Source organism: Miscanthus floridulus, chromosome 8 (assembly GCF_019320115.1).
Source record: "Miscanthus floridulus cultivar M001 chromosome 8, ASM1932011v1, whole genome shotgun sequence".
Taxonomy (NCBI): domain Eukaryota; kingdom Viridiplantae; phylum Streptophyta; class Magnoliopsida; order Poales; family Poaceae; genus Miscanthus; species Miscanthus floridulus.
The window spans coordinates 68,687,246-68,758,956 of record NC_089587.1 but is presented as its reverse complement, the minus strand read 5'-3'; the positions used below and the strand labels follow the sequence as shown (position 1 = coordinate 68,758,956).

General features: G+C 44.1%; 3 protein-coding genes and 2 long non-coding RNA genes across 12 annotated transcripts; 4 read left to right on the top strand and 1 right to left on the bottom strand.

The window, feature by feature from the left end:
• The first annotated feature begins 17,194 nt into the window (after positions 1-17,194).
• On the top strand, positions 17,195-19,608 carry LOC136472451 (L-gulonolactone oxidase 2-like). The gene is made up of 2 exons (XM_066470154.1): positions 17,195-18,062; positions 18,311-19,608. Exons 1-2 carry the CDS (start codon positions 17,346-17,348, stop codon positions 19,400-19,402), a joined length of 1,809 nt encoding a protein of 602 aa, XP_066326251.1. The 5' UTR covers positions 17,195-17,345; the 3' UTR covers positions 19,403-19,608.
• Positions 19,609-42,545: 22,937 nt separating this feature from the next.
• LOC136472449 (uncharacterized) lies at positions 42,546-43,492 on the top strand. The gene is made up of 3 exons (XR_010762353.1): positions 42,546-42,654; positions 42,744-43,343; positions 43,450-43,492. It is a non-coding gene; the product is annotated as an uncharacterized lncRNA (long non-coding RNA).
• A 139-nt stretch (positions 43,493-43,631) lies between these two features.
• On the top strand, positions 43,632-47,573 carry LOC136472448 (uncharacterized). 5 transcript variants are annotated; one of them, XR_010762351.1, is made up of 6 exons: positions 43,632-43,728; positions 44,094-44,184; positions 44,303-44,973; positions 45,089-45,743; positions 46,569-46,656; positions 47,469-47,573. It is a non-coding gene; the product is annotated as an uncharacterized lncRNA (long non-coding RNA). The 5 variants fall into 5 exon arrangements; XR_010762349.1 differs by having other exon boundaries at positions 45,089-46,656; XR_010762352.1 differs by lacking the exon at positions 47,469-47,573 and having other exon boundaries at positions 44,303-44,457; positions 44,790-44,973; positions 45,089-47,115.
• Positions 47,574-61,328: 13,755 nt separating this feature from the next.
• Positions 61,329-65,295, top strand: LOC136476623 (heterogeneous nuclear ribonucleoprotein Q-like). 4 transcript variants are annotated; one of them, XM_066474537.1, is made up of 9 exons: positions 61,329-61,445; positions 61,778-62,221; positions 62,316-62,432; positions 62,538-62,678; positions 62,768-62,941; positions 63,875-64,079; positions 64,397-64,560; positions 64,647-64,732; positions 64,829-65,295. In XM_066474537.1, exons 2-9 carry the CDS (start codon positions 61,799-61,801, stop codon positions 64,935-64,937), a joined length of 1,419 nt encoding a protein of 472 aa, XP_066330634.1. In that variant the 5' UTR covers positions 61,329-61,445; positions 61,778-61,798; the 3' UTR covers positions 64,938-65,295. The 4 variants fall into 4 exon arrangements, with proteins under 4 accessions (XP_066330634.1, XP_066330631.1, XP_066330633.1 ...); XM_066474534.1 differs by having other exon boundaries at positions 62,762-62,941; XM_066474536.1 differs by lacking the exon at positions 61,329-61,445 and adding an exon at positions 61,459-61,628 and having other exon boundaries at positions 62,762-62,941.
• Positions 65,296-66,623: 1,328 nt separating this feature from the next.
• LOC136476622 (endoglucanase 19-like) lies at positions 66,624-68,479 on the bottom strand. Its single transcript, XM_066474533.1, has 2 exons — positions 68,243-68,479; positions 66,624-68,141 (listed from the first exon to the last, which is right to left on the bottom strand). Exons 1-2 carry the CDS (start codon positions 68,450-68,452, stop codon positions 66,852-66,854), a joined length of 1,500 nt encoding a protein of 499 aa, XP_066330630.1. The 5' UTR covers positions 68,453-68,479; the 3' UTR covers positions 66,624-66,851.
• Positions 68,480-71,711: the final 3,232 nt, after the last annotated feature.

Sequence of the window (71,711 nt, the reverse complement as noted above, 5' to 3'; positions counted from 1 at the left end):
CAAATGAAACCAACACTTAGAAGTAAATTTGGCCTATGTCATGAATACAAACATTGTTCCATTTACCATCCTAGATGTGTCTAAGGTGTTTTAATGACCTCACAACCATCTCATACATAGGTCATACATGATTGCAAGCATAAGCATATATATAAATCAATATTTCATGTGACAATGTATAAGAAGGAGATGAAATTTCATATGCTCATGTTCTTGAATGCTTGGATGATGCTTGTGCTCATGAAATGCAGATGCCAAAATGCAAAGCTTAACACAGGGGTGTTACAGCAATGGCAGCTGCAACTTGTAAAGATCATAGGGTATGTTTGTGTGAACCACAAGGCTCCTCTCAGTGCTGATTTACTGTCGTCATACCTAAAAGGTTGTCTTTATTCTTTCTTTATATGCAAGGATTTTGAGGTGGCCAGCACGGTACTGGATAGAAGTGTGTTGTTGGGAATCTGAGAAGATATCGCCTCATTCCTGATGTCGCAACTCCCGAAGGCATGAAATGAGACGGGGCAATTTTATTTTGTACTTATCCGGGTTTGAACATTGATTTGTGAGACATGTGTTGTAGTTGGTTACTTAAGTTGCCCCGTATGTTTAGTTGTCACACTTATATGCCTCTATGTAACTGTGCACACTTTTTACTGTTGTTGACCTAAAGATGGATTTGCATAAACGTAGTTGGTAATATTAGCAGTTGTTTTGTATGTGTAACAAGCTGTGTCAGACATGCTGTACAAGAACCCGTCACTAATAGTGTTGACAACTTTAACCGTCTGTTTCTTAAATGAGACGGGTATCTATTAGCCGTCACTTTTAATACACAGATCGGAGACGGGTAGTCATTGGAGCCGTCGCCATTTTTTTTGTTACAGCTGGCTTGTTTTTAAGATTTCAGAGACGGGGTTGTACAACCGTCGCTATTTTTTTATGGGTCACAGACGGTTTGAAACAAAAACCGTCGGTTTTATGTAATTATATGAGACGAGTAGATTCCCTGTAGCCGTCCCTATTATTACTTATTAGAGACGGTTCGGGTAATAACCGTCTCTTTTGTCTACTTATCTGAGACGGGTGCATACCCGTCACTACTACTGTCCACATCACATACGTAAAATTTCAGACGCTTGTCTTCAGCGTCATTAACTGACATCACAAACCGTCAGTAATTTGCTTATCTGGCGTAGTGTAGCCAACCGTTAATTTTTAGGCCTAGTAACTATCTATACGTATCAAACATGTCCTAAGACCTTGTTTGGATGCATATGTATCCACCTTAATCTATATGTGTTTGAGCGAATTGGAGTGAAACTAAGTTTAACTTCGACTTTAATACGCTTCAACCCAGATGGATTGAGGTAGATACATGTACATCTAAACAAATCCTCGATGTCAAATTCTTCTAAAAGAGCTAAAAAGCAAAGGTTAGACACAGGGGCTCGAGAGTTGGGTCGTCTATCTTTTGATGATACACACATGTAGTATTGTTGTTACCAAATGACATATAAAGAAAGTAACAACCGCATGCACTTCACATCGATGGTTGGGACTTCGATCAATTTGTTATGTTCATACTTTGCTGAAAAAGCAAAAAAGACAAAAAAAAACTCATGATGTGCAACACATCCCCACTGAATTATCCTGACTCTGAAGCGAACGAAGAAAAAAAAAACCTTCATAGATAGTGACAGGCAAAGCTATATGGCCCGTCATTTATTATGAACAGACTTTACGCAATACTGATTACGAGTGAGTAGAGATGTGCTTCTTCTGCCCATCACTTTGCCCATGTAGTTGAAGTAGTATTTTTCAAGGTTTTTTCACGTAGGATAGTCTCATATATACTATATATATATATAGCTAAGCTAAGACTAGATAAGGCAGCGTTCAGTGTTCAGTGTGTCTACTGTGCGGTAGCGTGTTAAAACCATGAAGGAAAAAAAGGATTTTACTGCTTGTGTTAACATAACAACGACATTATGTGGCGGCTCAAGAGAGATCCAGAGTTCCAGACATCCTGTTTTTCTCCAACCAACAACGGTAGTCAGTGTCACGCTGGACTTGATTTCTCCAGCTACAGACAATAACCTAGCTTATCTCGATATGGACTTGAACCATATCGAGAAAGAGTGAGTCACCAAGCCCAATATGCAACTTGATTAGAGTCGCTCATACTTTAAATTATCTATCTAAAAAACACTTTAAGTTAGAGTTCAATCAAACCAAAACAGCTGATCACTGATGCATTGTCAATCAGTTATGCATGTCGGAATTTCTTTTCCTTTGTCGTCCTCTAATTCATTGCACTAGTACATAGATTATTTTTAGAGGCGGTTAAATTCTGTTTGTAAAGGTGGTTGTAATTTAACTGCCTAACTCTACTCAGGAGCATCTATCTAGAAATTAAATCAATGATGTGGGTATGCAATCGTCTCTAGAATCCGATTTCTAGGAGTGGTTGGTAACGTAACCCTCCTCTAAAAAATTCAAAACTGAAAATCTGTCGTAAAAATAGCAAAATAATAATAATAATATTGGAAGAAGCCCATAGTAGCGAAGCACCACGCCCACTATTTCACAAATCGAGTGATTTTTCGCTCGACCTCTTGCCTAGCGTGAGACTCCTTTAATAGTACAGCGTATTATCATCATTTATCACTAAATGCCACAGGCCATGTACTCCATCTGTCCCATAAAAAAGTCGCTATACGACTCATGTTGGTTAAACTTTTTTAAATTTGATTAATTTTGTAGAAAATATTAACAACATTTGTTTCTCAAATAAGTTTATTATAAATATATTCAATAATCTATCTAATAGTACCAATTATGTATCATCAATATTATTTTTTATATATATCTAGTTAAAGTTAAATATGCTTGACTTCTCCAGAATCGAGATTGACACTTTTTATGGCAGAGAGAGATTGAATACTTGACCCCTATAAGATTTCAATGAGAAAAGTTCCAACTATAAAATTTTAGGTCTCGTCGAGTACTACAATTTTGGTATAGAGTGTTTTTCATCTGAGTTCATTTGAAAAATTAAAAAAATAATTTTAAATTCTGAGAAATTAAAACATGTATTCCTATGATACTAAATGACTTCAAATAAAAATGATGTCAACTACAAAGTTATAAAGAACAACTTTGATATAAAGTTTGTCTTCATCTTAATTCATTTGAAAATTCCATATCTTTTGTGTTAAACCTATTTTTAGAAATAGGTCAAATTACCCATCAAAAATAAAAATTGCTTTCAATAGACAATTGGTGCTTCTAACTACCTCTAAAAATATCCTCCATTTTCAGAGATGATTGGCTAGCCACCTCTAAAAATATTATTTGGGGGTGTTTGATTGGTGTTATGGGCCCTGAAAATAGAGAGTATTTCTTGGGGTAGCTAGAAACACCAACCGTTATCAACACAAATTGATCATGGAAATCAATCAACACAGAAACACCAACCGTTCTTATTTTTAGACATGGTCTATCTCTGGTACCATTTTAAGAGGTAGTTTTTTTTATCTACCTGTTGTTAGAAAAAACCTCAAGACTACCGAATCATATGGTAGTTGGATCCATCTGTAGTTTGGGTGGATCAATGCTGTACCCTGTACTTAGTTTAGATGGCTTTATTTATGTCTCGTCTGTAACACCCAGGTCAGGGCGAAGACAAGGAGGGACCAGCACCCGTGCTGCACACTTCATTTATACATACAAACAAATCATATAAATCAAAGCTTGGCCACCTCTAATAATTCAGCTACTGCTGTTTGCCCCACTTTAGGGCTTGTTTGGGCAAACCATGTGGATTGGGGTGGATTTGTGTGCAGCCAAACAAAGCCTTATAGAAATTTCCTGCCTTCGCCCAGGCATGTCACGATATGGCATATAATTTTTAGAGGTAGAGCACATTTGCAATGTGCGCTAACTTTAGCAAAAAGGTATACAAAACTTTACAGAAGACAAACATAACAAAAGGGAAAGACAAATTAAGGTAAAGACATAGCCAATTCACATATGTGGAAGATATATTTGTGGTGTGTTTGGTTGGGTGCCCAGACAGCTCTACCTAGCCAAGTAGTTTCCTAGCTACGCACATGCATGGATTTGGGTCACTTGGTGGTTGGGATCGCTGACTGGTAGGCGATCTGTCTGCCAATGTCAGGTCGCGAACCCAACACACCCTTAATTCTTGAGCCCTTAGTTCTTGATCTTTTGTTGTATGCAATGAGTGATGAACTCCCTTCTGAAGTTGTGTATATTTTTTAGGAGCAATTCCTCGAATTGCTTGCTGAAAAGTCCAGTCATTATATAACTGTCCACATAATACTCCCAAATATATAGAACAATGATGATGGTGTTAATAAACAAAGGTGTGATCCTTTGGTCTTTCACCATGTTTCTCTAAGCAAGAGTATAGTGGCCAGTTGGCCACACGCCTTAGCAAAATGACATAGGAAGATGAGGTGAAACTGCCTGTATTCTCCTCCAATTGCCATGGACAATGTGTACGTCCACTGTAGTCCATCGTGTTTAAAGCGGCATTGTGTCTAATTTAAGATTACGTAGAGTTCAACGAGAAGAATAGGCATATGATCGATCTAGTTGCACCCATTAACCAAGCATGATTGGCTTGGGTTAGACGACTAAGTGAAAAAAAAGAACGTCGCCTCGTCTAACGCATCTCCAAAGCATATATGTATTATTGTCTTGAACAAGGAGTGAGACTTGACTAATACTGGTATGCATGTTTAAGAGTAGTTAAAGTTTAATGAGAAGAACTAGAGATCATATGTGATTGGTCCATGCATTGTCAATGTTCTTTACATTTCTTTACCAATTAATCATCCATTTTTGGACTTTTCGTAACTAACTAGAACTAGCTGTCTCTCTTAAGTTCTCTAATTTCCATGTTGCTCATGGTATGTTTTTCTTACTTGATACCGGATGGTTTACCTCATCCATAAATACAACAAAAGTATCCTAGCTATATATCACAAACAAGGTGCCGGCTGCCGGCTCTTCTATTTGACTTTGATATCCATGGTCGGGACTACCGGATCGATCAATTGATTATTATGCATATTTTTTAAGCTGGCTGAAAAAAAGAAGAAGCCCATATACAAATAAAAACTCACGTTGTGCAACAAATATCTCCACATGTAGGCATTATATCTCCACATGTAAGCATTATATCTCCACATATATGTAGGCATTATATCTCCACATTAAGCTGTCTCCCAATCGATATGTATGTATTTATGAATATGTCTCAAATAAAACCTCACTTGACTTGGTCCATTTGACCATCCATTGTTTGATTTGAAGTTGCAACCTGATCAACAAGCAGGTAGCCCCTTCGTCCACTGATGCTTATGAAACTGATGGAACGAATAAAAAGAGTTGAATTCACTCTCACTAGTACAGAGACGGGCTTTACTCCTGGTGGGGAACCCCCTCTAGTCTCGGTTCCCCACCCGGGAGCAAGCATCCAGGACTAAAGGGGGGGTCCTTTAGTCCCAGGTCAGGAACCGGAACTAAAGGGGGACCTTTAGTCCCGATGGGTAACACCAACCGGGACTAAAGGGGGACCTTTAGTCCCGGTGGGTAACACCAACCGAGACTAAAGGTGCCTCCTGACATGCCACGGGGCCGGCACCCTTTAGTCCCAGTTGGTAATACCAACCGGGACTAAAGGTTATTTTTTTCTTTTTTCTTTTCTTTTCATTTTTTGTTTTCTTTTCAAAATAGGTTTTCGAAGTCATATTGTACGCTGCTAATAATACATTTATATGCGCGTATAGTATGTTTCGGTTCAAGCACAATGAACGTATTAAATGACACAATTGAAGCATAGAACTATATATATATATATATATATATACATATATATATATATATATATACATATATATATATACATATATATACATATATATATATATATATATATATATATATATTTACATGCATGCATGCATATGTGTATTTTACATTATATTATTTCATGTGCATATATTACAAAAGATTGCATTACGGTTGTTGTGATATAACAAGTTTCCTCTCACCCTCTAGCTTTCCATGGCAGTGTTGGGTCGAAGTAGAACTCGCCCTTGGAATCGATGACTTGGTCATTAAAAAATCTGGCTATAGACTCTTGAATTGCTTTGAACTGGTCTTGCCGTATGACCTTTTTCTCCAACCATCGAGCCTACAGGTTTGAATTAAAGGAAAATAAATTAATATATGTACATACATACATATATATATATATAAAGACATAGTAACATAATCAATAATAATAATTAAATGAATATATAGTGTATTTTTAACGTACTTTGAGTCTCTCTGTAGAAGTTCTTTGAGAGACCTGCTTGATAAACTCACAAACATAGTAACCACAGTAGTTGTTCCCCTGTTCCTACCTTAGACACCACTTTACGAGAAAAAGATTTGTCATCCAATCTAGTGATCCGGTGAAAGCTATATGTTTAATTAATAAAGATGATGCGATTTAGGGGACTTACTTTCAAAGGGATTATATTCAGTGGCGCTTTGCATTTTCCCATGTGTTGCTTCTCAATACAGGTTTTCCAAACACTGCATAATAAAAAAATTGCCACGTCATCAGATATAGTTAATCATCATGTTTTTGTGTATATATAGTTGCTAGAGATACCGAAATTACCTCTTAATAATATATATCATATCTTGGTAGTCTTGTTGTGGTTTTCTCATCGAGACATAGATTATCAAGTGACTTTTCACCAGATCGATGTCCATCAATATCCAGTGATTGCTGTATGTGTTTATAGGATATAACGCATAACACTCATTAATTAACTAGAATCAACATATGAGCCATTAAGGATGATCGACATTATTAACACTCACTTGAAGTTGTAGGGAAAGAGTATATCCTTCTTGTGGCGTTGGTTCACTAAGAAGTTCATGAGGTTACTCTCTGACTCAGACTTCCAATTAGGCTTTGGAGTAACTGGGTCTTTGAATACTATATGGGGATTAACAAAACCAATTTCATTGCAGCCTTTCTTTCTGCGCTCTGTCATTGTAAATCTACATATATATAGTACTTGTTAGGATAATTTATATGCATATACACACATATGATGAGTTTAATAATAGATCGAAAGAATTATTACTTACAGGCAATAGCAGCTAATGATAACTTTGTCCAGAGAGGTCAGGTGGCATAGTTGATGAAATTCTGCAAAGTCAACATACATAACATCATCGCCACGGAACCAATGTTCGTCTCTAATTCTGACACCAACATAGAAGTATCCACCGGTAGATGCCTGCATGTACCACTTGTTTAGCAGGTATATTTGCGTCCCAAGATCACCTAAGGCTTGAGGGTTGTATAGACTCTGGCCTAGTATAAATTTTTTCTTCTAAATATCAACCTCCGCCGTACTCTCAATGCTTCTATCACCAAACATCTGGTAAAGGTCAAGACCAGTCTCTTCAATAAATTCACTAAGGTGATCCAAATCAACATCTGGAGGTATGTTTGCCTGATGCATTAATCCTAAATTTGAACTATATTCATTACCAACAACTAGCGGGGGGGGGGACTGATTGGTGCGATTATTGTCTGAGTTGTGCAACTCCTTTCCCTGCCCGCTTCTTTTTCTGTGCCGCCTCAATTGACTTGGTGAGAGTATGGTCATAGTCCGTTAACGATGCTTTGGACGGCTTACGAGATTCCCGCTGTTGTTGCTGGTAAGAAGCCACCTTTTTTCTTAGAATATCTGGAGCTACGAAGAAGTATGGTTTCTCTGGGTTTCTCCTTACTTCTTGATCCTTTTTAAGTTTGTCATAGAATCTGGACATATCTTTTTTATATGCATCAGTTACTTCTTCCTTCTCTTCAGATATTATTTTGGGAATAGCCATTGGTTTCACGGTGGCTTTCTTTGTCGGCGGGGGCTGGTTCTTCGTTTGCGGGGCTGGCCTCTTGCTAGAACACGGCTTCTTGGTAGGTGGGGGCGGGGGAGGCGTTGGAGACCTCCTTGGAGGTGGTGGCAGCGGCATTGGAGACCTCCTTGGAGGTGGCGGCTGCGGCGTTGGAGACCTCCTTAGAGATGGTGTGGATGCAGCCTCGCCTTCCAACACATTGTCATCGTACAGAGCACTATGATGATCTGGCGATTGAACAATTGGACTTCGGTTGGGGGAGGATCTACTACAAAAAAAGGAATGACATATTATTATGAGCAGATTGTTAATTATTTAAGCCAATATAAATTAATGATGTAGTGTTTTCATCCGCACCTATGGTGAGGTAGTTCAGGAGGAGGTGGAGGCGACATCCCAGGAATGATGATGTAGCGCTTGCACCATAGAATGAATGTCTTCTCTACTTCTAGAGTCTTCTCGCCATCATCTCTAGGAATGTCAAGAGGCAAATCACTAAAACCTTTTTCAGCTTTATCTACCGAGATGGTAGCATATCCTTCTTGGATTATATTCCCATGAATCCTTGGTGTCTTGGTTCGGTCGATAGGATTAACAAGACCGATAGCCACCTTGATTATGGAATTCCCCTTCAGAATGTGTAACTCACACGATGTACAAGGTTCAGTGACATCATCCATAGGGAAGCGCAGTCCTGTGTCCCCTTGATTTGGTATCTCCGTGGAAGCGCAACTGCTTTTCAACTAAGTAGGGGGACTAATGTTGATTCCTGGCTCTGATGCCTTGCTTGCACTCACTGCTATTTGCACTTGCCTTCTGATTTCCTCCTGCATTCTCGCTTCAAGGTTTTTTTCCCGCTCCTGTGCTTCACGCACCGCTTCCTCCAACCTCTGGAGCCGCTGTGCCTCTTCTTCCTTCTTTCTCTAGCGGCTTCTATAGGAAGGTCTGTCCTGAGGGAATCCATGCTCCCACGAGACACTTCCTTTGCCTCTAGTTCGGCCACCATGTTCAATAGTCCCGATGGCGTATGTCAGTTCATCCTTCTCTCTGTTGGGCCTAAACGCACCACTAGCAGTAGCTCTCTGAGCATAAAACAATCTTTCTACTGCTTTTTGTAGTCTTGCGCCATAAACGCACTTCCCTGTCTCCTGGTCCAGTGTTCCCCCATGAGCAAAAAACCAATTCTTTGCACACTCTCCCCACTCGAGTGATTCTGGTGTGATACCCTTAGCAAGAAGGTCTGCTTCCATTTTGTTCCACTTCTTAATGGCAGTCGGGTAGCCACCTGATCTCAAGTTATGGTGGTATGTCTTCTGTTGGGCATTACGTTGGTTCTTTATCACCCGACTCACACCCTCTTCCGATATCTTGTACTGTACAAACTCATCCCAATAGGGCCTCTGCTTTGAGATCGTGTCTGGGATAGTGAAATCTGGTGCTATGTTCTTCTTGACATACGTCGTGTATATGTGTTTCTTCCAAGTCTGAAACTGGGTGGCCATCTTCTTCATTGCCCAATCCCTAACTCGCTCCTTCAATTCATCACCATCTATTATATCATTATAACCATCTATTTGGAGCGTGAAATGTTCCAAGACATCATTCCAAATTAACATCTTATCACGATCGGAGACAAAACTGATATGAGGAGCATTGGTCTTCTTCTTCCATTCGCGAGTACTGATTGAGAGCCGATCCCTTACAAGGTAACCACAGTGGTGCACGAATTTTGTTTTATTTGGCCCCCCCCCCCCCCGGTTCGCCTGTATCCGCATTGAACTCCGAGATGATGAAGCGACCCTCCAATGGCTTTTTGGGACCTCGAACATTTTTACTCTTCGTTGTAGTTGTTGATGTCGATCCAGAGGGCTACAAAACATAAACATTATTTTTAATGTCATGAGCACACATAAGACATATGATAATATATATATCTAATAATAAAAAATATATACTTGGCCAATATCTTGTTGCTCATTTTGTTCAAGAGCTAAGTACTGACTCCCGTCATCTATATCCTCTTGCACGTTATTTTTAGCACCATCATCGTTGGCAACTTGAGTGCCAATGTTGATCAAATTCATCATCAACTCCTCCTCATCCATGTTTCTCGGGTCGGCCATCTAGCTTCAAAAAACAAAACCAATATATAGTACAGTCAAATCTTTGCTTACATGCATAAAATCTACTGAACAATATGCATTATTAAATCTTGCCCCTCGGTCACGGACGCAATTCGCCACACTAGGGCGAACTGCGTCGGTACTAGGGCGAATTAGGGCTATACATAAATGGCCGAGGGAGAATTGCGTCGGTGACTAGGGTGAACCACGTCGGTGACATCAACAACGCGGTTCGCCCTAGTCACCGACGCAATTTGCCCTAGTGTGATTGTTTAGCGTTAACGATAATGATAATACGAATGTTGATCGACTAGGCCGCGAGAGAGGGTGGTGTGATGAGAGTGGCGGTGCTCCGCTCCGCCATATATATGTTTGTACACATGGTTGAACTGAGGGACGGCGGTGCTCCGCCGTATAAACCCTAAACCCTAGGGTGAACGAGGGCGGCGGTGCTCCGCCGTATAAACCCTAAACCCTAGGGCGAACGAGGGTGGCGGTGCTCCGCCGTATAAACCCTAAACCCTAGGGTGAACGAGGGCGGCGATGCTTCGCCGTATACATAGAAACGCATGGGCGAACGAGGGTGGCAGCTGCTCCGCGACGTATATATACATGCATATGAATACAAATGACAAAAACATATGGATCGCGATTGAGGACAAGGACGTACGGCAAGACGAGCGGCGTGGTCTCGACATCGGTGCAGAGTGGGCCGAGGCGGTGGTTGGCACAGCAGAGCGGGCTAGGCTGTGTCGGCGTGGTGGCGACCGGTGTCGGGGGCGCGCACACTGCGGTCTCTGCTGACGACGACGACGTGAGGCGGGCCGGGCCGGGGGCGGTGCTCGGCGCGAACTAGGGGCTGCGGCGCGGTGGAGGCGGCCGGCGTGCTGACAACGACGACGTGAGGTGGGCCGGGCCGGGGCGGTGTCGGTGCGTGGAGGGCGTCATCGGCGCGGAGCGGCTCGGGATGGGGCTACGGTCAATGCGCTAGAGGGTGTGGCCCGCGCATCGGGCCGGGGCGGGCAGCAGCTGGCGCCATGAGGTCGTCGACGTGCGGTGGAGGGTGGCGCGCGGGCGCGTGCGGTGGAGGGCTGACGAGGAGGGCGGTGGTCGGTGCGGTTGACGTAGAGGTGGAGGGCGTCGTGGGGACCAAGGTCGACGGCGATGTTGGGGCCAGGTCGACGGGGTCGCGGCGAACGCACGCGCGAGGACCACGGACGCGCATGAGGTAGTGGCGACGACCGGTGTCGGGCAGGGTGGCGGCGGCGTCCTCGGTGTGGCGGGCTGGGTGGTGTGGGCGCAGCGGGGGAGAGGAATCGGCGATGGCGCGCGCGGCGGCGAAGATCGACAACGCAAGGAAGAAGATGGGGCGACGAGGGGTTTGGGCACTGGCATATATATGCCACACCCCTTTACTCCCGGTGCCAGCCCCCCAGCGGGAGTAAAGGTCCTTTACTCCGGGTGCGTGTTACCAACCGGACCTTTACTCCCAGTTGGTAATACGCACCGGGAGTAAAGGTTTTTTGGCGGGCCACGAAACTGCAGCCCACCTTTACTCCTGGGTGGGCTTCCCACCCGGGAGTAAAGGTGGGCTGCAGTTTCGTTTACCGCCTGTTTTAAGCAAATTTTTTAATAGAAATGCAATAGTCTTGTTAAATACATAGTAAATTAAATAAAAGGCATAAAATTATTTTGTTAAAAATATGAATTTTCTTTTTCTTTATTGCACATAGGAAAAATCTATAACCTAACTTTTTTATTTTTTGTTATAATTATAAAACATAATGTAACTAATATTTATTATTTCGTTAATGCAAAAATGTAGTGTTTAATTAAAATTATTAAAACTATTGGTTTTGAACAGGAAATTTGTTTTCACATCATTTTAACGTTAATATTTTAATTTTTCATCACTCAATATCCTAATTTAACTTTTCGAGAAAGAAATCCCACCAAATCAAACATTGATTTAATTTGAAACACGACATAATAAACATCTAAATTGACAATTATTACATAATATCTCAAACACACACTACATTAAATCACTATATCATCGAGTGGGCACAGCAGTGAACTTCTTCTTAACGTATGTCCCTTGGTTATGATCGCGTTGTAACCATGGAGTGTCCTCATCATTTACCAAGATGCTAGGGTCTTTGTTCACTTTGAAGGGCGGAATTCGGTCATCCTTTTCATAATCTTCTGACATGTCCGACTTGTCCTCAATTCCCATGATGACTCTTTTCCCTGAAAGAACTATGTGGCGCTTTGGCTCTTTGGTTGAGTCATTATCATTTTTTCCTCTTTTTGGTTTGGTAGACATATCACTGACATAGAACACCTAATTCACATCCTTGGTAAGGACGAATAGTTCGTCTTTGTACCCAATATTACTAAGGTCTACTGTTGTCATTCCATACTCGTTGTCTATTGTTACCCTGCCTCCGGTCACCTTGACCCATTGGCACTTGAACAATGGGATCTTCCAAGTAGGTGCATATTCTAGTTTCCATATTTTATCTATGCGGTCATAATATGTCTGCTTATTCCCATTCGGGTCTGTGGCATCTATGCGGACACCACTGTTTTGGTTGGTACTCCTTTTATATTAGGCTACTATGTAGAATATGTTCCCATTTATCTCGTACCCTTTGTATGTGACGATATGCCATGATGATTGCATAGCCAATAAATACAGTTGCTCATGGATGCTCTCATCACCTTGACATTTTTTTTGCAACCAACCGCCGAAAGTTTCCATGTGCTTACGCGTAATCCAAGCTTCAGTCTTCCCTGGAAACTCGGATCGTAAGAGATCCTTATGTGTCTCAATATACGGATCTACCAAAGAGGAGTTCTGTAGAACTGTGTAGTGCACTTTATTGAAATAATCATCCTCCGTACCAATATATGTTTTCCTCCCTAGTATCCCCTTTTCGCTTAGTCTCCCCTCATGTCTCGATTCAGGAACACCAATCGAGTCAAGGTCGGGAATAAAGTCAACACAGAACTCAATGACCTCTTCTGTTCCATAGCCCTTGGCGATGCTTCCTTCTGGGCGAGCACGGTTGTGAACATATTTCTTCAGGACTCCCATGAATCTCACTAAGGGGAACATGTTGTGTAGGAACACAGGACCAAGAATGAAAATCTCCTTGACTAGGTGAACTAGGAGGTGTGTCATGATATCAAAGAAGGAAGGAGGGAACACCAACTCAAAGCTGACGAGACATTGAACCACATCATTCTGTAGTTTAGCTAGATCAGTTGGATCAATTGCCTTGTGAGAAATTGCATTGAGGAATGCACATAGCTTCACGGTGGCTAGACGTACATTTGGAGGTAGAATTCCTCTTAATGCAACTAGAAGTAATTGCGTCATAAGAACGTGATAGTCCTGGGACTTTAAGTTACAGAATTTTTTCTCTGTCACATTTATAATACCCTTTATATTCGAGGAGAATCCAGATAGTACCTTGATGTTGTTTAAGCATTCAAACATGATTTCCTTCTCCTCTTTGCTTAGAGTGTAGCTAGCAGGATGTAAGTAATGGCGTCAATCATCTGTCTTCTCTGGATGCAGGTTGTCTCTTTCTCTCAAACAACGCGGGTCCTGTCGTGCTTCAAATGTGTCCTTAGGCTTTCCATACACACCCATGAAGCCTAGCAGGTTCACACAAAGATTCTTCGTTAGGTGCATCACGTCGATCGAGCTACGGACCTCTAGGACTTGCTAATAGGGTAGGTCCTAAAATATGGACTTCTTCTTCCACATGGGTGCGTGACCGTTAGCGTCGTTCAAAACAGGTTGGCTGCCATGTCCTTTTCCAAAGATGACTTTCACATCATTGACCATATCGAGTACATCCTCACTGGTTCGGTTGCGAGGCTTGGTCAGGTGGTCTGCCTTCCCTTTAAAATGCTTGCCTTTCTTTCTTACGGGGTGATTTGCAGGAAGAAATCGACGATGGCCAAGGTACACGACCTTTCGACATTTTTTCAAGAATACAACTCTAATATCACCGAAGCAGTGTGTGCATGCATTATATCCCTTGTTTGACTGTCCTAAAAGATTACTTAGAGCAGGCCAATCATTGATTGTTACAAACAACAATGCTCGCAGATCAAAGTGTTCCTGTTTGTACTCATCCCACACACGTACACCTTCTTTATTTCACAAAATGAGAAGTTCATCAATAAGTGGTCTCAGGTACATATCGATGTCATTGCCAGGTTGCTTCGGGTCTTGGATGAGCACAGGCATCATAATGAACTTCCGCTTCATGCATAACCAAGGAGGAAGGTTGTAGATACTTAGAGTAACAGGCCAAGTGCTATGACTACTGTTCTGCTCTCCAAAAGGATTGATACCATCTGTACTTAAAACAAACCTTAAGTTTCTTACGTCATTTGCAAACTCCGGGAATTCTCTGTCGATTGCTCTCCACTGGGACCCATCAGCAGGGTGTCTCAACATATTGTCTACCTTACGGTCTTCTTTGTGCCATCGCAACAATTTTGCATGTTCTTTGTTTCTAAACAGACGTTTCAAGCGTGGTATTATAGGAGCATACCACATAACCTTGGCAGAGATTTTCTTCCGTGGACGTTTGCCCTCAACATCACCAGGGTCATCTCGCCTGATCTTATACCGTGATGCATGACATACCGGGCATGCATCTAATTTCTCGTACTCTTTGCCACAGTAGAGGATGCAGTCATTAGGACATGCATGTATCTTCTCGATTTCTAGCCCCATAGGACAGACAACTTATTTTGCTTCGTACGTAGTGGCGGGCAATTCATTGTCCTTCGGAAGCATCTTCTTTTGGATTTTTAGTAACTCTCCAAATCCCTTGTCAGATACACCATTCTTTGCCTTCCATTGCAGCAATTCTAGTGTGGTTCCCAACTTTTTCTGCCCTGCATCACAAGTTGGGTACAACAATTTCTTGTGATCTTCTAGCATCCGCTCGAACTTGATCTTCTCCTTTTCACTTTCACATTCTCTTTGTGCGTCACGAATGACCTAACAAAGATCATCAGTAGGCTCATCTTCTGCGGCTACCTCTTCTTCAACTTCTCCCATTACAGTATCATTGAAGCACGCATCATCGGGAATAATATCATTGTCGTCCCATTGTTCTTCTTCACCTTCTTCCATTACAACGCCGGTTTCTCCGTGCTTCGTCCAACAAATATAGTTTGTCATGAAACCCGACTTGAACAAGTGTGAATAAAGAGTCCTTGAGCAAGGATATTCCATCGTATTCTTACATATGGCACATGGGCAGCACATGAGACCATCGCGTTTGTTTGCCTCGGCCACACGTAACAAAGAATGCACGCCGTCAATGAACTCTTGGGAGCGGCGATTAGCATTGTACATCCAATGACGACTCATCTGCATTACATGACATAAATACCATATTAAAACCTAGATCATAATTAATTATTTATACAACATGCGTGCCACCACAAAAGGTACAAATTTATGAAAGCATCGCTACAATGTAGACAATCCCAACTACCACTAAAAGAACTAAAGCTAAAATTCATTTCAGGAGTACAAGGATTTCGCGACCAATCTCAACTAAAATAGACAGATCCCCCGATTGTGCAACATCTTTGGGCTTCTTTGGCTGGATCACTGCCTCATTAGCCGCCGTATCTGCCTGTTGTGCAAGATATTTTTGCACGAGTTCAACATACTCTTCCTCCCAGTAGAAGCCTGAACATCGTCCACTGCCATCCCACTGAAATTAAAACAAAAAATTAGAACTTTAATCACAACCATCATGAAAATAAGTATAAACTAACCATAATCATAAAATACGATAAAATAACTCACCTTGCGATCCGGACACTTGTAGAAGATACGACCCTTGTTGGGACCCTCCTTCTTCACTCGGTACTCCATCACAATCTTCGTCTCATCACGACACTTGCCGCATAGAATGAGAGGGAGGCCCATCCTAAGTCGCTTTGGAAACCCATGAGAGGCCGAGTACCCAGAAGCAGTTGCCATCTACTCTCTATACTCATTTTTTAATACACTATAAATTTCTCATTTTATAAACAAATAAAATTAAGAAACTATAAAATTATCTATATCTCTAAACAATGAAGTGTGCTATGCATGCTAGAAATAAAAAGTGAATACTAATTTTAAATACCTACTTTAACCTTTCTTCATCCAAATATGCAAACTATAAGTTATTTTGAGCTCAAATTGTTTACAAATAAAAAAAACACCATAAAAACAATATATATATATAGTGAACAATATGAGATAAGCCAATGATGAAAAATGAGAGTATGAGATTGGTAACCTTTACAACTGAAGAATCGACGGAGGAATCGAAGAAATCGACGGAGGAATCGAAGAATGGATGGAGGAACAATGGAGGGAGGAAGCAAGAACACTAGTGCAGTGAGCTTTCAAAATATGCTGAGCTCAGGCCTGGGGAGGAAGAAGGAGACGGCCGGGATATAAAGGGGGACCTTTAGTCCCGGTTGGTGGCTCCAACCGGGACTAAAGGTAACTTTCCAACCCCCGGCGCAGCCACGGCCCGGGAGTAGACCTTTACTCCTGGTTGGAGCCACCAACCGGGAGTAAAAGTCTACATTTAGTCCCGGTTGGTGGTTCCAACCAGGACTAAAGGTCCCTGCCACCTCTGTCTGGCGCAGTAGCCGTTGGGTAGGGACCTTTAGTCCCGGTTGAAGCCACCAACCAGGACTAAAGGTCTCTCTAGTCCCGGGCGCAAAAAATACCGGCACTAGAGTCCATTTTAACTGAGGATCGAATGTCTGTTCTACTAGTGTCTGGAGTAAGTTGAACTAGATCCATGGCGATGAAGAGAGTCATTGGTGCGCTGGTAGCCTAGATCCAAGAAAGTCATTGGATGACGAGGAGCGGTGACGCAGATCGATTTGAGTGTACGTATCATATCATATACCCCAGTTTACCCCAGTGGATCCAACAATATGAAACCATCTGCATGTGAATTAGTGGTAGTATAACAAAACACAAGTTCGTACGCAGCGAATCTCTGCGCTTGGTATACATAAAAAAAAACAAATGATGAGGCAGTTGCACTTGCACGACGCCGTGTGGTCCTCTACCATCCATCGCCGCCGGCCGGCCGTCGTGTATTTAAAGAGCCTCGAGCTCTGCCTTGCTGCAACGCAAGCAGCTAGCTGACCGACTAATTCGACACGAGCAGCAGCAGCGCGGTAGCTAGCTAGCAGAGCCTAGAGCTAATGGTCGTCGTCATGGCAGCAGCCATGCAAGGGCCAGGAAGAGCAACAACGCGCGTCGCCGCCGTCTCCCTCCTCCTCCTCCTCCCCGTCCTCCTGGTAAGCCTTGCGGGCGGGAGCCCGCCGCCGGATCCCGTGTCCTGCACGCGCGGCACGTCCGACTGCACGGTGACGAGCACGTACGGGTCGTTCCCGGACCGCACCATCTGCCGGGCGGCGAACGCGACGTTCCCGCGGACCGAGCAGGAGCTAGTGGCGGCGGTAGCGTCGGCGGCGGCGGCGCGGCGCAAGGTGAAGGTCGCCACCAGCCACTCGCACAGCTTCCCGAAACTGGCGTGCCCGGGCGGGCGCGACGGCACCATCATCAGCACGGAGCGGCTGAACGCGACGGTGCGCGTGGACGCGGCGCGCAGACTGCTGACGGTGGAGAGCGGCATGCTGCTGCGCGACCTCGTCAGGGTCGCCGCCGACAACGGGCTCGCGCTGCCCCACTCGCCCTACTGGTATGGCCTCACCGTCGGCGGCATGCTGGCCACCGGCGCCCACGGCAGCTCGCTGTGGGGCAAGGGCAGCGCCGTGCATGAGTACGTGGTCGGGATCAGGATCGTCACCCCTGCCCCGGCATCTCAGGGCTTCGCCGTCGTTAGGGAGCTCGCTGCCGGTGATCCCGACCTTGACGCCGTCAAGGTCTCGCTCGGCGTCCTCGGCGTCATCTCTCAGGTCGGTGGTGTACGGACTGTGAAGATTAACTGCAGCATATATCCATGCATTCCGTACCATGCGTTTATTTGCCTTCAAGTAAAAGACACGAAAATTTTACAGAGTAATTACCATGCTTAATTACGGAGTAGTAGTACGTAGAACGAACCTAATGCGTTGACATGAAAGATCAGATGGTTTAAAATTTGTGAGTTGATAGATGGATTTCATGCATGTGTTGATGTGTGCTGCATGCATGTTGCACGCAGGTCACTTTTGAACTGCAGCCGCAGTTCAAGCGGTCGGTGAAGTTCGTGACGCGGGACGACAAGGACATGGCGGAGAAGTTGGCCGTGTGGGGCGACCTCCACGAGTTCGGCGATGTCGCATGGCTGCCGCGGCAGGGCAAGGCGATCTACCGGGAGGACGACCGCGTGGACGTCTCCACCCCCGGCAACGGCCTGAACAACTACGTCGGCTTCCGCGCGCAGCCGACGCTGGGCCTGCTGACCGCGAGAAAAGCCGAGGAGCGGCTGGAGGAGAACGGCACCGACATCGCGCGGTGCCTGGCGGCGCGGCTGCCCGCTGCGACGTTCGAGCTGCAGGCGTACGGGTTCACCAACGACGGCGTGTTCTTCACGGGGTACCCGGTGGTGGGGTTCCAGCACCGGATCCAGGCGTCGGGGACGTGCATCAACGGCGGCGACGACGGCCTCCTCTCCGCCTGCACGTGGGACTCCCGCATCCGTGGCCCCTTCTTCTACCAGTCCGGCTTCAGCGTCGCCATGTCCAAGGTCCCCGCCTTCGTCGCCGACGTGCAGCGGCTGCGCGACCTCAACCCGCGCGCCTTCTGCGGGATGGACGCCAAGATGGGCGTGCTGATGCGCTACGTGAAGCGCTCGTCGGCGTACCTCGGAAAGGCGGAGGACTCGCTCGACTTCGACGTCACCTACTACCGGAGCTACGACGAGGGCGTCCCGCGCGCGCACGCCGACGTCTACGACGAGCTCGAGCAGATGGCGCTGAGGAAGTACGGCGCGCTCCCGCACTGGGGCAAGAACCGCAACTTCGCCTTCGACGGCGCCATCGCCAGGTACCCCAACGCGGCGAGGTTCATGGAGGTGAAGGACAGGTACGACCCGGATGGTATCTTCTCCAGCGAGTGGAGCGACCAGGTGCTCGGCATCCGGGGCAGCCCCAACGTCGTCGGGCCGCGGTGCGCCATCGAGGGACTCTGCGTCTGCTCCGACGACGAGCACTGCGCGCCGGAGCAGGGGTACTTCTGCCGCCCGGGGAAGGTGTACACGGACGCCAGGGTCTGCGTGTTTGAACGACGCACACGACTCGTCGACGAGCTGTGACGAATGATAGATAGATCCATCTTTTAGCTAGCTAAGCTAGCTACCACGTTGTTTGCCTTTGTCTTGTCTTGTTCTTGTGTTTGAATTGAATTGGTGTAGATCTCACAGAGCAAGCATCATTTTGATAGGTGCAGTGCAGGGCGGGACACGGTATGTGTGTTTACAAATAATGTTGTTTGTTGAAATATCAGACCAGTTTGGAATTATATATTTTTTTTATTGGAAACATTTGATCGAACGGCATCTCTTGTCAAACTAAAGGTAGAATCTTGGCTGCTTTTTGTCGTTGTTAACTTGTTATGTTACTCTGAAGCTTCTTTGCAGTGGTTAGACTTATAGGGCACGAGAGTGCTAGTCCACTGGGGCTACATTTCTGAAGAGTGGTTAGTTGCTTCAAGTTTATCCTCTTTGTTCTTGTTCATATTTTTTTTACTTTATTACAGACAGCAAGTGAGACAACATGAGAGTACCTAATTGGTAACTTCTTGTGTGCGTTTGGTGTTGAATTGACTTTCTTTTTTTTTCGGAAAAATGCAATTGACACTAGTAGAGAACAGACCTTTGATCCAAGGGCCAAACCAGGCTCTAGTCCCGGGAAATATTGCGCCCAGGACTAGAGAGACCTTTAGTTCCGGTTAGTGGCTCCAACCGGGACTAAAGGTCCCTACCCAACGGCTCCTGCGCCTAGGCCGTTGTGGCAGGGGACCTTTAGTCCCGGTTGGAAGCCACCAACCGGGACTAAAGGTCGACCTTTACTCTCGGTTGGTGGCTCCAACCGGGAGTAAAGCTCTTGTCCCGGCTAGTGGCGTGGTCCGGGACTGGAAAGTGACCTTTAGTCCCGGTTGGATCCACCAACCAGGACTAAAGGTCCCCCCCATATAAATCCTGTTGGCCGTCTTCTTCCTCCCCGAGTCCGCCCGAGAGCTTCAGTTCAAATTTAAGCAGTGTTCTTGCTCTTTCTCCATCCATTCTTCGATTCCTCCGTCGATTTATTCGATTCCTCCGTCGATTCTTCGGTTCTAAAGGTTACTAACTTCATACTCTCATGTTTTACTATTGTCTTATCTCATTTTGTTCACTATATATATATGGTTCTTTATTGTGGTTTTTTTCATTTGTAAGCAATTTGAGCTCAAAATTACTTCAAGCTTGCATATTTACATGAAGGAAGGTTAAAGTAGCTATTAAAAACTACTATTCACCGTTCATTTGTAGCATGCATAGCACACTTCATTGTTTAGAGATATAGAGAATTTTAGAGTTTTTTTAATTTTGTTTGTTTATAAAATGAGAAATGTATAGTGTATTAAAAAATGAGTATAGAGAGTAGCTGGCAACTGCTTCCAGGGTCCTCGGCCTCTCATGGGTTTCCAAAGCGACTTAGGCCGGGCCTCCCACTCGTTGCATGCGGCAAGTGTTGTGATAAGACGAAGATTGTGATGGAGTACCGAGTGAAGAAGGAGGGTCCCAACAAGGGTCGCATTTTCTACAAGTGTGCGGATCGTAATGTGAGTTATTTTATCGTATTTAATGACTATGGTTAGTTTATACCTATTTTCATGATGGTTGTGATTAAAGTTCTAATTTTCTGTTTTAATTTCAGTGGGATTGCACTGGATGTTCAGGCTTCTACTGGGAGGAAGAGTATGTTGAACTCGTGCAAAAATATCTTGCACAACAGACAGATATGGCAGGCTAATGAGGCAGTGATCCAGCCAAAGAAGCCCAAAGATGTTGAACAAACGGGGGATCTGTCTGTTTTAGTTGGGATTGGTCACGAAATTCTTGTGCTGCTGAAGTGCATTTTAGCTTTAGTGTTTTTAGTGGTAGTTGGGATTGTCTACATTGTAGTGAGGCTTTCTTAAATTTATAGCTTTTGTGGTGGTATGCATGTTGTATAATTAACTAATTATGTTCTAGGTTTTAATACGGTATTTATGTCATGTAATGCAGATGAGTCGGCATTGGATGTATAATGCTGATCGTCGCTCCCAAGAGTTCATGGACGACGTGCATTCTTTGTTACGTGTGGCCTAGGCAAACAAACGCGATGGTTTCATGTGCTGCCCATGTGCCGTATGTAAGAATACGATGGAATATGCTAACTCAAAGACTCTTCATTCACACTCTTTCAAGTCGGGTTTCATGCCAAACTATATTTGTTGGACGAAGCACGGAGAAACCGGAGTTGTAATGGAAGAAGGTGAAGAAGAACAATGGGGCGATGATGACATTTTTGCTGAATATGGTGCCTTCAATGATACTGTAATGGGGGAAGCTGAAGAAGAGGTGGGGGCAAAGGAGAAGCCCGCTGAAGAAGGGGTGGGGGCAGAGGAGAAGCCCGCTGAAGAAGAGGTAGGGGCAGAGGAGGAGCCCACTGACGATCTTGGTCAGGCCATTCGTGACGCACAAAGAGAATGTGAAAGTGAAAAGGAGAAGATCAAGTTCGACCGCATGCTAGAGGATCACAAGAAATTGCTATACCTAACTTGTGATGCGGGGTAGAAAAAGTTAGGTACCACATTGAAATTGCTGCAATGGAAGGCAAAGAATGGTGTATCTGACAAGGGATTCGCGGAGTTACTAAAAATACAAAAGAAGATACTTCCGAAGGATAACGAATTGCCCAGCACTATGTACGAAGCAAAATAGGTAGTCTACCCTTTAGGATTAGAAATCTAGAAGATACATGCATGTCCTAATGACTGCATCCTCTACCGTGGCACGGAGTATGAGAAGTTGGATGCATGCCCTGTATGTCACGCGTCGCGGTATAAGATCAGGCGAGATGACCCTGGTGATGTTGAGGGCGAACGTCCCAAGAAGAAAATCCCTACCAAGGTTATGTGGTATGCTCCTATAATACCACGCTTGAAACATCTTTTTAGAAATAGAGACCATGCAAAGTTGTTGCGATGGCACAAAGAAGACCGTAAGGTAGACAATATGTTGAGACACCCTGCTGATGGGTCCCTAGTGGAGAGCAATCGATAGAGAATTCCCCGAGTTTGCAAGTGACGCAAGAAACTTAAGGTTTGCTTTAAGTACGGATGGTATGAATCCTTTCGGGGAGCAGAGCAGTAGTCACAGCACTTGTTCTATTACTCTATGTATCTACAACCTTCCTCCCTGGTTATGCATGAAGCGTAAGTTTATTATGATGTCGGTGCTCATCCAAGGCCCAAGGCAACCTAGCAACGACATCGATGTGTACCTGAGGCAACTAGTTGAAGAACTTCTACTTTTGTGGAACAAGCCAGGTGTACGCGTGTGGGATGAGCACAAGCAGGAGCACTTTGACCTGTGAGCATTGTTGTTCATAACAATCAATGATTGGCCAGCTCTAAGTAATCTTTCAGGACAATCAAACAAGGGATATAATGCATGCACGCACTGTTTCGGTGACATGAAAGGTATATTCTTGAAAAAGTGTTGCAAGGTCATGTACCTTGGGCATCAACGATTTCTTCCTGCAAATCACCCCATAAGAAAGAAAGGCAAGCATTTTAAAGGTAAGGCAGACCACCAGACCAAGCCTTGCAACCGAACTGGTGAGGACGTCCTCGATATGGTCAATGATGTGAAAGTAATATTTGGAAAGGGACCTGGCAGCCAACCTGTTTCGAAGGACGCCAACGGTCACGCACCCATGTGGAAGAAGAAGTCCATATTTTGGGAGCTACCCTATTGGCAAGTCCTAGAGGTCCGCAGCGCGATCGACATGATGCACCTGACGAAGAATCTTTGTGTGAACCTGCTAGGCTTCATGGGCGTGTATGGGAAGCCTAAGGACATAATTGAAGCACGACAGGACCTACGGTGTTTGAAAGAATGAGACAACCTGCATCCAGAGAAGACAGATGATGGACGCCAGTACTTAAGTCCTGCCAGCTACACTCTTAGCAAAGAAGAGAAGGATAGCTTGTTTGAATGCCTAGATAGCATTAAGGTACCGTCTGGATTCTCCTCGAATATAAAGGGTATAATAAATATACTAGAGAATAAATTTGGACACTTAAAGTCCCATGACTGCCACGTGCTCATGACTCAATTGCTTCCAGTTGCATTAAGAGGAATTCTACCGCCAAATGTACGTCTAGCCACCGTGAAGCTATGTGCATTCCTCAATGCAATTTCTCAAAAGGCAATCGATCCAACGGATCTAGTGAAACTACAGAATGATGTGGTTCAATATCTTGTCAGCTTTGAGTTGGTGTTCCCTCCTTCCTTCTTTGATATCATGACACACCTCCTAGTTCATCTGGTCAAGGAGATTACTATTCTTGGTCCTGTGTTCCTACACAACATGTTCCCCTTTGAGAGGTTTATGGGAATCCTGAAGAAACATGTTCACAACCATGCTTAGCCAGAAGGAAGCATCGCCAAGGGCTACGGAATAGAGGAGGTCATTGAGTTCTGTGTTGACTTGATTCCTGATATTAACCTGATTGGTGTTCCTAAATCGCGACACGAGGGGAGACTAAGTGGAAAGGGGACACTAGGGAAGAAAACATATATTGGTAAGGGTGATGATTATTTCAATAAAGTACACTACATAGTTCTACAGAACTCCTCCTTGGTAGATCCGTATATCGAGACACACAAGAACCTCCTCCGATCTGAGTTCTCAGGGAAGTCTGAAGTATGGATTACGCGTCAGCACATGGAAACTTTCAATGACTGGTTGTGAAAAGAATGTTAGGGTGATGAGAGTATTGATGAGGAGCTGTATTTGTTGGCTAGGCAGCCATCGTGGCATATCCTCACATACAAAGGGTACGAGATAAATGGGAATACATTTTACACAGTAGCACAAGATAAAAGGAGCACCAACCAGAACAGTGGTGTCCGCATAGATGCCACTGACCTTAGTGGGAACAAGCAAACATACTATGGCCGCATAGAGGAGATATGGGAACTAGACTATGCATCTCATTTTAAGGTACCTTTGTTCAAGTGACAGTGGGTAAAGACGACTAGAGGCGGTGTAGCAGTCGACAACCAGTATGGAATGACAACAGTGGACCTCAACAATATAGGGTACAAAGGCGAACTGTTTGTCCTTGTGAAGGATGTGACTCAGGTGTTCTATGTCAAGGACATGTCTACAAAACCGAAGAGAGGGAAAAACGACAACCACCCAATCAATGATGAGCCAAAGCACCACATAGTTCTTTTAGGAAAAAGAAACATCGTTGGAATCGAAGACAAGTCAGACATGTCAGAAGATTATGAAAAGGATGACCGAATTTCACCCTTCACAGTGAACAAAGACCCTAGCATCCAGCTAAACGATGAGGACACTCCATGGTTACGGCGCGATCATAACCAAGGGACATACGTCAAGAAGTTCACTACTGTGCCTGCTTGATATATATATTGATATTCAATAGTGTGTATTAGAGATATTATGTAATAATTGTGAATTTATGTTTGATGTTGAATTATGTCACGTTGAAATGATGTGAAAATAAATTTATGTTTGATGTTGGGATTATGTCACATTGAAATGATGTGAAAACAAATTTATGTTTGATGGTGGGATTATGTCACGTTCAAATGATGTGAAAACAAATTTCCAGTCGAAACACAAGAGTTTTTTCTGAATTTAATTAAACACTATATTTTTGCATTATCGAAATAGTAATTTAAACACTATATTGTGTTTTAAAACTTGTTAAAAAATTAAAACTTTAGGTCACATAATTTTCCTGTGTGCAATAAAGCAAAATAGAATCTATATTTTTTTAAATATTTTTATGTCTTTTATTTAATTTTATGTGCAATTAATTATCCTTTTATCATTTGTGTAAAAAGAAATATATTAAAATCCTAATGAATTGGCGGGCAGCGAAACTGCAGTTTGGCTGCCCGCCAAAAACCTTTAGTCCCGAGCGCCACCATCAGCCGGGACCTTTAGTCCCGGGCGCCACCACCAGCCGGGACTAAAGGTGCGACCTTTAGTCCTGGGCGTTAACAGGGCCCGGGACTAAAGGGCCTTTAGTCCTGGTTGGTGGTGGCGCCCGGGACTAAAGGTCCTCTCCCTTATATAGCCTCTGCGCCCGCCCCGGCCCCTCTTCTTCCTCCTCACCACTGCCGAGCCAAGCCCGAACAGACCCGTCGCCGCTCGTCCGATCCGCCGCCAACGCCGCACCTCGCAAGCGCCCGCACGCACACCGGCGCCCCACCGCCCCAACGTCGCACGCCCCGACTAAGCGCGCTCGCCGACGCGCCGCCCCTTGACCACCCCGGCCCGACGCCCCGACGCCCCACTGCCCCGATGCTCGGCCCCAACGCCACACTATGGCCCGACCCGACGCCACGCCGCCCCTGACGCCGCGCCATGCCCCTAATGCACGCTGCCCCTGATGCCCGACGCCACGCCGCCCCTGGCACCCGACGCCACGCCGCCACTGACGTCGCGCGAGCGGCCCTGACGACTCCACCCCAGCCTGGCCGGCCACGACGCTCGCGCCGCCATCGACACCACCTAGCCTAGCCACCGACACTGCCCTCGTCATCACCACCTCCAGACGCCCATCATCGCCGACCCCTACGTACGTCAATTGTCACCGCCGACCCCTACGTACGTCGATATGTGTTTGTATGTGATATATGCAGAGGAACGCCTCGTTGTGTTGTATGCGGAGCAGCGCCGTCGTTGTGTTGTATGCGGAGCAATGCCACTTCGTTGTGTTGTATGCGGAGCAACGTCGCCTCGTTGTGTTGTATGCGGAGCAATGACTTGTTTACATATATGACTTGTTTATATATGTGAGTTAGATTTATTTTGTTTATGACTTATTGTACATATATGACTTGTTTACATATATGACTTGTTTATATATATGTGACTTAGATAAATTTGTATATGACTTATTGTATATATATGACTTGTTTATATATGTGACTTAAATTTTGTTAAATTTGTTAGATATGGCTGCCCCGGGAGACAACATGGAGAAAGAAATGATGAATATTATTGCCAATGCTGGTGAGCAGGATGTTGATGACGGAAGTCAATACCTAGCTCTTGAAAATGAGCAAGAAAATGTTTTACAAGAAAATACAGACGAGGTATATATACTAAATATATATTATATGTGAATATTGTATATATTTCTATGTACAAAATATATTTATTTATTATTATTTTTATATGTAGCCCTCTGGATCGGCGACCACAACGGCTAAGAGCAAAAATGTTCGAGGACCGAAGAAACCACTGGAGGGCCAGTACATAATATCGGAATTCAACATCGAGATAGGCGAACCACTTGGTCCACATAAAAGGAAATTCGTGGAACACTGTGGGTACCTTGTAAGGGACAGAATTCCGATCAGTATCCGTGAATGGAAGAAAAAGATCAACGAGCCTGATGTTAGTTTTGTCTCTGATGTTGACAAGAATTTGCTCTGGAATGATATCCTTGCCCATTTCACGTTGCAAGCGGATGATTATGATGATATCAACGATGATGCATTGAAGGAGCTAGTTCGATCATGGGCTATGAAGAAGATGGCCACACAATTCTAGACTTGGAAGAAACACCTATACAACACATACATCAAGAAGAACGAAATGCCGAATTTCAATACTGCTACGGGCCCGATCTCGAAACAGAGGCCCTATTGGAATGATTTCGTAGAGTACAAGACATTAGCAGAGGGTGAGGCACGGGTGAGAAGGAACCAAGAGAATGCCTGAAAAAAGGTATACCACCATGACATGGGATCAGGTGGCTACGATACTGCCATTCCGAAGTGGCAAAAAATGGAAGCGGACATTATTGCCAAGGGGGTCGAACCAGAATCAGCCAAGTGGCCCCCATGCTCGAAGAATTGGTTTTTCGGTCATGGGGGAAGACTCGACCCACAGACCGGTCTGGCAGTGTATGGGAAAAAACTCGAAACAGCAGCACACCGATTGACTTTTGCTATAGAAGCTAAAGAGATTGGTGTGTTCAAGCCCAATAGAGAGAAGGATGAGCTGACATATGCCATCGGGACTGCTGAACACACTGGCCAAACTAGAGGCTTAGGACGCAACACTCCATGGGTTCATGGTTTCCCTAATGACAAGGAAACCTACCGAAGCCACTAGAGAAGCAAGGAGGAGCAAGCAGCGTGGGTGACAATGTTGGAGGAAATGGTGCTTGAAGCAAAGGAGCGAGAAAAAGCAATGGAAGCAAGAATGCAGGAAGAAATCAGAAAGCAAGTGCAGATAGCAATGAGTGCCTAGAGGTAGGCATCAGAGCCAGGAATGAATGTTAATATTAGCCCCCCTAGTCAGTTGAAAAGCAGCTGCGCTTCCACTGAGCTGCCAAAGCAAGATGACGCAGTGCTACGCTTCCCCGTGGATGATGTCACTACTCCAATGACATCAATTGAGCTACATGTTCCAAGTGGGAATGACACAATCAAGGTCGTTGTCGGTGTTTTTACTCCTCCAGACCCTACCAAGACACTAAGAATCCATGGGGAACCAATACAACCTGGATATGCTAGGGTCGTAGTGGATAAAGTGAGCAAAGGTTATGAGGATCTAGCTCTTGACATTCCTAGAGGTGATGGACAGAAGACTCTAGGAGAAGCAGAGAAGGCATATATACTTTGGCGCAAGCGCTACATCATTATCCCTGGGGCGTCTGCTCCACCGTCAGCAGACATTAGGTGCAGACAAAAGTTAACAAAATATTTTTTTGATAATTTTCTATGGGCATGACTAATAATAAGCATTTACTTATATCTCATTATTTTTTGTACTCACAAAGCAGGGCCTCCACCAACCAAAGTCCAGTTGTTGCTTCTCCTGACCATCATAGTGCCCAGGGCAATGATGACGCCTTCGAAGGCACTGCTGCATCCCCACCATCTCCAACTCCTCCGCCGCCTCCAAGGAAGTCCACAACTCCTCCGCCGAGGTCTCCAACGCCTCCGCCACCTCCAAAGTCTGCACTGCCTCCAAGGTGGTCTCCAACGCCTCCCCCGCCTCCAAGGAAGCTAGCCCCTAAGAGGTCCACCCCGCAAACAAAGCCGTTGCCCTGCCCGCCGGTAAAGAAGCAGAAAGCAAATACTCATCCAGTTATTCCCCAAAAACTATCTTATGAGAAAAGTGAACAGGAATTAAAGGATGCATTACAAAAAGAAGTGACAGATTTCTTTGAAGGTGCAAAACAGGCATGACAAGCGAGGGAGAACCTAGAGCCATCATACTTCTTCCTACCTCCAGATCAGCTAAGAAAGAAGTTGGAACAAAAAAACGGGATTCTCTTAAGAGCGCTGCGAAACAACCGATATCAGACTATGACCGCTCTCTCACCAAGTCATATGAGGCGGCGCAAAAAAAGAAGAGAGTAGGGAAAGGTGTTGCACAACTCGGACAACAATCGCAATAATCAATCCCCCCTTGTCGTTCCTAACGAATATGGTTCAAACTTAAACTTAGTGGAGGAGGTAGGCGGCTATGAGTCATTTCTTCAGTTTTATGAGGACACTGGTTTGAACCTTGCCGAAGTGCTCGCTGAAGGACCATCTGCTCCGGAAGTGGATCCTTACAAGAAATTTGTACCAGGCCAGAGTCTATACAACCTAGAGAAATTAGGTGAACTGGGTATGCAAATGTACCTGCTAAACGGGTGGTACATGTCGGCGTCTGAAGCGGACAAATCTATCTTTCTGTCAAAATTAGAAACCACCATTACTTCCATGGCAATGACATTATCTATGTCGAGCTTCTAGAATTACACCAACTATGCCACTTGGACTCTCTCGACAAAAGTCTCATTAGCTGCTATTGTCTGTAAGTGTGATTATTTTCTACTATATTCACAATTTCATTATTATATATTCACAATATATATATTCATAATTTTCATGTATGCAGATATGAGATGACAGAACTTAGAAAGAGAAAGGATAATGATGTTGGGTTCATTGATCTGTATGTCGTATACAAACACCCTAACCCCTCGAAGGATTATAAGCCACAACCTGAGAGAAATCTCATGAATTTCTTAGTGAACCAATGCGACAAGGAGATACTCTTCCCCTACAACTTCAAGTGAGTGTTATTATAAGTAATTAATGTCGATCATATATATGGGACATCAATATTTCCTTACTAGCTAGTTACCTCTCTCTCTCTCTCTCTCACACACACACACACATATATATATATATATATATATATGTTTATGCAGCAATCACTGGATATTGATGGTCATCGATATGGCTGAAAGCTCTAGTTTGGTTTTGGTGAATTGATGAAACCCTAAGTGCTAACCTAGTTTATCAAGTGATCATGAGATAGGTAGCACACTTCAAGTGGAGAAGCTAATGAAGATCATAACATGACAATGGTGATAGCATGGTGATGATCAAGGGCTTAAACTTGAAAAGAAGAAAGAGAAAAACAAAAGCTCAAGGCAAAGGTATAACTTGTAGGAGCTATTTTGTTTTAGTGATCAAGACACTTAGAGAGTGTGATCACATTTAGGTTTGATAGCCGTACTATTAAGAGGGGTGAAACTCGCATCGGAATGCAGTTATCAAAGTGCCACTAGATGCTCTAACTCATTGCATATGCATTTAGGATCTAGTGGAGTGCTAACATCCTTGAAAATGTTTGTGAAAATATGCTAACACATGTGCACAAGGTGATACACTTGGTGGTTAGCACATTTGATCAAGGGTGAAGAAAACAGAGGAGATGCCAGCATCAGTCAAGTGACCGAACGCTGGATCCAAAAGCACCGGACGCTGACTGTCTGCGTCTGGTCACGTTGACTAGCGGTACAGTGGCTAGGGTTTACCACCGAACGCTGTGCTGTGTCCGATCGAGGTGGACCGGATGCATCCGGTCAAGGAAAACCGGTTTTTGACTCTTACTGTACTCGACCGGACGCTGAGGCTCCAGCGTCTGGTCAGTTTTTCCAGAGCGTCCGGTCAAGTTCGTAGCCGTTGTAATCTGACGAACAGCGTTTGAAGCTGGTGACGCGTGGCGTCCATCACTAGACCGGACGCTAAGGCTAGGGTCCGGTCAGTTGGACCGGAGCATCCGGTCAGAGCGTAGTGTACCCAGTGAAGGGGTACAACGGCTCTATTTCGTGGGGGCTTCTATTTAAGCCCCATGGCTGGCTGTGGCTCACATCTTTGGCCATTTTCATTGACATAGCAACCTTGTGAGCTAAGCCAAAGTCCTCCCACTCATCTCCATCATTGATTCATCATCATAGTGAGATTGGGAGTGATCCAAGTGCATTGCTTGAGTGATTGCATCTAGAGGCACTTGGTGTTCGTGTTTTGCTACGGGATTCGCTTGTTACTCTTGGTTGTTGCCGCCACCTAGACGGCTTGGAGCAGCAAGGATCGTCGAGCGGAGGTGGTGATTGTCTCTGGCTCCGATCGTGGTGATTGTGAGGGGTTCTTGACCTTTCCCCGGCGGAGAGTCAAAAGGTACTCTAGTGAATTGCTCGTGGTTTGTGTGATCCTCATCTTGTGTTGGTTGTGCGGCACCCTATTAAGGGTTTGGCGTGTGAAGCTAATTAGCGCGTGAACCTCCAAGTGAGTGAATCGCCACAACGAGGACTAGCTTGCCGGCAAGCAAGTGAATCTCGGTAAAAATCATTGTGTTCATCATTGATTCCGTGGTGATTGGTCTTCATTGTTATTCATTCTTGTGATTGTTTGGTTCACTCCTCTACACGGCGGTATAACTATCTTGATCACTCTCTTTATATTATCGCAAACTAGTTGACAAGCTCTTTAGTGTAACTAGTTATGAGAGCTTGCTTACTTGGTTGGTGTGGCTCTTTAGTTAGCTTTTGAGAGCACACTAACATAGGGTAGTGTCATACCTCTTGTGTGGATCTATACTATCTAAACTAGAATTGTGAAAGGTGACTTGCATTTTGAGTAGGCTAGCGCAACACTTGCTCCACCTCATAATTGTCTAACCTATTGTTAAGTGTTGTTGTAGAAATTTTTATTAGGCTATTCACCCCCCCCCCCCCTCTAGCCATTAGGACCTTTCAAGTGGTATCAGAGATAAGGTCACCGTTATTTGAGGCTTAACAACCTTCGGTGTTAAAATGGCTCAAATCAACAACACCAAGAAGCTACCCCAATTTGATGGCTCCAACTATCCCTATTGGAAGGCCAAGATGACAACCTATATCAAGTCAATCAATAGGAGGGTTTGGAAGGTGGTAGAAACAAAAATCGAGATTGAAGATCTAGAGAATCCCACCACGGCCGAAGAAGTACTTCTCCAAAACAATGACATTGCTCTAAGTGCTATTCATGATGCAATTGATGAAAGAACATTTGAGCAAGTCAAAAATATTGAGATGGCTCATGAGGCATGGAAGAAGTTGGAAGAATCATTTGAGGGCACTCAAGCCGTGAAGGGTGCAAAGGCTTACATTCTCAAAGAAAAGTTTGCAAGCTTCAAGATGAAGGATGATGAGAGTGTGCCAGAGATGTTCCATAGGCTTCAAGTGCTTATCAATGATCTCAAAGCACTTGGAGAAGAAGTGAAGGATAAGGACTTCTCCCACAAGTTCTTGAGATGCTTACCCTCAAGATTTGGTACATTGGTCACTATTCTAGTGAGGAGTGGTTTGGACACAATGACACCAAACCAAGTGTTGGGAGATATAATGACCGATGATACTTATAGAGATGATGATGAGAAGGAAGAAAAGAAGGAGAAGAAAGATGAGAAGAAGGATGAGAAGAAGAAGAGCGTGGCATTCAAGGCCACATCATCTAAGGGCAAAGCTAAGCAAGAAACATCAAGTGAAGAAGATGAATCTTGGGATGATGATGATGATGAGAAGATGGCTCTCTTTGTCAAGAGATTTGGCAAGTTCATAGTAAAGAAGGGCTATCATGCTAGAAGAAAGAAGTCTTCATCCAAGAACAAAGAAGAATCAAGAAGATGCTTCAAGTGTGGAAGCAAAGATCATCTTGTTGCTCAATGCCCATACAATAGTGAAAATGATGATGACAACAAGAAGAACAAGAAGAAGGATAAGAAAGAAAAGAAAGAGAAGAAGGACAAGATGGCCTTCAAGAAGAAGAAGGGTGGTTCATATGTAGTCACTTGGGATAGTGATGCTTCCTCAAGTGATGATGATGATGATAGTGATGATAACAAGACCACCAAGAAGAAGGCTCTTGCAAGCATTGCTATCAATGAGAAGCCCTCTCTCTTCGAATCTTCATCATGCTTCATGGCTAAGGCCACTAAGGTACAATCTTACGATGATGAAAGTGATGAAGAACATGATGATGATAATGAACATAAAAATGAAAATGATAGTGATAGTGATGATGATGAACCTACTAAGGATGAATTATTTGATATGCTAGAAGATGCTAAAGAACACTTTGACATCAAGAGAAGGGAATGCAAAAGCTTGCGTAAGGAATTAAAAGCCCTTAAGCAAGCCTTTGATGAGCTCAATGCATCTCATGGGAGGCTAGAGGAAGCAAATGAGAAGCTTGGCAAAGCTCACAAAAAGCTTGAAAAGGCTCATTCCTCTTTGCTTGATGAGCAAAATAAAAAGCATGTTGAAACTTGCAATGTAGGCTTAACTTGTGATTTAATTGATACATCACTATCTATGCCTATCATTGTTGCTACTACTAACCCTTCTTGTAGCACTTCCACTTCTACCTCATCTAGTAGTGATGGTCTCACTTGTGATGCCTCACTAGTGGTTGAGAATGAGAACCTCAAGAAGGAGGTCACTAAGCTCACTCACACCTTAGCTAAGGCTTATGGTGGCGAGGACCGCTTGCTTATGTGCTTGGGTAGCCAAAGAGTTTCTCTCTACAAAGAGGGATTGGGATACACCCCCAAGAAAGGCAAAGCGGCCTTTGCTCCTCACAAGACTAGTTTTGTGAAGAACAATGGTCGGTTTTGCACTAGTTGCAAGCAAGCGGGTCACAAAGAGCAAGAATGTAAAAACAAGAACAAAAATGCTAATGTATCCTCCATTAAGCTTGATTCATGCTATATGCTTACTAAGGGTACAAATGGTGTAAAGGCTAAGTTCATTGGTAAACCATGGATGGGCTCAAAGAAGAAAGCCATTTGGGTACCAAAGAGCCTAGTGACTAACCTTCAAGGACCCAAGCAAGTTTGGGTACCTAAAAAGAATTGATCTTCTTTTGTAGGTCAATTACAAAGCCGGAGGAAGGCATTGTGTTCTTAATAGTGGGTGTACTCAACACATGACTGGTGATGCAAGAATGTTCAACTCAATCAACACCAATGACAATGATGGTTATGATAGTATCACATTTGGTGACAATGGCAAAGGCAAGGTCAAAGGGCTTGGTAAGATTGCAATATCCAATGACATGAGCATATCCAATGTGTTGCTAGTAGAGAGCTTGAACTTTAATTTGCTATCCGTGGCTCAATTGTGTGATCTTGGATTCAAATGCATATTTGGAGTAGATGATGTAGAGATCATAAGTGTAGATGGTTCTAACTTGATCTTCAAAGGCTTTAGATATGAGAATCTATACTTGGTTGATTTCAATGCTAGTGAAGCTAGATTATCTACATGCTTGTTCACTAAGTCTAGCATGGGTTGGTTATGTCATAGAAGGCTTGGTCATGTTGGAATGAAACAATTGAATAGATTGATTAAGCATGACTTAGTTAAAGGCTTGAAAGATGTTGTGTTTGAAAAGGATAAGCTTTGTAGCTCTTGTCAAGCCGGCAAACAAGTTGGAAACACCCATCCTAAGAAAAGCATGATGAGCACTAGTAAAGTATTTAAGCTATTGCACATGGATTTGTTTGGGCCAACACAATATACTAGCATTGGTGGAAATAAATATGGTTTTGTGATAGTGGATGACTACACTAGATACACTTGGGTATTCTTTCTAGTGGACAAAAGTGATGTATTTGCAACATTCAAATCATTTGTCAAAGGCATTCACAATGAGTTTGAAACAACCATCAAGAGAGTTAGAAGTGACAATGGTAGTGAGTTCAAGAATACTAAAATTGATGAGTTATGTCATGAATTTGGAATTAGACATCAATTCTCGGCCAAGTACATACCTCAATCAAATGGGCTTGTTGAGAGAAAGAATAGAACACTCATTGATATGGCAAGGTCTATGCTTAGTGAGTACAATGTGAGTCAATCTTTTTGGGCCGAAGCTATCAACACAGCTTGCTATTGTAGCAACTGCCTCTATTGTCACCGATTGAAAGAAAAGACACCATATGAGCTCTTGAATGGTAGAAAGCCCAACATTGCATATTTTTGGGTCTTTGGTTGCAAATGCTATATCTTGAAGAAAGGCATAAGATTAGGCAAGTTTGACAAGAGATGTGATGAAGGATTCCTACTTGGCTATTCCACCACAAGCAAAGCATATAGAGTTTGGAATTTGGATAATGGTACTCTTGAGGAAGTTCATGATGTTGAATTTGATGAAACCAAGGGTTCACAAGTAGAGAATGAGAACTTGGAAGATGTTAGAGGCATTCAACTTTCAAATGCCATGAAGAACATGGATATTGGTGAATTGAGGCCTAGGCAAGTGAATGATGATGAAGATGATCAAGTGCAAGTGCTCTCCAACTCAAATGTGCAAGATGATACAAATCAAGTTAGTGCAAGTGGATCTCATGATAATGAACAAGATCAAGTGGCTAGTACATCATCTAAACCCAATGATCAAGTAAGTGCAAGCAATCAAGTTCCAATCCTCCAACCAACAAGTATTGCAAGAGATCATCCTTTGGATACAATCATTGGTGATATTTCAAGAGGTGTACAAACAAGATCAAGATTGGCATCATTTTGTGAACACTTCTCATTTGTGTCATCCATTGAACCAAAGAAGATAGATGAAGCTTTGAAGGATGTTGATTGGGTCAATGCTATGCATGAAGAGCTAAACAATTTCACAAGAAATCAGGTATTGGAGTTGGTAGAAAGACCAAAGGGACACAATGTGATTGGAACCAAATGGGTCTTTAGAAACAAGCAAGATCAAGATGGGATAGTACTAAGGAACAAAGCAAGATTAGTAGCACAAGGCTATACACAAGTTGAAGGTCTTGACTTTGGAGAAACATATGCCCCCATTGCTAGATTGGAAGCAATAAGAATCTTACTAGCCTATGCTTGTGCTCACAACATCAAGCTCTATCAAATGGATGTTAAGAGTGCATTTCTCAATGGCTACATCAATGAAGAAGTATATGTAGAGCAACCTCCCAATTTTGAAGATGACAAGAAGCCCAACCATGTGTACAAGTTGAAGAAGGCATTGTATGGCTTGAAGCAAGCACCTAGAGCATGGTATGAGAGATTGAGGGATTTCCTACTCTCTAAAGGGTTCACAATGGGCAAGGTTGACACCACTCTTTTCATCAAGAAGATTGGAAAAGATCTATTTGTATTGCAAATATATATTGATGACATCATATTTGGATCAACCAATCGAGAATTTTGTGATGAGTTTGGAAAGATGATGGCTAATGAGTTTGAAATGTCCATGATTGGAGAATTGAGTTACTTCCTTGGTCTTCAAATCAAGCAATTGAAGAATGGTACATTTGTGAGTCAAGGTAAGTATATCAAGGACATGATCAAGAAGTTTGGCATGATCGATAGCAAAGTTAGTAGTACACCAATGGGAACCAATGGCAACTTGGATAGTGATGCAAGTGGCAATATGGTAGATCAAAAGTTGTATCGGTCTATGATTGGAAGCCTACTCTATGTGACCGCATCAAGGCCGAATGTCATGTTTAGTGTATGCATGTGTGCAAGATTTCAAGCCTCACCAAGAGAAAGTCATTTGAAGGCTACAAAGAGAATATTGAGGTACTTGAAGCATACACCAAATGTTGGTTTATGGTATCCCAAAGGAGCAAAGTTTGAGCTAGTTGGTTACTCCGACTCGGATTATGCGGGATGCAAGGTTGAAAGGAAGAGCACCTCAGGCACATGTCAATTGTTGGGAAGATCACTTGTTTCATGGTCATCAAAGAAGCAAAATAGTGTTGCATTATCAACCGTCGAAGCCGAATACATATCCGCCGGTAGTTGTTGTACATAAATTCTTTGGATGAAGGCCACTTTGAATGACTTTGGAATTAGGTTCAAGAAAGTGCCATTGCTTTGTGACAATGAGAGTGCAATCAAGTTAACCAACAACCCGGTTCAACATGCAAGAACAAAGCACATTGATGTCCGCCACCATTTCATAAGAGATCACCAATAAAAAGGGGACATTTGCATTGAGAGTGTAGGCACCGAAGATCAACTTGCCAACATATTCACCAAGCCATTGGATGATAAAAGGTTTTGCAAGCTAAGGAATGAGTTGAACATATTGGATTTCTCAAATATGTGTTGATGCACCCCCCTACACTCATATGACATGCCTCTCCTTCGAGCAATTCAAGGTAAAAGTTGATTGGCATGATATACATCCTTGCTAAGGACATGGTTAGTGCATCTAGTAATATTTTTAATCTTATTAGGACCTCTCAAGTGGTTCTATCTTATTAGGCTCATTCATGAAAATCAAATGATTTTAATGTCAATATGGTATCACTATTGCTTCTATGCTTGACTTGATCTAGTGATGGCATATGACATGTTTATGGGCTTGTAAACCTAGTGTTTAATCTAGAAAATGAACTATAAGTGTTTAACTCAACATGGTACAAGATAACCATTATTTGGAGGTGTGAAGAAGCTTGTCCTTGGATCAAACCGAGTTAAATATCTTTGGGAAATAATCTAGAATTGAACCAAATTTGGGAAAATGATCCTCACCCCATTGATTGACATTGATAATCTTGACCCTACAAGTAATACTATCTATATTTAGAACCTTTGTGGTCATTGATGACAAAGGGGGAGAGAAACAAAGATAAGGGGGAGAGAAACAAACAAACATGATATATGACATAGGGGGAGAGATATACCAAAGTAAAGGGATCAACTAAAATTTTGAGCACACAAGTAGGGGGAGCAAGCTCATGAACTTGTATGGTGCATTTGAATGTGCATTTTATATGTTTGCTTGCATGGCACAAGTATTAAATTTATATATCCATGCTTGTGTGATGAATGTTAGTTGTAAGATTGAATGGTGAAATGAAATCACTAGATAACTTTCATTTCTAAGTAAGTCTTTACAAGTGGTATCTTTTCAAAGCATGTTTCCAAGTGATATAAAACTAACCATGGTGCTAAGGATGGTATATTGGTGCACACCGATTGGTATCACGCTTCAAAGGTCCATCTTTCATACCTTAGCATTATATGGTAGACATTGACTCCTACATTTCCTATCTAAGCATATGTGCAAGCTTCAATCCAAACTCTTAGCACATATGTAGGGGGAGCAATTGCTACCATTTAGGGTTCATGAAACTTGTCCACATCTTTTTACACATGGTAAATATGCTTGGACAAGCAACATGGATTCAATTGAATTTTAATTCATATCTTTGTATAAGGGTTGTCATCAATTACCAAAAAGGGGGAGATTGAAAGCTCTAGTTTAGTTTTGGTGAATTGATGAAACCCTAAGTGATAACCTAGTTTATCAAGTGATCATGAGATAGGTAACACACTTCAAGTGGAGAAGCTAATGAAGATCATAACATGACAATGGTGATAGCATGGCGATGATCAAGGGCTTAAACTTGAAAAGAAGAAAGAGAAAAACAAAAGCTCAAGGCAAAGGTATAACTTGTAGGAGCTATTTTGTTTTGGTGATCAAGACACTTAGAGAGTGTGATCACATTTAAGTTTGATAGCCATACTATTAAGAGGGGTGAAACTCGTATCGGAATGCGGTTATCAAAGTGCCACTAGATGCTCTAACTCATTTCATATGCATTTAGGATCTAGTGGAGTGCTAACATCCTTGAAAATATTTGTGAAAATATGCTAACACATGTGCACAAGGTAATACACTTGGTGGTTAGCACATTTGATTAAGGGTGAAGAAAATAGAGGAGATGCCAGCGTCGGTCAAGTGACTGGACGCTAGATCCAAAAGCATCGGACGCTGACTGTCTGCGTCCGGTCGCGTTGACTGGCGGTACAGTGGCTAGGGTTTACCACCGGACGCTGTGCTATGTCTGATCAAGGTGGACCGGACACGTCCGGTCGAGGAAAACCGGTTTTTGACCCTTACTGTACTCGACCGGACGCTGAGGCTCTAGCGTCCGGTCAGTTTTTCTAGAGCGTCCGGTTAGGTTCGTAGCCGTTGAAATCTAATGAATAGCGTTTGAAGCTGGTGACGCATGGCGTCCATCAGTGGACCGGACGCTGAGGCTAGGGTTCGGTCAGTTGGACCAAAGCGTCCGGTCAGAGCACAGTGTACCCAGTGAAGGGGTACAACGGCTCTATTTCGTGGGGGCTTCTATTTAAGCCCCATGGCCGGCTGTGGCTCATATCTTTGGCCATTTTCATTGACACAGCAACCTTGTGAGCTAAGCCAAAGTCCTCCCACTCATCTCCATCATTGATTCATCATCATAGTGAGATTGGGAGTGATCCAAGTGCATTGCTTGAGTGATTGCATCTAGAGGCACTTGGTGTTCGTGTTTTGCTGTGGGATTTGCTTGTTACTCTTGGTGGTTGCCGCCACCTAGATGGTTTGGAGCAGCGAGGATCGTTGAGCGGAGGTGGTGATTGTCTCCGGCTCCGATCGTGGTGATTGTGAGGGGTTTTTGACCTTTCCCTGGCGGAGAGCCAAAAGGTACTCTAGTGAATTGCTCGTGGCTTGTGTGATCCTCATCTTGTGTTGGTTGTGCGGCACCCTATTGAGGGTTTGGCGTGTGAAGCCAATTAGCGCGTGAACCTCCAAGTGAGTGAATCGCCACAACGAGGACTAGCTTGCCGGCAAGCAAGTGAACCTCGGTAAAAATCATTGTGTTCATCATTGATTCCGAGGTGATTGGTCTTCATTGTTATTCATCCTTGTGATTGTTTGGTTCACTCCTCTACACGGCGGTATAACTATCTTGATCACTCTCTTTACATTATCGCAAACTAGTTGATAAGCTCTTTAGTGTAACTAGTTGTGAGAGCTTGCTTGCTTGGTTGGTATGGCTCTTTAGTTAGCTTTTGAGAGCACACTAACATAGGGTAGTGTCATACCTCTTGTGTGGATCTACACTATCTAAACTAGAATTGTGAAAGGTGGCTTGCATTTTGAGTAGGCTAGCGCAACACTTGCTTCACCTCATAATTGTCTAACCTTTTGTTAAGTGTTGTTGTGGAAATTTTTATTAGGCTATTCACCCCCCTCTAGCCATTAGGACCTTTCAATGGCCAATAGTAGATTGAAAATCTTAGACTCGTTGAGAAAACCGCAAATGGAGTATCAAGACATGATAGATATTATACAAGGGTAATTAATTTAGTTTCTCTATAACAACATATATATATAATGGCGCCGATCTCTCAACAATTATTAAAGGTTAAATTATTTTTTTATTTTATTGGGAGCAGGGTTTGAAAAAGGTTCATTGAGGAACAAAAAATAAAACATTGCAAAGCGCCACTGGGTGTAATCGCACACAAAGTAAGTACTATAACTACACATTTATATTCAATTAACACCATATGATGATTCCAATTCACCCTAATTGATTTTTTGTCGTAAAAGTGGGTTCTAAGGCAGGAGCAGGGTAACAACTACTGCGGATACTATGTTTGCGAGTTCATCATGGCGTACTCAAAGAGAACTCCTGAAGAGCAACTCAAAGTACGTATATAAATACTTTTTCCTTTATATTATTTTGATCGTATATTTATAATTTCTTTATTGCTCTTATTTGTATAAGTAATTACATGAGCAATACACATACATATATATATATATTAATAATTTTTCCTTTAACTTTTATTGAAGACTGAATGGTTGAGGGAAAGAGTCATACGACTTGACCAACTTAAAGCAATTCAAGAGACTATAGCAGGATTTCTAAATGACCAGGTCATGAACCCCAACGGCGAGTTCTACAATGACCCGAACAACGAAACGTGGATGCCAAATCTGGAGGAGTGAATTGCTAAGGACATAAACAATTTATATATCAAACCTTTGTAATATATATATATATATATGCACATATTATATGTACATAAAATAACGTGTGTATATATATGATCGTCATATATATATGCATGTACGCGTATATTTGTTTGTTATTTATGTACAAAGTTCGAACGAAAACTTACGCGTGCGAAGTACACATATATATTACTATTAGCAGCGTATTCGAAAATGTATTTTAATATCAAAACTAATCATTAAATGAAAAAAGAAACCAGAAATAGAAACCAGAAAAAGGAAAAAAAAAAGAGGGACATTTAGTCCATGTTGGTAACACCAACCGGGACTCAATGTCCTGCCTCGTGGCGGTCCCTGGCCAGGCCTGGAGGCCCCCTTTACTCCCGGTTGGTGTTTCCAACCAGGACTAAAAATCTCCCTTTAGTCCCGGGTGTCAACCCGGGACTAAAGGAGGGTACCTTTAGTCCCGGATTGGTGCTCCCGGTTGGGAAACTGGGACTAAAGGGGTTTTCCAACCGGGAGCAAAAAAAACCTTGCTGCACCCGTGTGAATTGACTTGATTGAATGATCGTGATATATAAGATTATGACAAATCTTCGGGCATGTTTGATATAACTGTTAATTGTTAGCTAGCTAAAAATTAGTCCTAGTTCTAGCCTAGCTGAATAGGAGAGTTAATATAGGTGGACTAATTTTTTAGCTAAGCCTTTAACTAGTAGTTGTTAGTCAACTAGCTAGATAAATTGTAGCTAATTTAGATTAATTTTTATCCCCGGCTAGTACGTAGCTATGTGTATCCAAAGAGACCCTTAATTTGGAGTTGTTGCATACCCCTATCTCAGTTGAAAACACTAACACCTTGGCCTCTGTAATTTATTACATTTATGTTGTTAGTTTTAATTTGCAATACCAGGTAAGGTAGCAAGATGCATGACACATAACAACTTGTCCTTGGGAAGGCTTTATATATGCTCAAACTATAACGCATATGCCAATATGCCATATAATAAGTGTGGCAATGGACGAAGTTAGCAAAGGAAGATCACCCCAAGCCCATGTGTGAATCGTAAAAATGACTCGTCCGGTGTGATGTTGACATCCAAAATTGATTAATTTGGGAGCAGTTGGAAACATGTGCGTGCATGATGTATGCAATAAGAATAAGCCTTTGTGTTCTTTTTCCCCAAAGTTTGTGTGTATTTCTTCTTAGCCCTTGTTTAGTTCCCACTCTAAAACTTTACACCATGTTATATTGAATGTTTGGACACATGCATGGAGTATTAAATATAGACAAAAAAATAACTAATTGCACAGTTTGCAACTAATTTATGAGATGAATCTTTTAAGCCTAATTAGTTCATAATTTGACAATAAAGTGCTACAGTAACACATATGTTAATGATGGATTAATTAGGCTTAATAAATTCGTCTCCCGGTTTACTGGCGGATTCTGTAATTTGTTTTTTTATTAGTATCCGAACACCTCATATGACACTCCATATAACATCCAATGTGACATCCCAAAATTTTACACGTTGGCCCCTCACAAGACGCCGCCCCATCGTCGGCCCCTCCTAGGATGGTGAACAGTTCCCGTCGAGCTTCGCCGCCATCTTCGCCTTCGCCCACGCGCCTTTCACGGTAGGTCACTCCTCCTTTTTAGGTCGTCGTGCCTCTTGGTAGTCTAGGGTTTAGTATTTTTTTCCTCCTCCACAGGCCCGCTCGGGCACGGCAACCCGTCACGCCAGCCTTGGCTCCGGTGGCTCCAGCTCGGGCTCGCCCCTGCGCGGCAACCCCAGCCCAAGTAGGCCTGGGCGTTCAGGTAATTCAAAATAAAGTGATAAGTTCACTTGTTCAAACAAAGAGAATTATATTCTAATAAAGTGATAAATTCAAGTGTTCAACTAACAGCACAAAGACAGAGACAAATGTTTGGGTAGTTCGGGTAGTTTGGGTACCGGGGGATATTACCCGAATTACCCAAACTAATTTTGGGTAATCAAAATCGCTATCCGAATTTGAGATCGGGTACCTCAGGTTCGGGTAATTCGGGTCTAGGTTCGGGTAATTCGGGTATGGGTAATGGGTATCGGGTATTTTGCCCAGGCTTAGGCCCGAGCAGCGCAGCCTGTCCTCCCCGCACAACTCCCTCGCAGGTGACGGCCGATTTCTTGTCTGATTTTGTGCTTAATTTTATGAATGTGTATTTCGTTTTTGTTGAGGTATCTTGATTTGTTTACTGCAGGAGCTTAATTTGGTGTGTCCTAAACTGCAGCTCAAAGCTCTGGAACATGAGCTTCCATGTGCACCAGCAGTATTTACAGTGAACGATTCAGAGTTTTTGGTCGGCAAGAGCATTCATTAGTATACAATTTTCTATTATTCATGTCCCATATTATTTTAACTCATGGATGCCCAATTGCTTGCTATAAGCAAATCTCTATGTTGCTGTTGCCATGGTGCCCTTTCAGGAGTGCAATTTGTACTGTTATGGTACCCTTTCAACATTCTGCTTTTCTCTATTTTTCCTTTTTGTCTCTGTTTTCTTATCTATGTACACACTGCAGTCCTTAGAAATTGTTTTCTTATCTATCTACTAACCCTTCTTTATGCTAATTTTACGCCTTGATCCATGTCATACGCAAATGGAAGCTTATTGATTTGTTTTGTCCTGCCCTAAGTGGGGTTTCAGATATTATATTACATAGCATGATGATACGTAACAGTGATTTACCACTTCTACTCAGTTTTTTCGGGCTTGCTGCAATCAGGTACATACAGATTGAAATATACCAAATCATGGAGGGCTGATGGGAGGAGATCAGGCTGCCTCAGCTGCAAAATGGTGATGTCCTACTCAATCCAGTCACATGGAATACTTAATTTATTTTGATAGTCATGCATATTTGGTCTTATTGGTTTGGATCTTGGAATTTGATATTGCTTTGCAGGTAAAAATAGTGAAGTGTGCCTAATTCTCCTTTTCCATCCTATCACCCTGTTCGGTTGGCTGGTTCGTATCGTTGCTGGTTCGTAAAGAAGTACTGCTGGCTGGTTTATGTGAGAGAAAAATACTGTTGCGGCTGAAAATTTACGATCGATTACGACAAGCCACAGCCAAACGAACAGGCTGTATACACCATGGAGAAGCCTCGCTACAAGTTGGGAACAACATTGTGCCTTCTAGAATCCGAGAGTAAATTGAATGCCAATAGGTTTCTACCTCAAAGGTAACATGTCTTTCTGAATCACGGAGCATTTGGAATGCCATCACAGAGTAAATGTTCCAGAGAGGCAGTGCACCTGCCAGCTATGCTACAAAAGTTCCCAACAAACTATAAGCAGTTGAATAGATTTCCTCAATTAAATGGCCTCAAATAATTTTTGCTACAATGTGTTGTTGGCTGCATATGGAGGATGGAGAGAATTAAATTTTCCTTTAATATATTGTTTTCCCCTTGTGTTATGCATCATGTTTTGCACAGCTAAAACGAGATGCTTATCATTTACATGTTCTGCGCACCTAAAAGGAGTTGCTTATCATTTAGCATTTCACCCTCATAGTCAAATTTGAATAGATCTATGCTTGGTGCAGGCACTCGGACTATGCTTGTTCTCAGGATGCTAGATATGTCAGTTCTTTGGTCCAAGTCCCTGAGCAGTTTCATCATGTGTTCTAGACATAGGTACTTCAATGTTTAACCATACACGTTTATCCCTAATTGCTAAAATAGTCACAACTAACGCTTCCATATCACCTTTGAATTTGCTAAGTGTTCACAAAATATTGTTTTATACATGCAGCCTTGCCATCTACAATTTCTTCCTGCTCACCAGGTCACCTAAATCTTATATAAAATGAAGAAAATGGCCATGGGTGTCATTCTTATTGATGAAAGAGAGCACTGGAGTGTTTGCAAAGAAAGAGCACCGAAGGAAGTGAAAATACAAGATTGATGGTAAAACTCCCATTCCTGTTATCATCCGCTATTATAGGAAATTTGGTTTCCTTTTTTGGGGTTGAATTTAGTGTTCTAGCAGCAGGAAAACATCAGATTATATTCGTGGTTGACCCAATTGAAAATCATGTCAGTTTCTGTTGCAATAATTTCGTGGCACCTCTAAGCTTGCACTACAATTGTGTCGCTGCCAATAGGTATTTTTGTTCTGGTACAGAACAGAGTTTTGTGTTATACTTTTTGCAGTCCACTTATATATAGATATACTTATGTCATATACTCTCAGTTAGTATTGACATGAAGCATAGTTAATGATTGAGTGCTACCTACAGGATAGTTGTTCCCAGATAGGTACATATGCCATGGCTCGGCTTGCAAGATGTTTGACAGAATGCTCAGGTGCGGACTCAATGCACCAAATGTTAGTGAGGGAATGGTGGTTCCATGGTTATCTACTACTTCTGTCTTGGCCATTATGCTCTAACCGTGTCACTGGCAGCCAAGGTCCTGTCCCAGGTTAGATTTCTTCATCTACCTTCATTGGTTGGAATGGTTTGTAAATTAGCTTTGCACATATATCCAGTTTCTTAGGTCTTAACCACTGACCATGTCATTGTTTCCCATCGATTAGGTTATTTTGTGTGATATGACTGCAATTAATATTCAGTCCTTACTGCCGATGCAATGGGATCACCTAAACCTTGGTATCATGTTGTCTGAAGCCAAATCAAACCAGATAAACAGTGTGCTGCACTATTGGAGGAGGACAGGTGCTACCTCCTTTGTGACCTGGAAATTAGTCCATGAAGTTGCAGGTTAACAAATGGTTGCAGATTGGAACTAAAGATAAAAAGGAGTACTCCAATTTGTAAGGCTCATATTATGGCAAAAAAGGCCTTTTCATGGTTCAATGAAAAAATCTGCCTAAATACTTACCTTCATGCTTTCAGTTGCGAGTATGTATGCTGCCAGGTTTTCTTTTGCTGCCTTCAGCATTTTAGTTTTCCTTTTCTTCACTGATGTAGGTTCAAATTCATTGAGGAGCACCAAATACGGATACACCTTGCATACATTGGGCACCCTCTTGTAGGGAAGCCCCTCGGTCACTCTACTTAAAAATTCATTTCTTGAGTTAATTATTTAATTGATGCACTTGGCAAAACTCATCTTCGCATCCAGAGATGAAATACTTCTTTGTATCAGTACAGGTCTTCACCTTGAGACAGTTTATATTTAGCTTCAAGTTAATTGGATCTGTGTTCAAGTTTGGCAAGTAAATCGATAAGGTAAGCCAACTAAATTGGGAAGTAACATGAATCTATGTTCTCCCATTCAGATCATCTCAGATTTTAGGCTCTAAGTTTACCTTATGTTGTACTGAAGATGGTGTGCATTTAAAAACTTGGTTATCTGCGTTTTATCTTTCACACATTGGATAATTAATTCATAGAATATATTCAGTGTCACCACATTTTCTTTAAAAAAATTGTATATTGCCAGGTTTTTATTATGTTTTGCTTTCCTTTCCTTTTCTTTTCTAATGAATGCATTATAGAAGTTAATAAACATAATTTGGTAGGTTTGACTGACAGCAGAAAAATAAAAAATCTATAGATTTAACATGAAACATGTAGTCCCAAGCAAGTTGGGGTAAGCTGTTTCATCTGGTTGCAAGTATTGTGCAACATTAATTTTTACGTATATCACATTAAACTTTATAAGATGAGCACCAATCCACGTCATATTTTCACTGCTCGTATGTCATACAATCTTGTAGTTATTTTTGGTGGTGCAACTTCCTATCCATTAATTGCCATCGCTTCGTTGGCAGCCCTTCTTGCACTAATCAGCTTAGGAGTTTTTTCAAACATATTGAACACATCTGTATATTCCCATCCTAATTCTCCAGTGGCCACGTTTAGTTGCCCTGCTCTGCTGGCCTGCTTGACCAAGGATCAGCAGAAATGGGGAAAATTGTAGTTAGTTACATTTATTTTAGTTCAATAGTTGGGACATCAAGAATACATCAAACCCCTTCAAGTGTGTACAGTTCGTCCATCATGTAATGATATCTATATATACCATCATCTTTTGCAATTTCAATCATGAAGGGATGCACAAAGTATTAACGATGCAGTCGAATTTGTTCTCCAGAATTTCATAGAAATTAACAAACTCTGGGCCCGGATGCAGCACCAGGTATGTTGCAGCTTTGTAAACGAAGGCAGAACCTGCCTTCGTTGCTTAGATTTTTACCATGCATTTTAACATACCACATGAATGACACAGGTGATTAGATCCATTCTCCAGTTAAACCATCCATGCTCATACCTCTTGTTCGTTTGGCCAACCAAGGACTTGGCTTGCACAGCCTTTGTGATTAATTAATTTTATTTGCTTTGCCGGGTATTTTGTTACCTCCAAAATCAATTGGTGGTTTTGTAGATTTTATGGCTTAGATGGAGTCAGGTATGATTGCAGACAGGTGGCCTTCTAAAATAAGTCCACATGCACTTGAATCATGTGCCGCGCTAGTAGCACATTGGAGCTCAGTGTTAAACATGTAATCTAGCCCCCACCCCCTCTTTGATCTCTTTGTAAATGGATTGGCACCAAAGCCCTTCCACCCCCGGCTAGCCCGGCATCTTTGGAATGAAAATTTAGGTGGGGAGACCTTACTCCCCCCCCCCTCCCATTGTTGACCTCAAAAAATATTGTATACTGCATACGTACCAATTTAATGATCCCTAATGTCTCAGCATTTTTTTTTGGGGTGGGGGTGTGCTGTCATACTATGGTAGTATGTTTAAATGATGAAAATATGATTTACGGTCCTTATGTTTTCAGTAAAATATCTGGCATAGATATGAGTTGCATTTATTGTTAATTTGTTACCTTGTATAATAAATAGATTCAACCAACCTCAAACTCTGAATATTGTGAAGTTGTATTTTTTTAGAAGTTCACATGCAATTTCTACTTATTTCACCAAGAACTGAAGTCATTTCTAGATTTATTTTTTCAACCAAGTGTTGATATCAAAACAGTACTCTCTCAGCTTATGGACAGATTGTCTAACTATGCTGCCTCACGTCCTGAATTATGCAGGTGTTGCCAGAGTTCTTGCAAGTTGAAAGTGTTAGATTGATCTCCTAGCCAATAAGCCCAACGGCCTATTGGGCCTTGGTCACGCGCCCTGATCGGGGGTGCCCAACCCTACATGGTTGGTGGGCCCCCGTCGCACTGCGCTATATAAAGTGGTGGGGGCCGGCGGCTCAAGGTATGAGGTTCACCGTGAGCCAATCCGCCCCACCAACAAATCCTAAGTCCGATCTAGCAAGGGTGCGCAGCCAGCGACGGGAAGACGCCACCGTCATCACCGTCGGCTTCACTGCACCTCACCGCGTCGCCGGACTTCACCGACTCTTCCTCGACCATCGCTGCCCGTGCGTAGCCTACACCAGCGAACCCGATGGAGGCTTCTGGATCTACCCCTTCCGCGGTGTCAGGTCCTAAGACCTCAACTACCCCTCTCTGTTTTTCCTCTGGTAGTACTAGAACTAGTTCTAGGTCTTTGATCTATCATGCACCCTATCTGGATCCCTACCTAGACGATCCTAGTAGTCTAACAATGGTATCGGAGCCATGGTTTTCTAGGGTTTTGGTCTAGAACGGGTGAACCGTTTAGAAAAGAAAAAAGTTGATTAGATCCAGTGCGGATCTAAGCAGAAGAGGGTTTTGGCCGACGTTCGGTTGAACCATAACTCCGATCCTTTCGGATCTGAGAAAAGCAGTGGGTTCGGATGAACCCTAACCCTAACTGGGTTAAAGAAAAATTGAGGGCTCGTTTTCATGACAAAACCGAACCCTAAAACCTGAAATCAATTCGGGAAAAAGAAAAACAGTGGCCATCCCAAACCCTAACCCTAACCCTAATCGGGAAATCGGATGAAATCTGAACAAATGAATCAAAAGAAAGGGGAAGAAAGGGAAGGGGGTGGCCTACCTCGCCGTTGCGCGGCACTGCAGTCACGCTGGCGCGCGGGGAAGAGAAAGGCCGGCTCAGGGCACTCCTTGCCGGAACAAGCCATAGGGGCACCGCGGTCAGGCCGCTCGACGGCGGCGCGCTCACCCGCTGGGGAGCGCACACACCGGCGAGGGGGCCGGCGACGGCGCCTGGGCTCGCTGCTCTCTCTCGCCGTCGAAGCTCGTCGCTCGGTGCTATGGTAGGAGAGAAGAGAGAGCAGTGAGGCGAAGAGAAAGAGAAAGGAATGAGGGTTAGGGTTCAGGGAGCGACGGCGAATGCTGGTTTTGATCCAGCGAAAATGAAGGCCGACCGTCCAATCGTGTTGGACGATCAAGATTCACCGCGCCGCAGCTCGGCTCGGGCCTCTTTTGGCCTAGGCAGGCGATGCTGCTCGGCCGGATTCCCGGCCCAAGCCCAAGTTGCGGCCTGGGCGTGGGGGAGGCGCCGCGCGCGTCTGCGCGAACGGGCTTTTGGCGCTGGGCCGTGAGCAATGCTGCTGGACTGGGCCAAATGCACAGTATAAAAATTTTTTTCCAGAAACTGATTTGATTCATATTTGATAAATTCGAATTGAATTTTGATGTTGAAATCTGTACAGTTTTGATCCAACGTCAATTTTGTTCAGAGAATAGTAAAGTGTTGTAATAGTTTCTGGAAAATAGAATTAAAAGATTTATTAAAGTTTCCGCTTCGTACTTAAAAATTGTTGCTTTCATTATTAAATTCGAACCAACGGGAGAATTTAATTTTGAAACATAGATAATTTTTACAGTTATTATAATGTTGTTATTATTCTGACCAACGTTGATTAAAAGCAATATTATAATGTTGATGTTATTATAGTTTTTTTTGTTATGCATTATTTCTATTTCTGCCCAACGGTGATGTAGATTTAATATATAAAATAATTGTATGTTTTAATTTTGACCAACATTGAACTAAGGCATGTAATTGTTGTTGTTAATATTTGTGTTCTCACACTATTTGAATTGTGTTTTCAGGCGGATACAACTTGATGAGTTGTATCAAAGAGATCCCCACTCTAAAAGGGAATAACTACATTGAATGGAAGAAAAAGATCGACTTGGCCTTCATATTGGCTGAGGTGGACTGGGTAGTCACCACACCGTGTCCTAAAGAACCTGTGGCACCGGTGAGGGAGACAGATGAGACTGATGCTGCATGGCAGAACAGAGAGCGAGACTTTGCTCCCGTAAAGATGTCTTTTGACCTTGAAAATAGAAAGTGGGTCACAGCCAATAAGAAATGTTTGGCTGTGATAAAGAATACAATTGAGCCTGCAATAGTGGGCTCAATTCCAAACTGTAACACGGTCACAGAGTACCTACAAAGAATAAAGAGTCAGTTCACTGGCTTTTCAAAGACATGCAACCTAGCTGATCAAGCAGCTGGTCACAGAAAGGTACTCTGGTGGCGGCAGTGGCATTAGAGAGCACATACTGAGAATAAGCAATTTGGCATCTAAGCTCAAACTAATGGATTTGGCACTCAAGGATGAGTTTCTTATTCATTTGATTTTTGCTTCTTTGCCAAAAGAATTTGACACCTTTGTTGTTAATTACAACATATAGCCCGAGAAGTGGGATTTAGAAAAGCTCATAGCCATGTGTGTGCAGGAGGAGGAAAGAATAAAAGTTTCACAGGGTGGTACTGTCAACTACCTAAAAGATAAGAAAAAGAACTATAATAACAGCTCTTCCTCCAAGTCATCTGGAAAGGGTCCCATGCAACAGTCTCAGAACAAGCAATTCCCAGTGGATAAAGACCAGTGTCTCTATTATAAGAAAGACGGAACATTATAAGAAGAATTGTCCCGATTTCCTAAAGATGATTATGAAAAATAAAGGTGAGAACATTATTACGTTCGTAAATGAATCATTGTATGTCAAGTTTTCAAAATCTACTTGGTGGATTGATTTAGGTGCAACTATTCATGTTGCTAATTCATTACAGGGATTCCGTTCGATGAGAACTTTGCAAAGAAGCGAAAGTTTCATTAAAGTCGCAAATGGAGTATAAGCAGATGTTGAGGCCGTTGGCGATCTTTCACTAGAGCTTGCTGATGGCTTCATACTTTTTCTTAGAGATGTTCTTTATGTACCTTCTTTGCAAAGAAACTTGATTAGTGTATCAAAATTGGACCATGATGGTTATGATTGCCATTTTGAAAATGTCAAATGTCAGATGTTGTTTAATAATAGATGTATTGGTCTTGCCTTCCAACAAGACGAGCTTTATTTGTTATCACTTCATGAAAATGTGAATTCCGTATGTGATGTGAATGAGAATGTATCCTCATTGAACAATGCAAACAGAAAACGAAAGAGAGCTCACGATGCATTGTCGAAATTATGGCACTGTCGTTTAGGCCATATTTCGAGGGGGAGAATAGAAAGACTAGTTAAGAATGATATTCTTCCTCCATTAGAGCTCTTAGATTTAGAATAATATAGAGATTGCATAAAAGGAAAGTATGTAAAGAAAATTAAAAAGGATACCAAACGAAGCGCAGGAATTCTACAGATTGTTCACACAGACATATGTGGTCCTTTTTCTGTGAAAAGTGTGGATGGTTATGATTCATTCATAACATTCACAGAAGATTACTCTCGTTTTGGCTACATTTATTCAATTAAAGAAAGAACAGAAGCGTTGGATAAATTCAAAATATTTAAAGCAGAAGTTGAAAATCAGCATGATTTAAAGATTAAGATAGTCAGGTCTGACCGTGGGGGAGAGTACTACGGTCGGCATACCCCATATGGACAAGTTCCTGGACCTTTTGCAAGATTCTTACAGGAGAATGGTATAGTCGCCCAGTATTCAACACCGGGCGAACCTTAGCAGAATAGAGTAGCTGAAAGGCGTAACCGTACCCTGATGGATATGGTGCGTAGTATGATAAGCTACTCCACTTTACCGATGAGTCTGTGGATAGAGGCGTTAAAAACTGCCATTCATATTCTCAATAGAGTACCAAGTAAGTTGGTGCCCAAAACACCGTATGAGTTGTGGACAGGAAGAGTATCCTCACTTAACCACTTGCGTGTGTGGGAGAGCCCTGCTGAGGCTAAAGTTTTTAACTCAAACATTGGGAAGCTAGATCCCAAAACAGTGAGTTGCCATTTCATTGGCTAACTAGAAAAGTCAAAAGGTTTTCGTTTTTACTGTCCAGATAGACATACAAAGTTTGTGAAAACGAGACACGCTGTCTTCCTAGAGGATGAAATGATGAGGGGGAGCATGGTAGCTCGAGAAATTGACCTTGAAGAGAAGTGGGTGTATGCACCCACTCTGATAATTCATGAGCCATTTTTCTCACTACATGCTGTTGCTGCACCGATAGTACAAGACACTGTGGTGCCAGCACCTGTTGTTATCCCGCCTGTGGCAACAATGAATGATGATGAGGAACCTGTTCCTCAGGATCCTATAGAACCTATTGCCACACATGAGGGGGAGCAACAACAGCCTCAAACAGAAAATGTGCCAAATGAGGAGGCCCCTAGAAGGTCTCAAAGAATTAGAAAATCATCTATTCCTGCTGATTATAAAGTGTACAACACTGAAGAATTTCAAATGGAGGATGATCTCACTTCATTTGAAGAAGCCATAAAAAGTGATCATTCATCAAAGTGGCTTGAGGCCATGGAAGATGAAATGAAATCAATGAATGCAAATAAAGTTTGGGATTTGGAGATAATTCCTAAAGGAGCCAAAACAGTAGGCTGTAAATGGGTCTACAAAACAAAACTTGACTCTCAAGGGAATATAGAGAGATATAAAGCCCGACTTATGGCAAAAGGCTTTACACAAAGAGAAGGGATTGATTACAATGAGACCTTTTCTCCAGTCTCATGTAAGGATTCCTTCAGAATCATAATGGCATTAGTGGTACATTACAATTTAGAATTACATCAGATGGATGTAAAGACGGCATTTCTCAACGGAGACTTAGAGGAAAATGTTTACATGGCACAACCGAAAGGTTTTGTCATGGAAGGAAAAGAACGATTGGGATGCCGCCTAAAGAAATCTATTTATGGATTAAAACAAGCTTCAAGATAGTGGTACTTGAAGTTTGATTAGACAATAAAGAATTTTGGGTTTAAAGATAATGTTGAGGACAATTGTGTCTACGCAAAGTTTAAGAATGGGAAGTTTATCTTCCTTGTCCTGTATGTGGATGATATTTTGCTTGCTAGTAGTGATGTCAGTCTACTACTGGAGACAAAGAAGTTTTTGTCCTCAAAATTTGATATAAAAGATCTTGGTGAAGCTTCGTTCGTTCTAGGGATCGAGATTCACCGAGATAGAAGAAAAGGGGTATTAGGACTGTCACAAAAAGCTTACATAGAAAAAGTCTTAAAGAAATTCAGTATGCACAAATGTAGTCCCTCACCTGCTCCTATAGTCAAGGGCGATAGATATGGGGATTTTCAATGCCCTAGAAACCAATATGAGATCGATCAAATGAAAGTGGTTCCATATGCTTCAGCTGTCGGAAGCTTGCAATATGCTCAAGTGTGCACGCGCCCTGACTTGGCATTTGTTACCGAGTTACTTGGCAGATTCCAGAGCAATCCTGGAATAGAACACTGGAAATTGGTAAAGAAAGTCTTGCGTTATTTGCAAGGAACGAATGGCCTCATGATGACGTATAGAAGATCTGATTCACTCCATATAGTGGGATATTCAGATTCTGATTATGCGGGAGATAATAGAAAATCCACGTCTGGATATGTATTCACTCTCGCAGGGGGGACTATTTCATGGAAAAGCTCAAAGCAAACCGTCACTACATCGTCCACAATGTATGCCGAGTTTGTAGCGTGTTATGAGGCAACGGGGCAGGTGAACTAGCTAAAGAAGTTCATACCCGGTTTGAAAGTGGTTGACGACATCAATAGACCACTGAAGTTATACTGCGATAATAATCTAGCAGTACAGTATGCTCACAACAATAGGTCAAGCGGTGCTGCCAAACACATTGATATAAAGTATTATGTTGTGAAGGATAGAGTCCGGGATCAAATGATAAGTCTTGAGCATATAAGTACCGAAAAGATGCTCGCGGATCCGCTTACAAAAGGCTTACCACCCAACGTGTTCAGAGAACATGTAGCCGGCATGGGTTTAAGGGAAAGCCTATGATTCCTAGACTATAAAGGGCCCAAAAGTTAAAGTAACTATTTCAGATCAGAGACGTGCATTGTAGCTGTTAAATCTATCGGCGATTGACTGTGACGATGAAACATGCTCTATGCATCATCTGTTAAGAAATGAGTAAGGATAAAAGGATTGAAGTTTAAAGTTTAAAGATAAAAGTAATAGTGTGAGATCAAGAGGGAGAATGTTAGATTGATCTCCTAGCCAATAAGCCCAACGGCCTATTGGGCCTTGGTCACGCGCCCTGATCGGGGGCGCCCAACCCTACATGGTTGGTGGGGCCCCGTCGCACTGCGCTATATAAAGTGGTGGGGGTCGGCGGCTCAAGGTACGAGGTTCACCGTGAGCCAATCCGCCCCACCAACAAACCCTAAGTCCGATCTAGCAAGGGTGCGCAGCCAGCGACGGGAAGATGCCACCATCATCACCGTCGGCTTCACTGCACCTCACCGCGTCGTCGGACTTCACCTACTCTTCCCCGACCGTCGCTGCCCGTGCGCAGCCTACACCAGCGAACTCGATGGAGGCTTCTGGATCTACCTCTTCCGCGGTGTCAGGTCCTAAGACCTCAACTACCCCTCTCTGTTTTTCCTCTGGTAATACTAGAACTAGTTCTAGGTCTTTGATCTATCATGCACCCTGTCTAGACGATCCTAGTAGTCTAACAGAAAGCTTTTGCAGAGTTCAGTGATGCTATCGGAATCTTGGTCATCTCCAGCGAATATTCAGCCTCAACCATTTGGCCTGCAGTTTATAATAATATTTCTGTGCTCACACACAAAACCTTAGTTTGGTTGCTCTTCGGCTAACCTATCTGTGCCCTAGAGTATCTTTGTTTTCTCGGTTCATACTTGCCTTTCTTCTCTATACCTATCGCACCGTCGTCCTCTTCCTAATGCAGTAAGAATAACAGATGCTACTCTATTGATTATCTTGATTAAAAAAACTATTTCTTCGGGGCATCAGCTGAGGAGGCCATAAGGGTGCTAAATGGAAGCCAGCCAGGAGTTCGGAGCATACGACTCTCATCGGAGGTCACATTCCCTTTGTTGGATTCCTGTTAAACTCAACAAGAGCAGAGCCAATGGAGTGGTGGCTATAATGCTTAGCCCCAAGGATACGATCCATATGGTTATGCTCGCCCCCTTTAAAATCCTGACATGTACACCTGCACGGCATATCCAGGGTATGGAAATTACCAGCAACAGCCACCATAGCAGACCCCACCACAGCAGTTAAGCATGTTTCTTAAGGCCCTACCACGACATTTGTTGATTAATCGTGCAATTATGTGCCAGATGTATTGTTTCTCCCTTTGCAGTAAGAATAATGATGGGCCGAGAGGATCATTTGCAAACTGCTTGCAATGTAGTTGGGGCAGCAACTTTGGTGCATTAGCATGACAAATTCTCTTTACTTCTGCACCGCTATATGTATGTTGTACGTATAATTGTGTCACTCTAAACCTCTTTGCAGTCCATAAATGAAACATATATCCTCTAATATATTGACAAACATTCAACTCAATGGATGCATTTCCGCCTAAAGCCCAACGCGCGCAAGGGCGCGCGCAACGTGCTAGTAGTTTATATTGCGCAAGAGGCCAAGGACTAATTGTTGGTGTAAATTGCCCCGTGCACTTTTTTTTTTTTTTTGAGAGAGAGGAATTGCCCGTGCACTTGCCAACCAAACCTAAACATTGTTCAAGAAAAGATATCATGTTGGGCTGTGAGATGCTAGACCAGATTAACCCAAGAGCCCAACATGAATGGCCTAGTCCTTGGACCGATAGAACAGGCATAAGTGTTTCCTCCTTGTTCCATTTGACGGCCCATATATTGGTGGAGCAGAAGACAAGCACCCAGGCCCATTCGGAGGAACTTGTTCAGGTGGGAGGATGCGGCCGCCGTGGCCAAAAAGTTCAGGTAGGTGTGAGTGGATATTATAACCTTTTTTTTTCCAATGGGCACACATGAGCATGACTTTTTGAGTAAAAAGTGAGAACGGCATATGTCAATTAGCGAATATACCACATTTCTGCACCTCCGTTGTGCTTCCATCTGACACTCGTGCACTTCAACCGTGGACGACATCATAACCGTGAATCCCTGATCTTCAAGTTTTATAATATAGATGAGGGTCCCACTTGACAGTACCCTGGCTGTTACTAATGTAGGAGTATAAACTAAAAATGTTTGGGCCCAACCGGCCAGCGGAGCTGAGGTCCATTGGCACGCCAGCACGTGAATTCGACTTGGACCCCTCTCTCTCCGGAGATGCCAGCGCCCGAACCGTTTGGACGGACGCTCGAGCGTGTTAGCCCGTTTCCGCGCCTGCTCGTTCGCGGCCCACGCCGCATGGATGTCTCCCACGCCGCCCGACAGCATGTGAGGATTGTCTGCCCGCTTGGTAGCACCCTAGCAGCTGCACCAGACGACTGCCGCGAGGGGTTCAATTAAGCATGTGCAACATCCGAGGTCTTTTTTTACAACATTAAGATGAAACACTTACGATATACGTCCGAAACAACCGAAACACTTACAACATACGTCTAAAACACTTGCAAAACACAAGTAAAACCTTGAAAACACGTGTGTAGGCATTGCAAAACATTACAACATCCAGATGAAAACACTTGCAGCATACATATGAAAACACTTTGAAACACTTGCATATAAGTATGCAACACCAAGATCTACTTTTGCAACATCCAGATGAAACACTTGCAACATACGTTTAAAACAGATGAAACATTTGGAACATACACTTGAAACATACGTGTATAGCAATTGCAACATGTGCAACATCTCGATCTACTTTTGCAACATCAATATAAACCACTTGCAACGTACCTCTGAAATACGCTTGCAACATGCGCTTTTAGTGCGATGTCACCTTGCTGTCTGGATGAATGGAGGCTCGTCGTTGCGGAGGTCGGCGGCGGCACAGAGGTTGCCGGTGACACGGAGGTCAGCGGCGGCACATGGAGCTCACAGCAGCGCAGAGGTCGGTGGTGGCGCTGGCATGTCGCCGGCGGATGGAGCGCAGCCACGGCAGGAGGCGCGACTCCGGGCGGGAGGGGGCAGTGGGCGGCGCGGTCTAGGGCGTGCACCACGCAACGTGGGCGGGCGCGAGGTGTCCGGTCCATCCGAATGCCCTATAGGGAGCATTTTCGCGCTCTCTCTCTCTCTTATTTTTTCCCTGTACGCAGACAAACTTTTAGTTCAATTCAAGTATTCAACCTCGACGGCCCATGGCCCACTAGAATTGAATTAATGAACATCATGCTCTGATGCTCCCATATTCAAATCACACGGAACTGTGCTTGTTAAGATCATGCCTTAAGGTCACATAGTTTTGGCATTTCATTCCGTCTTGGAGATCATGTAGACTAAAAGGAGGTGAAAGGGCCTATAGCCGAGTGGACGAAAGGGCCTCAGCCTAGAGGTTACAAGAGTACCTCAGGTCCTTGTTTGACTCCCCGTAGGAGCAAATATTTCAGGATTTGACGGCGTTGTGTTTTTAGTGGTAGGAGATATTCCTATCGACAACAAGACGCCTGTTGTGACTTTGTTAATCTCGAGTATTTCTCGGCCCAATCTTGGAAGATGCTCAAAGGAGTAGGATTTGCGAGCAAAAAGTTAATAGGTGTGAGTGAGCTTGCGTTATGAGTGTATGAGTTGTAGTGTATAATCACAAAAAATATAGACTAAAAGGAGACCTAATACTCTATGCATTACCACTTCTGGTCAAGTAAAGCCCGGTTTGGTAGTGCTCCTTGAGGGGCCTTAGCTCTGACTTTTTCGGTTTTTGAGGTGAAGTTTTGCCAAATGCTAGCTCAAGAAATGGTTGTACGAGAGAAGCACTAGAGGGGATAAACTATTTTCTTACTATAACGGTGAAGGCACGTAAACATGACTTCTTTGACTTCCTTCCAACTTCTTAAGTGAGGCCGGTTGCAAAGAAACCCTACTAAACATGGTCTAAAAGTATGACGTTTTATAGATCAAAGCGATTTATTTTGTGCAAGTTTTCTTTAGTTTAATCATCCATTTTATTTGGCTAGTGGTAGTACTCCTATGCCATGTTGACATGGCGTGACTATAAGGACTCAACAATTGTAAAGAAAAGCTTCTACTGGTTTGTCTGGTAGAGCTTCACTTCGAGCTTCTTCGAGCGGATTGCACAGAGCTCTACCAAATGGTTAAAATGAAGCTAGATTCTAGTGGAGAACTGATAAGAATCACTTCTCCATTTATATGTGAGCTTGGAGCTAAAAAAACTCCGCTCTCCATTGCTCCCGGTTTAATCGCCATCTAATCACTTCTCAGCTACTCCCCATCCTACTCATCCACCAGAATAAGTCCATTAGAGAATCAAAAAGTGAAGATCAAGAACAGGGAGGTGGTGTTCTATGAAACTGGCCCTAAAATGCACTCGCTTTGGACCTTTAGTCATGTTGTGTTTGTATTGAAAACACACAAGATGAGAAAAAATAGATTGCAAAAACCGGCAAAGAAATATTTTAGGCTAAAAACACACATACTAAAAAAAAATTGGGCCCATTTCAAGTAACAACGACCAGCTGACATCCATCGGCACGTCAGCATGTGCATTCTATTTGGACCTCCTCTCTTTTATTTTTTTTCGGAACTGAGATCTCTTTTATTTTTTTCCGGAACTAAAACAAATTTTTAGTTCAATTTCGGGTATTCAACCTCTACGGCCCATGGCCCCCAGAATTGAATGAACGCTGAAACAATGCACATGATGCTCCTCTGTTCAAAACACATGAAATCTGTGCTCGTTGAGATCATGCCATGTCTAAAGGTCACATAGTTTTGCCATTTCATCCCTGTCTTGGAGATAATGTAGTGAGAGACTCAATGCTCTATATGTTATCACCTCTGGTCAAGTAAAGCCCGGTTTGGTACTGCTTTTTGAGGAAATTGATCTCTGATGTTAGCTCAAGAAATGGCCATACGGGAAGACATAATAAATTATTTTTTTACTAAAATGGTGAAGGCACGTAAAAGTGTCTTCTTTGACTTCCTTTAACTTCTCGAGGAAAGCCGGTTGCAAAGAAACCTTGCTAAACATGGTCTAAATATATGACACTTTATTAGAGATTAAAGAAGCTTGTTTTGTGTAAGTTTTTCTTAGTTGTAGCATCCGATTTCTTTGGCCAGTGGTAATACTCCTAAGGGCATGTACAACCCACAGACGGAAGGTCGTCTCCAAGAGACTGGTATCTGACATTTAGATAAGTAAAAAGACAGATCATACAACTCAGAGACGAGGGGTCGTCTGCAAGCATTTTAATGCTTCGCATGTTGCCAAGATAAATGGTGAATATCAATTTGTATACCATTGTGTTGCCGTTTTATAAAAAATGATTCAAGCATGAATATCAACTTGCTACCATATGTGCTCGAATAAACAAACATGCATAAACAGGCTATTCGTTTTCTAAGTGCCATCTAGTTTTTAGGAAAAAATCATCACATTCAGAAACTGCATGCCATCCAATTTTATAGAAAAAAAACGGCACATTTAGTTTTCTGCAGTACAGAAACTGCATGCCATCTGCAGTTTTCAGAAATCAGTACATGTATAAACTTAACAGCACAGAAACTTAACTGAAAGTTCAAGGACATACTGCAAGTTCACACTATTTAGATAGTTTCAGGAAGCATTACATGGGTATGTCCTCTGTAAGCTCACACATACTGCAATGACTTCAGTTCATCTCCAAGTTCACACATACATAGTTTCAGGAAGCATTTCAGGACATACTGCAATGACTTCAGTTAGTCTCCAAGCTTTTCTAAGACTTAAGTTCCTAAAAATTGCATATAGCAGACAATTGTTATTCACTATCTGTAACCTTTATGTAAAACCTGTTCTGTCAAGGTAGCCACTACTATATCATAGCCTCATATGTAATCTTTTCTGTAAAACCTGTTCTGTAACCTTTTTCTGTAAAACCTGTTCCTAAAAATTGCAGATAGCAGATTTAACTTTCTCAGCCTCATATCCATCGAATCTTACAACCTGAATTTGTCGTTTCCAAAATTGTCAGACTCAATAATTTGCCCTGAGAACAATTGAGATATTGGAGTGAACCTTTTCACCAGACAGTCATCAGACCCAAAAGGTTGCAAGCAGTGGCCAGTGGGTTTGCTTATGAAGCAGCAGTTCCTCTTCTCCACGACGCAAGGCACGACGGACGACAGTGGTGCCATCATGCAGCCGGGGGCCTTCCGTGGGAGCGGAGACGGGCCTCATCAGCGGCGTGCTGTCCAGCGTGGACGTAGACAAGCTAGGCAGACGACCTGTAGACGACGAGCAATACATGGATGCGCTGGGGCCTGACGAGGACCGTGGCGGCGCAGCCCTGCTCCTCCTCGGCCGCCTTGACCTGGCGAGGCAGGGCACCTCCCCAGAGCCGGTGGTGCGGCGCAGGGCTCTGCGGCCTACGACGGGAGCGGACACCAGCGCCGGCGCTGAAGGATGGAATGCGACAACACCGGCGACATAGGGAGGTGGGGAAAGATTTGGCGCGAGATTTCCCTCAGCCGCGTACCGGAACCGCGTGCGCGTGCACTGGATCCGTGCTCTCGGCTTGGGGATGCCGGCGACCCGTACAACGCTGTTGGAGGCAGCGTCTCGGCCTCGGGCCATGCGACTTCCCCGTCGTCTCGCGAGACGACGCATACCCCGTCTCCTAGCATCGGCGAGGTGTTTTCTGCGAAATTTACGTCGTGGAGACGGACTCAAGAGACCCGTTATACATGCCCTAAGCCATGTCAACATGTCATGACTATAGGAACCCAACAAATGTAAACAAAAACTCCATAAAGACTCAAATGAGCACTAAATTCTATTTGGTGGAGCTCCGCTCCTATCTTCTTCGAGTAGATTTTGCGAAGCTCTACCAAACGACTAAAATGCAGGTCGATTCTAATGGAGAGTTGACAAGAATCACCTCTTCATTTACATTACGAACTGGGAACTTAAAAAACTTGCTCTCTACTGCTCCACGTTCCACCACCATCTTGATCACTTCTCAGCTGCTCCCCATTGTACTCTCCACTATAATAATTCGATAAAAAATCAAAGAGTGAAGTTTAACAATCAGGAGTTGTTCTAGGAAACTAGCCCTAAAATGAACTCGCTCTGGACCTCTGGTCATGTTGTTAAAACGCATAAGATGGGAAACTATAAGATTGCAAAATATGCCAAAAAATTCTTCTAGGCTAAAACAAACAAGACAACAAGACACATAATAATAAAAAAACACAATCATATATATATATATTCCTATTTCGAGGAACAAAAACACATGACAAAAGGTACAACTACTACTAACTTGTCATGTTTTTTTAGCGCAACAAAAACAAATGCCCTGTTCGCTTGGTTGATAAGACATGACAAAAAATACTGTTTGCTAATTTATTGTGAGAGAAAAATATTATTTATTGGCTAAAAAATACGCTTATAAGCTAGAGGATCAAGTAAAAGTTGATGTAGGCCTGATCGGCTGCACTACTTCCCTCGCTCCGTTACGGCGGGTGCGGGGATCTGAATCGAACGGCGACAGAGCAAGGAGCAGGAGCCGCGGTGTCGACAGGGACCCTCCACCGGCCGCTATAAAAGCCTCCCCGCGAGGCCGGCGGGCGGCCCTGCTGAGTTCTCTCACCCGGTGGCGGAGGCAGCCCCCAAAAGCCCGCAAGCCAAATTCCCCAACCCCCACCACCTCCACACTCCAGTAAGCTCCCCGCCTCCTCCCCCCTCGATCTCCCTCCAATTCGTTCTGCTTCTGCTGCTGCAACTGAATCGAATCGCTCCACTGCTGCTACTACTACTACTAATCTCTCTATACTACTACTGCTTGCTCCTGTTTCAATCGATCAATCAATCATGCCGCGCGTAGGTTTTTTCGGGCGCAAAGGTAACGAACGATTACGAGCCCCGGTTTCCCGACCCCCCGCCGCCAGATCCGCAGCGATTCCGTCCGCCCGACGCGAGTTCCCGTGTGTATTATTTTTCCCGTGGATTTTTGTGTGTGATTTTTTGGGGATTTTTTTTTGCCTGGTCTAGGGTTAGGGTTTGTGGGCGGCGATGTCGGATCGACAGCCGTCGGAGGAGCCGGAGGAGCAGGTGGACCTGGAGGGGGACGACGACGGCATGGACGACGACGACGGCGGGTACCGCCGCCGCAGCAGCCGGGACGACTCGGAGGAGCCCGAGGAGGACGACGACAATGACGAGCGCCACGGCGACGGCGACGGCCGCGGGGACGACGACGCCGGGATGGAGCCGGAGCCGGCCGGAGGAGGCGGCGGAAAAGGCGGGGACGAGACGGGCAAGGGGGCCGACGCCGCCGCGGGTAGCGGGCCCGAGGACGAGGAGGAGAGGAGCAAGTGGGACGAGCTGCTCGCCCTGCCGCCCCATGGCTCCCAGATCTTCATTGGCGGCCTGCCCCGCGACATCACGGAGGACGACCTCCGCGAGCTGTGCGAGCCGTTGGGAGAAATCTACGAGGTCAGTTTCACGAATCCATCCTCTTGTTTCTTACCGTCAGCTTGCTACATGCATGGAGTTGTAATGTGCGTCTCTGCTGCGAATCGAATGGCAGGTGAGGTTGACCAAAGATAAGGACACCAACGAGAACAAGGGGTTCGCCTTTGTCACCTTCACCGACAAGGACGCGGCGCAGAGTGCCATCGAGGATGTGCAAGACAGGGAGTACAAGGTAGCTACTAGCGCAGCCGATTGTTCTGCATAACATGAGTTTCCGCATTCTGTCATGTGTTCTGCGCATTGCGATTATATACGATGGTTGTTTTTGGTGCTGCAGGGGAGGACTTTGCGGTGCTCTCTGGCGCAGGCAAAACACAGGCTGTTTATTGGGAATGTGCCCAAGGGGCTGAGCGAGGAGGAGCTGACCAACATTATCAAGGGGAAGGGGCCAGGTGTTGTCAACATTGAGATGTTTAAGGTGTGCTTTGTGGTTTTGTGCTTGTCTTCGTCTGTACAGAGCATGAGTTCTGGATTCATTAATGGTGAGATGCTGTTGCACAGGATCAGCATGACCCGAACCGTAACCGTGGCTTCCTCTTTGTTGAGTATTATAACCACGCCTGCGCAGAATATGCCAGGCAGAAGCTTTCATCACGAAGCTTCAAGGTTGATGGGAGCCAATTGACTGTTAGTTGGGCTGAACCTAAGGGTTCAACAGATCCTTCATCTGCAGCTGCTCAGGTAGACATTTGGGCTAAAATGAAAATTTCAAATCCTATATGTATTGTTATATTTCAAGTTTTATTAGGCCTTTTTGGTTTTGCAACGTTAGTCTTATGCAAGTCTGCCTATCGTTCTAGATGAATTGGGCAATTTGGATGTTAATGAATTTATGTTTGCCTTTTCTGCTGTCATAATCTGTTAGGAACCAGATGTAGATGTAGCCACTGGAAAATGAAAAACAAAAGAAGTATCAAGTATTTGGGGCTTAATGGTTGTATTTGTTGATTAGTCATTTTCTCACTTGGATAGTTCGATAAAAGGTTTAGTGCCTTTTATCATGCCTGATGAGTTTATAGTGTTTAAATGCTATGTGGGCATGATTTGTAGTGCATAACCTCCTCTTAGATTGCTTAGATAGCTGTAGGTTGTATGTTCTGCCTTGATCAACGCTTATCTTTGAAGTTATCTGTGTTTATTGATAATACGTGTCTGTATTGTCAGACTTATGAATCTTAGAGTCTTACATTTTATATTAATTGGGATATATTGAAGAATAGATATTCTAGTCTAAAGAAAAAAACCCTCATCTGGTTGCATGTGAAGTCCAGTACCATGCAAGATCTAGAATGTTTATTCAACATTTTAACCATTCTTTTCATAATGTATGCAAAAAATACATAATTATACATAAATGAATTACGAATTGAGTGCTTCATGTGAATTCTTAAGAAATCATTGTGCAAAAATTATTGTTGATTGTGTAGACTTGCAAGTTAATGTACTGATTGACTTGCCATTGGTTCAACATGCGCTAGCTGTATACTTTTATTCGATTAGTTGTGTGTCCTGTTTGTTTAGAACAATCTTGGCTTGTAATTTTTCATATGCAGAAATTTACACTCAGTCCTTTCCTTTTGGCTGTGGATTTTAATATTTGCTACAATTATGCAGGTGAAGACTATATATGTGAAGAACCTACCTGAGAATGTTTCTAAAGAGAAGATCAAGGATCTGTTTGACAAACATGGAGAGGTCACAAAAATCGTCCTACCTCCTGCCAAGGCTGGGCATAAGAGGGATTTTGGCTTTGTTCACTTTGCTGAGAGATCAAGCGCACTGAAGGCAGTTAAAGGAAGTGAAAAATATGAAATTGATGGTAAACTCCCTCCCTGTTATCATCCAGTATCCTGTGGAATTTATTGTCGTAGCAGCAGCACAATTAGAATTTGTTTTTGACCAAATTAATCAGAAATTATTCATAGTTGAATCACTTTAAAATCACATCAGTTTCTATTGGTGATGATACTGATTACATGGGCACCTCTCAGCTTGCAGTACAATTGTGTGGCATGAGTGAGTTTATTTAGATCCTGAGGGCCATTTATTGGTATAAAAGGAGTTTTAGTTGCTAGAACTGCGTACTGTGTCATAAATAGATCCATCTTAGATGTAACCTTGGGCTTACTAATGCAGGTCAAGTACTGGAAGTATCCATGGCCAAACCTTTGGCAGATAAGAAACCTGATCATTCACACAGGTCTGGAGGAGGCCCTAACTATCCTCTTCCTTCCTATGGTGGTGGCTACATGGGAGATCCGTATGGTGCTTATGGTGGCAGCGGTCCTGCATACAACCAGGTGATCCAACCTAACCATTCAGACAATCGCATGTTTGCAATACTGCAATGTGTTATTTTGCTTTATTAACATAATACTTTTGGCAGCCAATGATATATGGCAGAGGTCCAGCACCGGCAGGAATGAGGATGGTGCCGATGGTGCTTCCCGATGGTCGCCTTGGCTATGTCCTGTAAGACCATTTGTCTACAACACAGCACCCATCGAGGCTCAATGTCTGTCTAAGCACATATTTGCAGTTTGTGACAGCATGCTCTTCTGTTGACAGGCAACAACCTGGTGGAATGCCGCCTCCACCCCCACCGCGGAGGGGTGGTGACCGAAGAGACAGTGGCAGAGGCGGCGAAGGGCACAGCCGGCGATATCGCCCTTACTAGCTTTGCCCTTGTGCGCTCTACTCCCATCACCGTGTGAAGTGTTTGTTAACTTAATGAGATGAGATAGGAGCTTGTGTTCTTGTTCCAGTATAAGGTCTGCAATGGCATGATACCAATACCATCTGTTTCTTCGGTAACTTAATTTTATCATGCAGCGCATGTGACTTGAAACTCTGTGATAGCCTTGTATTGCTTCCTGCCTTCTGGCACCTGTAGTAGTGAACTGATGAAAGAAGTACCTGTGGACTCTGAAGCTTTGTTGGCTTAGAGTGATTATTTTGCTGTCTTCTATGGGTTGATGTCTTGCATCTTGGCGCAATAAACATAAAACTACAGTTGAAGGCTTCTGTTTTTTGAATTCTGGTTTTGTGTGATTGAACGGCCTCTTGTTAACAGGACATGTGCACAGAACAGAACAAACTGAAACCAAAAGTGGTGCGTGGATGCCACAGGACTCTTACCAGCCCCTGCGTTTAAACTTTTAAAAAATGTTATCGAGCAAATTCTACTACTTGCTGTATTCCGTAGGTTGCAGGCTTCATTTTTAACCTCCTTTGGCATGACTTTTCTATCGGCTTAGTTACGAAACGGGGACACAAGAACGGCTTCTGAAGCCAAAATCAAGTTAAAAACGGTGGCTGAAGCCAAGAAATGACTTCTACAACTAAAAACGGCTCAAGAACTGACTTCTACGGCTAAAGTCAAGTAAAAAACTACCGAAATATGACCTTTTGTGGTTTCTCCATTTTCAAAGAATTTATGCCGAGCCACTGTTCTCTTTTACCTTGGTGCAACTGTTTGATATATTTTTGTGTGAACTGGAGTTGAAGCTAACTTGTTTCTGAATTCTGGTTTTTATGATTGAACGACCTCTTGTGGACAAAACATGAGTTCCACAGGACTACTCAGAAAGTTGTTTTTATTTTTAATTTTGAATAAATTCTACAACCACAATTGAAAATTTCAAAGGTTGCTTTTATGATCGAACGCCCCTCTTGTTTATAAAGGATGAGTTCCACGGAACTACCGGTGGCTGTTTTATAAAGTCGTTTTTTCTAAAAAACCAAGTAAATTCTACGAGCGCACGTGAATTTTTTTCAAAAGGTCTTGTACGTAGGCTGGTTTGGATATGATGCCTAATGTTCTGTTTGGATTATATGGTCCAAAAGTTAGTTTTTTTTAGAATGGTCTAAAATTTTGTTGATAAAGTTAGTAACTAAACTTTAGACCATTTTAGGTCCGTGTGATCGGACGAACTAATGATTTTTTTTTTTATTTTGGTGGGGATGGCTAAACTTTAGGTATCACTTTAGGCCACCTATTTAGGCTATGTTCGGCTTACCCCATATTCGGCTTGTTCGGCTTCTTTTTCCAGCCAGAACAGTGTTTTCCTCTCACAACAATTCAGCCGGAACAGTGTTTTCAGCCAGTTTCAGCCAAGTTTCAGACCAGCAAACGAGGCCTTAGAGTCTTATAAGAGCTAAAATTGTTTAAAAGGTTAGTGTCTAAACTCTAGAACATAAGATCCAAAGTTTTAAACAGACCCTAAAAAGTGTCTAGTAACCCAACAGGGAGTTGGCACTTGACACCGGCAGAATAAATAGTATACAATGAAATAAATACGGTGCAACGTGATAATAAATAGTATACAATGAAATAAATACGGAGTACGTCGGAGCACAGGTCCATCCCAAATCCGTCATACTAGTACCGGCAGAATCGGCGAAATACACGTACACCCAGACCCAGACCCGGCACGACTGACGGGGGAGCTCTCTTCGGCCAAGCCTTTTGCCCCGACGCTCCCACACTGTCACACAACACGCACGACCCGACGAGACTAGGAGGAATACACGACACGACACGGAGTCACGGACACGATACGACGCCTGGCAAACAGCAGCAGCATCTGCCTCAATACTTGGCGGTGCCGGCGAAGTAGGCGAGCACGCCGACGAGCGGCGCGTTGATGTAGGTGGCGGGCTCGGTCTGGCCGTAGCTGTCGCGGTCGTCGACGAACCCGTCGCGCGCGTCGGGGCCACCCACGACGGCGCCCACCAGCACGTTGGCGTCGGGCGCCGCCGAGTGCAGGTACGCGAACCCCTGGTCGCATCCGATGCGCGCCGGGTGGGCGCGCACCGACGGCAACGACGCGCCGCGGTGGTGCAGCCGGCGCGGGTACCGGTCCCCGAACCCCACCATGAACGACGTCCCCGCCGGGTTCTTCCCCAGGATGTAGTCCACCTGCCGCTTCGCCAGCGCGACGAGCTCGGCCGGCGCCACCTCGCCGCCGCCGCAGGCCACGGTGGCGCCGGCGGACCGGAGGTATTTCGCGTACGCCAGGAGGAGGAACGTCGTCGTCGTCACGTACTGCATGTTGCTGCCGCCTTCCCTGTAGATGAGCCCGCCCGGCGTGTACTGCCCGGCCTGGAACCCGGCGGCGCCTGGCACCAGCGAGCAGATGTAGCTGTCGGAGTGCGCCTTGTACAGCTGCAGCCCGGGGACGTTCCGTCTCCGGTCCCGCCGGAGCACGCCCCTCGCCAGCAGCACCTTGGTGCCGATGCGCTTGTCGTCCCAGCTAAACGAGTAGTCGTCGTTCCCGGCGCCGTCCTGGGCGCCGTTGGCGCGCACGTACGCCATGAACGACGCATTCCCGGACGCGCGGTGCAGCCATGCGGCCGCCCACAGGAGCTCGTCCTCGTACCCGGAGTATGAGCAGTAGAACGGGCACACCGCGGCGCTGAGTGCGCCCTCGCTGTACGAGCCCCGGTGTCGGTCGGCGAGCTCGAACGCCACCACGGCGGCGCGGAGAAGGCGCGCCGCGTACACCGGGTCGGCGCGGCGGAACGCGACGGCGGAGGCGGCCAGCGCCGCCGCCGTCTCGGCGGCCACGTCGGACCCCGGGGTGGAGGAGGTGACGGAGTACACGGCCCGCGGCGTGTCCATGTCCTCCGGCCGCTCCCAGCACTTGTGGTCCTGACCCGGGTCGCCCACCTGGACGTAGAGCGTGCCCGGGGTGGAGGTCGCGGCCTTGAGGAGGTAGTCCGCGCCCCAGCGCACGGCGGCGCGGGCGTGCGGGAGGTCGGACCCCATGTACTTGCCGAAGTCCGCCACGCTCCATGCTAGCATTGTCGTGGTGAACGCCATCGGTAGGCCGAACTTCATGTTGTCGCCGGCGTCGTAGTACCCGCCCACCAGATCCACCTGCCGGAAGCCGGATACATAGAGGTCGTCAGTCATCCCTGCGTGGACAATGCGAGCGACAGAGAGAGACACAAGACTAGTAGGAGCATTGGCAGTATTACGTTGTGCTGGGCGCCGTCGGTGAGGCCGGAGTCGCCGCGCCAGGGCATGCGGTTGCCCGGCGGCAGCTTGCCGGAGCGCTGGCCCTCGAAGTAGATGATGGACTTGGCGAGCGCGTCGGCGTAGTTGAAGGCCGCGGCGAGGTCCGGGGCGAGGAGGAGGAGGAGCAGGACGGCGCTCAAGCTGAGCAACCTGCTCCGGGGCTGCTCCATGGCGGCTGGCTGGCTAGTGACAGTTGGGTAGTGTGGGGTGTGGGGTGGTGGGTCTCCGCCTCTCCGGAGCAGAGTGGGGGAGTGTGAGAGTGACAGCCGCCTCGCCTCCCTATTTGTAGAATGGGAGCGGCCGGCAAAGACGGTTAAGTTAGTTGGACCCGAAGCTTTTTTGTGGCAAGACCGGTATCAGCTGCGAGAAAACGGGGAGTTGGGAGACATGATGCAGTGGAGTGCTGCAGTGCATGCAGGAGTTAATTACAGAGGAAAAGGGGGCAGAAGAATCCCAAGAAGACCGCAAATTTGACCGGAGTCCGGAGTGACTTTCGGCTTGAGGAATGATCGTCGGGAAGTGTGAACAATTAAAATTTAGCTTATACTAAAATATTGTAAAAGAAAAATATTGTTCCATGACTGAAAAGTAACACCGTTCCATGGCTAATCCATCGCTGAAAGATAACACTGTTCCATGACTGAAAAGTAGCTTAAACGATTCTTTATAAGAGACTTTTTTTTATAATAGAAGAAGACAACTAGCTACTGTCTCGCAAAAAGGAAAATGTAGGTCCTTTTCCAAGGCCACTAGAATTTCACATTCTATTTTTTTTTACACTTTGTAACCAAGCCTTGTCCTTGTACTACTTTCCAGACAGGGCCAATGTTGGCAGTGAGATTGAGCTGAGACATGGTGACATGGTAGGGGTACAGTAATAAACTGTCCTCTACTAATCCTGCGGTTTCCTTGCGGGCGGCTGCCTGAATCGACGCCGTACTCCCTCCCTCCCTCCCTCGCCTGGAAAGCCAAAGCCAGATGGAGTTGGCCGGTGCCGGGTGCGGCGCAAAGGAGAAAAAGCTGCCGGCTGCCGGCTGCCGCGGGCACGGGAGGAGAGGTGGGCTATGGAGATCTATGGTCGCTAGGGTCCCGGCGACCGTGAATTGAGGCCTCGTTTAGTTAGTCTTCTAGAAATTTACGTTCTATCCCATCAAATATTTGGATAGATACATAAAGTATTAAATATAGATATATAGATTAAAAATAACTAATTATATAGATTACGACTACTTTATGAGACGAATCTTATAAACCTAAGTAGTTCATAATTTGACAATAAAGTGCTACATTAACACTTATGGTAATGACGGATTAATTAGACTTAATAAATTTATCTCGTAGTTTATTAACTGATTCGGTAATTTATTTTTTTATTAGTATGCAAACGTCCCGTGCCGTAGCACCGTGGAACACCCCAAAACTTTATAATTGAACTAAACAAGGGCTGAAAGCAGCAGCCAGGACCAGGAGGACTCCATGCTGACACGCATGCAGTGTTACTGTAGCGTGGCTGGACCTGAACCGCTGGAGACCGGAGAGTGTGGCTGTTGTGAGGTGAGGGGACTACTAGTAGTTTTTTTTTTTTTACTGCTACTACTGCCCATCTATCCACATGACCAGTGACCACATGCCTCTCTCTCTCTGCTGCGGCTCTGCAATGTCATGGATGATGGATGCACCTGCATGTACTGTACATGTAGTGATGGATGATGGATGCAGGATGCCTCCCTTTTCACCGGCCAATCACGCATTCACGCCGCGCGCCCACGCAATGCAAATGCGCAAGCAGCTTGGGGCTTCAGGACACTGCACACGCAAAGTCTGTCCAAAGCTTACTCCGTCCCAATTTGTTGACCAAAAAAAGGACCAGCCTTTGCTCGTTTCGAAATGGCTCTAGCTGCATTCTCAACCGGCGGACGGTATTGCTATCGCCACAACACAGAGAGCGACCTACTTGAGTTTTTTTTTTACTTGGGCTGTTTCGTTCGTGAACCGGAACGTGTCATGTCACAATTTTTCTGGCAGATCTTTGGATCGCTGTCACAGTTACGGCGAGGCACACTTTCTTAGCACTCTATCCCACACGTCGTAGATTCATTTTTTTTTACCAAACTTTGCCACAAGTGTGGCTTTAATTTTTCTCACCGAACTTTCTCTGGCAGCCACAGTTTGCCGAAGGTTAGACGTGACAAATTTTGGTCACCAACCAAACATACCCTTAGCATTACGATTTGCCTTGCTGCTTAGCGTATCCTTTCCCCCTCCTCGATCAACCTGTTATACTTGGGCCTATTGTTACAATAAATTGGTGGTCCAGTCATAGGACCCGTTCGGCTGGTCACATTCCCGGCTGGTTTTCGCTGGAGCTGATGGGCCTTCCAGCCCAGCCGTTCAACATGCCTCCTCCAGCCGTTCGGCTGCACTAGAAGAATCAGTCGGCGCCCTCCTCACTCTCCCTCCCGCATTCGCTCACGTGCTCCTAAGGTTGCGCCACTCCCAGCTGTTGCTCCTGTCGCCACCGCGATTAGGTCTTCGCCCGCACCCCCACTCCCGCTTCGCCACCGACCGCCCTCCGTCCTTCTCCCGTCCCAACCCGTCGGTCGGAGACGCAAGCCGCCATCCACCCGGCGCGTCTCGCCGGATTCGGTGCGGCCTTGCTGTACTAGATCCGCCGCATCGTGTTCGCCATATTGCCTAGCAGATCCAACCCCTTTGTCGGCTATGGAATCACCTTTGACCAATCCGGTACGTACTCGAGTTCCCTCCCCCTTTTCTCGTTTGTTCTTAACGATCCGTTCGGTTTGGGTTTACGTTACCTTGCACCCCTACTTCATTTTCAGCTCAATCCGCCACCGAGCTTCTTGACGCCACTGTTGCTTCAACTTGTGGCCAATTCTTTCGCGTCCATCCATTTCCAGATCCGACCTGCAGTCGTCGCCGTCGTAGCCATCGGATCCGTCACCTTTACCTGCTTGCTCTTTCCCGGCACCGCCAAATCCGGTACATAGACGACTTTCTCACCCCCCTTTTCTACACACTTGCAGATCCAGTTGATTAGGGTTAGGGTTCGTTTCCCTCATTCGCCATACGAGATATTTACACATGGTTCCTATGTATGTTTCGTACTCATGGTTCCAGTACAAGTAGTCTTCTTGTGATACATTATCGAGTGTAATTCACATAACCGACCACACATGGAATTCCTTGGGTCATCATACTACGGTTTTCCTAAAATCTACTGTTAACATAATGCCATGCTTCCTCTCTAACTTGGTTTGTTACTACGTCTTCTGCAGCACTTTAAGGATATATAAATTGCAAAAATCAAAACAACCTACTAATGTTTTCACCATTTTGTGTTATATACTGTCGATTGTTGAGTGCAGTCATTGCCACAACCTCTTGGCTTGCAACCTCCTTTTATGTTGG

Bases quoted from the DNA above. Each gene is read 5' to 3' on its own strand.
- LOC136472451 (XM_066470154.1), top strand. From the start codon at position 17,346: ATGGTCGTCGTCATGGCAGCAGCCATGCAAGGGCCAGGAAGAGCAACA. The intron at 18,063-18,310 runs GTCGGTGGTGTA...TGTTGCACGCAG, and splicing joins TCCTCGGCGTCATCTCTCAG to GTCACTTTTGAACTGCAGCC.
- LOC136476623 (XM_066474534.1), top strand. From the start codon at position 61,799: ATGTCGGATCGACAGCCGTCGGAGGAGCCGGAGGAGCAGGTGGACCTG. The intron at 64,080-64,396 runs GTAAACTCCCTC...TTACTAATGCAG, and splicing joins TGAAAAATATGAAATTGATG to GTCAAGTACTGGAAGTATCC. The intron at 64,733-64,828 runs GTAAGACCATTT...TTCTGTTGACAG, and splicing joins GGTCGCCTTGGCTATGTCCT to GCAACAACCTGGTGGAATGC.
- LOC136476622 (XM_066474533.1), bottom strand. From the start codon at position 68,452: ATGGAGCAGCCCCGGAGCAGGTTGCTCAGCTTGAGCGCCGTCCTGCTC. The intron at 68,142-68,242 runs GTAATACTGCCA...GGCTTCCGGCAG, and splicing joins CCGACGGCGCCCAGCACAAC to GTGGATCTGGTGGGCGGGTA.